At 40.8% G+C, this 71,245-nt stretch overlaps 3 protein-coding genes and 1 long non-coding RNA gene across 7 annotated transcripts in view; 2 read left to right on the forward strand and 2 right to left on the reverse strand.

Moving 5' to 3' along the window:
* Nucleotides 1-1,440, reverse strand: part of SNX25 (sorting nexin 25) — a 77,022-nt gene extending 75,582 nt beyond the window's left edge. For both annotated transcript variants that reach the window (XM_027676605.1, XM_027676606.1), the window contains exon 1: nt 1,407-1,440. The gene's annotated coding sequence lies outside the window, so the exon portion shown is untranslated. The remainder of the gene's footprint in view (nt 1-1,406) is intronic.
* A 6,363-nt stretch (nt 1,441-7,803) lies between these two features.
* On the forward strand, nt 7,804-38,056 carry CFAP97 (cilia and flagella associated protein 97). Of its 3 annotated transcripts, none has more exons than XM_027676609.1 (6): nt 7,804-7,903; nt 17,147-18,028; nt 18,117-18,188; nt 26,919-27,181; nt 35,354-35,504; nt 36,175-38,056. In XM_027676609.1, the coding sequence occupies exons 2-6, from the start codon at nt 17,167-17,169 to the stop codon at nt 36,300-36,302; spliced, it is 1,476 nt and encodes a 491-aa protein (XP_027532410.1). In that variant the 5' UTR covers nt 7,804-7,903; nt 17,147-17,166; the 3' UTR covers nt 36,303-38,056. The 3 variants fall into 3 exon arrangements, with proteins under 3 accessions (XP_027532410.1, XP_027532409.1, XP_027532408.1); XM_027676608.1 differs by lacking the exon at nt 7,804-7,903 and adding an exon at nt 8,031-8,139; XM_027676607.1 differs by lacking the exon at nt 7,804-7,903 and adding an exon at nt 8,255-8,405.
* A 2,685-nt stretch (nt 38,057-40,741) lies between these two features.
* Nucleotides 40,742-42,786, reverse strand: SLC25A4 (solute carrier family 25 member 4). Its single transcript, XM_027676615.1, has 4 exons — nt 42,587-42,786; nt 41,844-42,330; nt 41,405-41,545; nt 40,742-41,062 (listed from the first exon to the last, which is right to left on the reverse strand). The coding sequence occupies exons 1-4, from the start codon at nt 42,695-42,697 to the stop codon at nt 40,905-40,907; spliced, it is 897 nt and encodes a 298-aa protein (XP_027532416.1). The 5' UTR covers nt 42,698-42,786; the 3' UTR covers nt 40,742-40,904.
* An 89-nt stretch (nt 42,787-42,875) lies between these two features.
* On the forward strand, nt 42,876-51,074 carry LOC113964394. Its single transcript, XR_003533181.1, has 4 exons — nt 42,876-43,084; nt 44,093-44,293; nt 44,412-44,578; nt 51,061-51,074. It is a non-coding gene; the product is annotated as an uncharacterized LOC113964394 (long non-coding RNA).
* Nucleotides 51,075-71,245: the final 20,171 nt, after the last annotated feature.

The following is a 71,245-nucleotide window of genomic DNA, read 5'->3' on the forward strand; positions in this document are numbered from 1 at the left end:
TCTTCATTCCCTTCAAAAAGCTGACTATGATGTTGAGTCTTCAAAGGAAAGAGGATTTTTTAAAAAGTCAACCAAGTAGAGAAAATGAGTATCACACAGGCACAAACAGATTCTGAATGCACCTTTGCAAGTTATATCATTCGCTGAAGTCACCAGTCCCTGGTCAAATGACCCCTACTGACAATATCCTGCCAGATTTCATTAAATGCAGGTCTGGAAATGCGTATTCCTCCCAAACACAGGCTCTTTCTCTCCACAGGTCAAGGAATGAAGGAATAAACCACTACTGCAGGTTGTTAGCTGATTTGATTGAAAAAAACAGAAAGACCAACAACTGTATCAGCAAGTGATTTCTAACTGCCCTGACAGCACCCTCTGCTTTCTGCAAATTCAGCTGCTCCAACTGCAGCCCCAGAAACACATAAGTGACAGCATTATTTATTTGCTGCTAAGAGTACATGCACTAAATGTAACAAACTGGGTTATCACAACAGCTAGGCTGTACACCCAGGTGGCACGAATTATGCTCCTCTCCTTTGTAGATTGCTCTCAGGTATCCTGCGCGACACTACTGAATGGAAATAGCACTAACACGGTACTGTCTACTGCGGCAGCACTTCACATGCTAACACACCTAAAACTCACCAGCAAAGGGCCAAGGGCATCCAACCACAGTCACCAGCTGTGACTATATCACGTCCCTGTGACCCATGGCAAAGCAGGAGTCGCAGGACACCCTCATTTCCAGTAGTAATTTTTCAGGCCTGTCTGGGATCAGCTCCCAAGCATTGGATCACTTGATGGGGAACAGAGGTATGGACGGGAGGAAAGTTTCCAAATACTTTGTGCTACCAGTCCCATTCAGAAGAAACCGAAAAGTACTAAGCAGTGAGCTACAAAGAGCTCATCAATTAGTATATTTTATAGCATGTACAGAAAATAAAATTGTTTCCCTTTTGCACAGAGCTCTGCAATGGCTTGAGTACACACTGGCACTATGATAACACTATCTGAAGCTGCCCAACTTCAGAGCACGCACTTAAGCAACGCTATGCTGCCTCTTTGAGCAAGTCGCTCTTTTACCAATGACATTTCGACGGGAGCAGAAAAGGATTTGAGACACAGCCTCCAGCGAACTGCCGTGCAAGCGTTCCCGCAATCCGGAGGTCTCCGTCAGAGCAAAGTCTAGATTTTTCCCGTGCTAGCCTCCAGCACAACTTTTGCCATTTAAAGCCCCGACGAGGGGCAGAACGCGGGCAGGCTCCTGCGGGCGCGGGAGGACAGCAGGACACCAGGTTTGGGTGGCGTGGCGCTCTGCGGCGGAGCGAGGGCCGCGCCACCTCCCTCCCCGCCGGCGGGCAGGGCGGCAGCCTTCCGCTCCGCTCCGCTCCCCTCCCGCTACTCACCCCCGCGACCTGCCGGACCGGAGCGGCGGCGGCGAAGTCCGGCGGCGGCAGGCGGCGGCGGCCGCGGCACATCAGGACGATCAGGGTGCCCAGCGCGGCGGCCGCGGCGGCGCAGCCCGCGTAGAGGGCGAGGCGGAGCAGCAGCAGCGCCAGGCACGGCGGCCCGCCGCCCGCCGCCTCGGCCCGTTCCTGTCCCAGGTGGACGACAGACACGGCCAGCAGTCCCAGCCCCGCCGCCAGCAAGAAGCGGGACGAGCCGGGATCCTCGTCCTCCTCGTCTTCCGCCGCCTCCTCCTCGCCGCCGCCGGCCACAGCGGCGGCCGCCGGGGCGCTGCGGCGGCGCGCCTCGCCGCTGGGGCCATGCGAGCCCAGCGGGCCGGGGGCGGTAGTCCCCGCCGCCTCGGGCTGCCCGGCCGTGCTGCTAGCGCTGTCGGCACCGGGGAACATGCTGCTCCTGGCGCCGCTGGGAGCAAGCGCATCTCCCGCCGCGGCAGCCCCCTGCGAAGGTCGCCGCTCCCCGGGCCCCCACTCTCCTCCGCCGCCGCCGCCTCCTCCGCCGCCCGCCGCCGCCGCCACTGGCACCGCTGCGGCCGCCGGGGGAGCCGGAGCTCATGCCCGGCCGCAGGCGGGTGCGCGGCGGCCGGGCCGCTTCCTGGCGGCAGCGCTGCCCGGCGCTGGGCGGCGGGAGCCGATGTCCGTGGCAGCAGCCCGGGAGGCCTCGCCGCGGCGCTCCGAGTCCGGCCGGCGAGGGGGCGGGGGCGAGGGGGCGGGGGCGAGGGCGGTGCCTACCGGGCGGGCGGGCCGAGCACATGTGCGCTCGCCGCACCCCCCCGCGGCCGGGTTTGGATGCTCTGCTGCGTCTCGTGGTGTGTCCTGTGGGGCTCCGCCGTGCTGGGGCTGGAGGCGGCCCCACGCACAGCCCAGGAAACGGGAACGGTCGGACGAACCTAGGAGCGTGAGTGCCTTCCCGCGGGGACCCACGCCGGCTGCGATGTGGAGCTGGGCCCCATGGAATGCTGCCGGGCGCCTCTCGGCCGCGGGGGCTGCGGCACACAGGAGGCGGCTCGGCCCAGAGGGGCCTGAGTGATCAGACCGCAGCACCGAGGTCTGGCCAGAGCTCATGACAAAGCCGTGACCTGGGACGCCGCTGAGGTCCAGACCCTCTCCTGAGTGAGCGCAGTACACACCGCTCTGCCTGCACTCCTCTCATCAGCCAAAGGAGACCATATATAATGGGATTTCAGAAATAAAAAACTGATAGAACAGCGATCAAATGGTACAACAGTGATTCTGCAAAACCCAGCCCCACTACCCCAACGGAAGCCTGTCACCATGCTCCTTCTGCTGGTCTGACGTTTTACAGGTGCTTGTGGCAGATTCTGAGAACAAATTCCAGGAACAGCATAAGCCTTGCTGTGTTTCAGCTGTGCTCAGGACATGTGTGCACCTTGCCATAGGCACGGCACAGTTACAGCTCCTTTGAATTCACAGGTTCATAGCAGCCACCAACCACAGCCCAAGTGGGAGGCCTTGATCTGTTCAGAGGAGGAGTAAAAGGCAATGCTTTCCTTACAGAAGCTAGACTGTGCAAAGGAGGATTTACAAGCATTTACTCATGGGCTTTATTTTAAGAGCAGGTACCTGTAAACTCTGTAGAAGTGTTTGCAGTTAAAAATGTTCCGGTAAGCATTTTTCAGATTGCCACTGCTCTGTCACTTGTGAAGTGCAAAATAGTCCTGAATCTTACCTTTTAAACACAGCTATTGTTGCAGAGGTTGGAGTAGATTTATTTACGCTCTGTAAAAAAGTTGCTTCTGTCAAATGAACGATGCTAGCCTGATGAAGAAAAGAAACTAATATCAAGGCTCTGATCTTGGGAATGGTTACATTTCTGTATAACTTCAAGAGAGCAACTAGCCCTGTTTATAACACCAGACTCCAAACTTCCCTGTGCTTCTACGATGCTCAGCAAGCCAAGGGCGCTGAGCATGAGTAGTGCAGATGTCCAAAAGGCTCAGTTACAGCCCAAGCATGGAACTTGTAACAGGGAAGTTGGGTATCAGCTCATGGTGCAGAACAGTAATGGAAATGGGCACACAAGAGGCATGCAGCTAGTCAGAATTCTGAGTTACAACTAATGTTTTACTCTATCACAGTATTTTCTAAGCTAGTTCTAACTTAACTCACCTAACTAACCAATGTGTGATGGTCTGGTCTGGCTCAAAGCAAAATTGTCTCCATATATACCTGCTTGTGTGTAATAGAGATTTGTATAGCAATGTATTTCCTCTCAAAATCCCGAAGTAGTTATGAAGGGATTTTAGCTCCCCTCTTGGTTGCTGATCAAAAGATACACTTCTCCTTACTTTGACCCAAAGTCCTTACAGTAACTTAAATACCATTTTATTACAGTTTGTTCTATTTAGTGGATATTAAATTGCACAAAATCCTTTTAAATACTAGCTCAGACAATTCACAGTGTCCAAAATTGATTATTTAAGTAATGTCTCTAATGTGGTTGAAGGTGAAAATCATCATAGCCTAATAGTGAAAGTACTACTGCAATGGCAGTCCCTTCCCAGGCGAATTACCTTGTGGCAAAACATCCTGATGCTTCACTGAAGAGCTTTGGGATCAGGGTTCTTGCAATACATCTGATCATTAAGACTGACAGAGAGATTCTTGCAGAATCTGAAAGCTTTTGGATAAGGTCCAACATGCCAGAAGGTTTCCTATAACATTATTTTATTCTCATCAGGTAGACAACAGAAAGCAAAGATCCATCTCCCAGCACACACTTTATCCATCAAAGATTTCAGAATATACAGGGCTTTGGACTGAGTTCAAGGTCTATTCTGGGATGTTAATAAAGATCCACACAAGGAACCAGACAGAGACCTTCTACTGCAAATGCATTCAGGAAACTGCCAGGGCCTCTGTCAAAGCTACTTAAGGGAATTGAATTTTAAAATTAACCTGAAGCAGAGCATGTAATGTTGTTAGTCCTGTGTAAACAGAGATTATTTTCTTATTACAGTATTAATTCTCAGAAGTGGAGAGGAAAATAAAAAAAAACCAAACCTACCTGCAATTACTGTTTAGCCCTGCAGTGCTTATGCACAAAACCAGTTCTTGTCTGAGTGAGTAATCCCACCAATTTTAGCTAGGATTTACACATCATACCCTGAATTAGATATGTCTAAATCAATTCAAGTGTGTATCCATAGACCTGGAAGAAGATTTGGTTCTTTTTCTTTTAGTTTTTAATAAGATTCTATGACTTTTCAACCTGAGCTACAATTCCTAATATTTTAGATGACATCCTAGCTCCACTGAAGTTAATGGAAATTTTCAAGTTTACCTCTGTGTTATTTGAACTTCCCCTTTTGTACTTTAAAAATTACTTTTCTATGCAAGACAGAAGGACTTCAGAGGTCAATTTTCTGAACTAGGCGTTATTATATTGTCTTTCTGTAACTATTTAACCAGTCATGGAACTAATTTATGAGAAAAGAGATTCAAACTCTACCTTATTCAAGCATTAGAGGAAACATCTTTCCTACAAAGATAAGACAATTATAATCTTGTTTTAAAATGGAAATTATGTCTGGTTTGGGGGAAGAGTCAGCATCTTAACCTTTTTCCTCTGAACCAGGAGTATAATTTCTCTTTATAACATACCCTAGACAAAGCCCCACTAATTTGAACCCAGTTTTACAGCTACCTTTAGTGACGATTTTTCGACTTGCACCTTCACAATACTGCAAACTTTACACTTCAATAAATTTGCACCTTTAAAATGTTTGGGCAAGCTTTAAATGACTACTTTCTTATAGACTTTTTCACATTTACTTTCTGTTTTGTGAGCCTTTCTGGCTCAGATCCCATTGCTATAAACGTTAGCAAATTACTACTTCTCAATTTAAATGGAAATTTACATTATAGGCAAAAAAGGTGCATAAAGTGCATACTTGGTTTATATTTTTTGCATACTTACAACTTTGAATGAATTACATGCTTTTTTAATAACTGCTGTGGTGCTGCATTGCAGTTACAGTCATATTAATAGTTTATAGAAATTTCTAAGATTCTGGGTACAAAACCTACAATGGCTCATGAACTTTTAAACCTGGTGGTAAACCAGGTAAACCTGGATAACTAACACTGTTAGAAGCAATCATAGGAATCCTAGCTAACAGAGAAAGAGAAATGGAGATGGTATGTTATACTTCTCAGTATCTTAAATATACAAAATATGTGAGTTACATTAGTATTAACTGATTTTATTTCTTGCTACACCTTTTCAAGACAGTGGTATTGTATTTTGAATATTTGCAGGCAGGAAATATGTGTGTGTATATACACACATACATATGTGCCTCTGTGTGTGTGTGTGTTCATGTGCCAAGTGAAATAGGGCAATATGCATAACAGTTGACTTGCCTGCACAGCCCTGATTTAACTCAAAATTTAGTATGCTCAGCAAAAAACGTGATTGTGTCATTGAATCTATTTCATGATGAACAAAGGGGCCAAAGTAAAGTTGAATTTTGAGTTTTGAATATGTGGATCAATAATCTGGAAATCTTTCTTTTCACAGAATTCTTTCCCACTTTGTTAAAAAGTGACATTGCTGTCATTAAAGAAATGCCAAGGTCTGCTATTGCAACTGAGCCCTTTGATAGAGCTGGAACCATTCCCATGCTTACATAGGACACTTCTACTTCCCAGTGGCAGATCACTAGTAGGTAATTACCACTTACCTAGTCAGCAGTAGAAGTAAAGAAACTGCCTGAAGGTTCTATCCATGTTTCTAAAACAATTATACTGAAATTCAAGGATGCTGAGATCAGGTTCACTTGGGGAAAGGTCCAGATCCAACCACAAATATTTGGATCAGATATCCCTAGAAGCCCTTCAGATTAGTTTCCCCTCTCCATTTCCTCAGGATACATTGCCCAGTGCTGCAGCCCTGGCACTATAATGTAGGGCCCCATCACCTCAACCTGTGGTCCTGTTGTCTTAACATGGGGCACCATCACCTTAGGGTGGCTAACCTTAGCCTGGGGAACCACCCCCTCAGCCTGGGTCACCATCCCCTCCATATAGGCTGCCACCACATCAACCAGGAGTGCCATCATCCCAACCTGGGGCACCATCATCCAATCTGGAGCAGCATCACCTCAATATGGGGCACTGTCACCCCAATATGGAAAACTGTCATCTCAGCATGGGGCCTCATTGCCTTAACCTTGGGCACCATATCTGTCACCTCAACCTGCAGCCCCGTTACCACACTCTGTGGGCAATCATCTCAACCAGGGACATTATCAGCTCTGCTTGGGGCTGGCCCCATTGCCTCAATATAGGGGCAATCACCTCAACAAGGAGCACTATCACCTCAGGGCCCCATTACTTCTGCCCAGCATACCATTGTCTCAACACAGAGCCCCATGGCCTCAGCTTGAGGCACAATCACCTCAGCAAGAAGATCCATCACCTCAACCAGGAGCAACACCATGTCAACCTGAGGCACTGTTACCTCAACCTGTGGACCCATCACTTCAGCCTGAAGCCACACCACCACAACCCGGGGACCATCACCTCAATTTGGGGCACAATCACCTCAGCCTGTGGCCCCATGGCCTCAGCAAGAGTCCCAGCTCTTTGCCCCATTCCCGCAAAGCTGAGAAGGACGGGAAGGGACTGGTGTCTGTATCAGAAATAGTGTGGCCAGAGGGACTAGGGAAGTGATTCTTCTGTATTTGACACTGGTGAGATCACACCTCAAATACTGTGTGCATTTCTGGACCTTTCAATTCAGGAAGGAGATTGAGGTGCTGGAGAAAGTCCAGAGAAACAAAGCAAGTCCAGGGAAACAAAGCTGATGAAGGATCTGGAGCACAAGTCTTATGAGGAGCAGCTGAAGGAGTTGTTTAGCCTGGAGAGAAGGAGGTTCAGGGAGACCTTATCGCTCTCTGTAACTACCTGAAGGGAGGTTGTAGGCAGGTGGGGATTGGCCTCTTCTCCCAAGCAACCAGTGACAAGATGAGAGGGCATAGTCTTAAGTTGTGCCACGGGAGGTTTAGGCTGGACATTAGGAAGAATTTCTTCACAGAAAGAGTGATTAGACATTGAAATGGGCTGCCCAGGGAGGCAGTGGAGTCACCGTCCCTGGAGGTGTTTAAGAAAAGACTGCACGTGGCACTTAGTTCCATGGGCTAGTTGACAAGGTGGTGCTCGGTCACAGGTTGGACTCGATGATCTCAGAGCTTTATTCCAACCAAACTGTTTCTGTGATTTTGTGGGACAGCCCCTGCCTCGGGCACCTCCCACCAGAAAGTCCCGGCTCCCCGCTCCCTCCCCGCCTCGCTCAGGCACCGCCTGTCCCCGCCCGGCGGGCGGGGCTGCGCAGGAGCCGAGCGGGAGCGAGGCGGCGGTGGCAGTGCTGCGCAGCTCCGGCTTCCCTCCTCCCCTCTCTTTCTCCTCCCGTGCCTGTGAGTATCCGCCCGGCTGCCTGCGCGGTTACCACAACAAGGCCGGGGGAAGGGAAGGGCGAGGGGGGAGACGGCGGCGGCTGCTACTGCTGCTGTTTCTTGCCGGGAGCTGCTGGCCTGGCGGTGGGGCCTGTGGTGCCTCCTCCCCACGGAAGGTGCCAGGAGGGCGGTTGGGGGCGGTTGGGGACGACGGGCGTGTTCCTCCCCCGTCTGCGGCAATTTTTTCCCGAAACAAGGTGGGAGACGTGTTGTTCGTGTGTACATATGTATTATTTTAAACCAGTATATATCTATCTACTTTTAACTTGCCGTCTTTCCACTCGGGCCCCTGCCTGAGTGATGCGCACGTAGGTGTCCCCGAGCGCGTCGTGCGCTCTGTCTTTGCAGGGCTGGGGCTGGCGTTGAGCTGCCAGAGTTGGTCATGCCACCCTGAGACGTGTGGTACGCCCCACATCAATGCCATGCCTGCCCTCTTTGCTCCTCGGAGGGAATTGGAAAAGAGGTGAGAGATTCTCTTGTGAGGCACCGGCCCTCGTTGGTGTCGTAGCCGTCGGCTTTGGTAGTGAGTTACAGTGTCGTGCGCGCCATCCTTAAAGTTACCGAACTGGAAGGGACACGTTGCAGTGATGCTGAAATGGTGGAGTGCTTTGGTTGGGTTTAATTACTGGTATTTAAGTCAACTGAAGTGGTCATTGTAAACAGCTCGCCTCGAGCTTGTTAAATCATCGAAAGAGTCACTTCTCCCCACTTTCCTCAGGACGAGTCTTTTAACTCCCCCTACCCTGCAGAGTTCTGCACTAACAGTTCCCCAGGTGGGACTGTAGTTTGGAAAAATAACCAGCCACCAAATCTCTCGGCCCCTGTGGATTTGTATGGAAATCACTAAAGAGGTAACTGTGAAACCTGGGCCGCTGCAGCAGAGCAGAGTACCGAAGACATTTGAAAGCGACTCAGCGAGATGGTACAACACAATGGAGTGTATGTTGTGTTTGTCAAACTCCGGTTTTTTTTCTGGAGTTTTCACGGCATGTTATGGAAATTGGCATTTTAAAATGTATAATGGCACAATGTAATTTAAAATCATGTAACCTTTATGCTTGGCTGAAGTTTTTTGTTTACAGTTGTGCTGAACAATTTTTCAGAAACTAATATAATTATAGTATGCAAATACTTATGCTCGTTCATTCTTACTATAAAATATATATTTAAAAAGTGTCTAGTGTTTGCATTTGGACATGTATATATTTAAAAATTGTGTGGTTAAAATTCTTATGCAACATTCATAAAAACACCAGGACAACAATGTGGGATGGAATGAATGTAACAGAAATAGCAGTGCTAAATTTATTTTGTATCCCTGCTTTTGTCTGTTGTGAGGTGCTCAATATAGAGCATAGAGTGCATTATGCACATTTTTGCCTCTGTGAAAAAATAGTTAATCTCTCTTTGTCGGATAGAAAGTGATTGCTGGAGTTGTCAGTGGAGAGAGAACAAAGTTCCACAAAGTTAAATTCTTCAGAGAAGTTACTTTTGAATGACATAATATTGTACCTGAAGCTTTGATGTAAGAGTCTGAAAGTCAGCTGGATCCTAGATGAACCTAGCTATCTCCCTAAATTTTTGGGAGATCGGTAAACTTACTGTGATGGCTGTACCTTATTGATTTCACCATAGCTGTTTCTTAAAGCTATTTCATTCTTTGCTTCTTGGTGTTATGTTTGGCTAAGACTGGTGACAGTAATGGTCTAAAACCTAACCTATGTTCGTTGACTAAGTTTTTTTCCACCCAACGATGTCAAGGAATGTTTAAGTCACAATTCAGCTGTGAGTATTTGTCATTCTTAAAGTATTGCATTGTAATAACACTGGAACTCCAGGAAACTTTTATTATGTTGAATTTAATGGAGCCCTGTGTTTGAGCATCTTATCTGCTTTTCCATACTTGATATCTTCTCATCTGAAGAAACAAGTAAGTCACAAAAATATAATGCAAGAGATTATCTCAAGAGCCTTTTACCTCATTTGCCCCATACACACATTTTGAGGAAACAAATATATTTAGACTCTTCCTAAGTGATATTTGTTGAAGCTTCTCTTTGTATACTGATTTAGTGACTGAATTTCTATACTTCCCCCTGCCCATCTGTACCAGACAGTGCTTGTTCCTCCCACTGAAAATTGAGAATTGCATCTTATTTTTCAGTGGCTGAGGAGAATGTAATTGTTACATCTGTAAAACTGTGTTTAAAACTGTGATAATAGACACATCTTGTGATGGAGGGCCTTATGAAGGAAATCCTTCCAGAAACTCAGGTCTGTTTGATGTGTGTGGAAGCACATCTATGCAAAACATTGAAGGAAATGCTGATGACGCCTATTTGTGTAGTCAGGTCAATAAGCATACTGAATCTGTAACATTAGAAGCATGAAAACACTTCTGGTTCAGCGAGCATCTCTGTTGTGGGAGACAGTTCAGGTGTTGTGCCACTTGGTAGGGATGGCCTGATATTCTGAAGTATCTTTGATTTATCTGCTGCTGGACTCCATCAATAGTTTGCAAAGTGGTGTACTTGCTTCCTTTGTGGTCCTGCCGTCTATTTCAGGGCTGGCTCAGAGACAAATCCAGAAAAATCCTAAAGTAGGTGGCACGTGAACAGTGTAGATAGTCAGCTCTTGGATAGAAGTTTCAATGCTCTTGAACTGTATTACGGGTTTATTTTTGAGGTCTGGCTTCCCAACAGTAGCAGATGGACATCTGTAGATTCTAAACGTTTCTGGGCCATACCTCTACTGCGTGCAGTGAATGAGGCGGAAGCACGGACTGGTCACAACTAGTACTTACAAGGTGAGACTGGGAGAAAATTACCATACAGATATTGGTGAAAGAATTGTTGTTTCTCATTTGCTTTTGAACTGTGGTGAAAGAGAGGATTTATGGCTCTGTGTAGTTTCAAATACCTGACTCCCAACAACTGCAACAACAGCCTTAGTGACTCCTGAGGGATCTGATGTTTGAGTGGTATGCTTGGGTCTTAAGGAAAGCACTTGCAGGTAGTCCCATGAGCGATGCACCGGTATGATGGCAAATGTAACTCCAGCCTTTATGTGGCAGATATGTTGAAGTTTTACTTTAATAAGAGGAATTGTTTTCCTTTTTCTTGCATGCAGTTGTGGACTACTCTGCCAGACTGTGGATAGTCTGGTTGGATACATCTTGTCCCAAGATTTAAATCTTGATATTGGGCAAAAATACTCCTCATAGATATGTGCAAGTATAGCAGGAGTGGGAAAATTAAGCTGCCTTTTACTTTGCTCTTCACCCTCAGTATCTGGTAGTACAGTCTGTCCTTTTCTTGGCTTTTCATACCTGTTCTATGTTGTCGGAAAACTGTGGCTATGGGTCACTTTTGGGAAAGGTGAATGCTAGTGACTGGTTTCCCCTTAGCATCTTGCCTCTAAGTGTCTGAGGTAGCTAGAGGTGGGACTCTTCCAGGTGGTGAGAAACTGTGTATGGCAGCAGGCCCATGAGACTTTGATGTGGGTAGTGTCACTTATGCTTGTAGAGATGGAGGGCCTTATGAAGGAAATCCTCCAGAAGCTGCTATACTCTTGTCAACGAACAGACTCATTGTCTTTATTTTTTGTTTTGATTGTATGCTACTTCTTTTCCCCCTGGGTTTAGAGGCTTTGCCAGTCATTTTTGGGGGTTCTCAGCAGTGAGTGAGTAGCTATGGTCTGTTTAGACAGGTCTGATGGGCATCATCACTCCCATGATTTAACCTCAGTATTCTCTGGCCCAGCCTTTCTGCTCAAGAGGTCACAAGGTGACCTTTGCTGAAGAACCCGAAGAACAAATATTTAGTGTGTTTGTATGACTGAAATCCTGGAGCTACAGATGCATGCCTCTCTGTGTAATGTGTTTCAGCTTTTCACAGTAGGGGAATGGCTTATTTTTGGCTCAAGAGGAACTTTTTTCTTTTTCCTTTTTTTCCCCCTCTGTTTTTTTTTTTTCCTCTATTCTCCCTCCCCTCCTCCTCCACTCTGTACATTCACTTAAAAGCCTTTGCCCTGCAGTCATCTAGGGCTCTTTGGTGGTCTTGTGCTTTCATTTGCTCTAACCAGTGATGTCAATTGACTGTGTTCCAGGATCCTCTAGTGTCCATTGGCTGAAGTGAACTCTTACTTGAAATAGCCAGGAGACTCAGGACTTTCTGTTGCAATTCTTTTGAAAGGACTCAAGAGTACTTTGGAGCATCTCCAGTGAGCCTACCTCTGTTTGGGACAGAACTGCTGTTCTGAGGGCTAATCTGTCATGGGTTTGGGAGTTACTAAACTGTATATCAGAGCATACAGGGGAAAATTCTTCCATTGTGTCCAGCAGAGAGAACCAGGACTGAAAGCAAAACAAAGCAAACAATGGGACCCTCTACCCCATACTCCCCCCAAGAAAAGCAGAGGAATAAAGAGCAGCAATGGCTGTTTATACTGACCCCATAGATTTGAAGTAGCAGGTCTTCCCTCCTTCCTCTTCTCTAGCTAGGAGAGAGAAAAAGACAGTGAAAGGTATTAGAAAGTCAGCTGAGAATCAGCCAGATGAGTGGTTTCAGGTGCATTAGAAACAATGGTAGTTCTGATCTGTGCTTGAATTAGGGCCTGTGAGATCTGCTCTGTGAGGGACAAATGTTCTGTGGTCTGTTCAGATTACTTAGTTCAGGCACAAGTCTGCTACTGTCTCATGAGCCAGCAACAAGAGTTTTGTCATTAATCAGTAAATACTTATATGTAGGTTGTAATCTGAGCAAAGGGATTCACCTCCACATAGTTATGTCTGGGTGGTTAATCAGCAGCAACATGGTTACCTGTAATTGGACAGAGCCAGATTTTTGTTGCAGGTGAACCATGAAAGAATAGAAGCTAATAATAGTTGGAAGATGTGACATTGTAAGATCCCAGGTTCTTCTCATGAGCTCATCAAAGGGGTTTTATGTTAAAAATATACAAGACTGTGTTCCGTAGATTGGTTATGAACTAATCATGGTTTGGATTGGGGGAAATTGGAGGGAATTGGGGGAAGTTTGGAGAACTTATGGTGTGCAGGACAGCTGTAGCAGATATTGTGCTCTCCACTTGGAAAATCTGAATAACTACTGAAGAGGCTGGTTGTTTCATTCACGGGGGGTTTCCCTCAAGGGAAGTAGTTTCCCAAGATCTGTATTTCCTCCTTTGCATGCTTTGTTGTTTCTTACTAGCAAATACGAAAACTTTATTTAAAGAGGAGGTAGGTAGGGCTGGATATGAGTGGTTTGTCACATGGCTGGAAGCAGCTGCACTAGCTGATCTTGATGAGTGTTAAGTGTATCTGAGAACAAACCCAAGTTTTTGGTTAGTCTGCTGTACAGGTTTTAAGCCTTGTGTTTTCCCTTGTTTCCGCTCTTTTAAACTACACAAACCCCCAGAAGTAGGACTTTTCTCATCTTAACATTTTTATTGCTCTCTTCTAGACATTTTCAAATTTGTCTCTTTTGTTTGTTTGCTGGGTTTTTTTTAAGCCTCAGCCAAAAATGAGGAAAGGAGGGAGAAGGAGGGGGAGTGTGGTTCATCCAGCATTTTCAGCCTCTCCCGAGTTCACCCTACAAAGAGGCGATTTAGCGGTCAGCAGGTTTAAGATGGCAGGATCCCCAGAGGGGAAATAATGAGTATGTAGAATTAGAGGTTTTGGGAGTGTCATATAGAACATGTGCCATTGGTAGTACAAATCTTTTAATTAAAACACTTTAACCTTCCAACACCTTAGCTCTCAGACACTTTTTTCTGCTCTCCGAGATCAAAAGGTTGGGTCACTGTTCTGAGGAGGTAGAAGTTTCCAGCTGAAAGGATAGATCCAGCTGCAGAAGCACTAATTGTTTGGGCTGGAAGAAGGTTGCCTGCTTGGTTACTTCTTTCATTATCAATTATACTTACAAAGCAAAATTAGTAACCCTAAACCAGAAGGTGCCCTATTGGAGCTAAATACAATATTATATTGCTCCTGATACTTTACATATATGTTTGTTAATACATCCTGAGATGATATCTGTTCCTTTTTGTTGCTGGAAACATACTATTGACATATCTTATATGTACTATAGCTGTGCTGTGTTATGGCCTTTGTGGTCATGCACTGTATATACACGGTAACGTTAGACATTTCTGATTCAGGCCCTAGCATGTTAAAGGCCTTGTTTTCCACTTTTATTAAATACTAGAATGTAACAATGTTCTGAAAACATTAGGGCCTTTAGAGGATGCACAATGTACAAACTCAGAGTGTGATGTTCTGCATGCTAGAAATTTGCATGTTATGAGATCAGAAAAAGAAACAACTTTCCGCTCTATATGAACCATCCTCTTCCTCAACTATGAAAGTGAAATGGTTAAAAGAAAAGATAGTTGATCACTACTTGTACTTGAGTGTTGAGCCTGCTCATTTGAGTTGATCATACTTGTGTTAGAGAGTTTTGTGTTAGAAAGCCACAAAATTGTTTTGTATTGTTTTGTAAATAAATACAGTGGTCATTCGAATTAGCATTTAATGGTAAGTATTTGACTGTAATGAAAGTTTTTTGGGATTTTAGAGTATCGCTTGTTGATTCTGTATTTTAAAAATTGACAGTGTAACTTCTGTACTTCCCACAGAAATAAAATTACACTCTGTGTTGTATATAAATGGGTGTGAGAGCGTACAGGGAACCAATTTATTAATTTAGGATGGTTTATCAGCAAAGTTGCTGCTTCTGTATTGTGTCTTAGCAAATTCCAGCTCTGTTACAGACACTCTAGATGCATGAGTGGAATAGGATCCAAAAATACATTGTTTGTTTATTTCCTCTTGTTTATTTTTAATGGAAACAACAGAATTAATGAAACTTTAGTTTGTGAATGATTGTCAGTGAGAGAAACTGACCAACATGGCATGTCTGTTTCCCATTAAGATGAAGGCTGAAGTCCTTAGGGACTAGTGCCAGAAGAGTGGAAGATGCATGTAGCAGTGAAATGACTGGTGATACTGCTGCTGCTCCTTGGGCATAGCCAGCCTGCTAAACTGTCTTTCTTCTTTTTTTCTGTTGTGCATTATTAAAATGCATTATCCTTTTAGGAAGCTGCTCTAGGAAAACTTTCAGGAATTCACATGATAGGTGTGCATTGCAGACTATGCAAGCTACCTGAAGCCAGGTATCACAAGAAGTGACATGGAGGGTGAAATCAATAGCCCAGCTGAAGTGCATGTACACCAAAGCACACAGAATGGGTAACAAACAGGAGGAGCTGAAAGCCACTGTGCAGCAGGAAAGCTAGGAGGAAGTCGCTGTCATGGAAACATGGTGGGATGACTTGCATGATCGGAGTACTGCAATGGATGGTTATAAGCTCTTCAGAAGGGATATGTAAGGAAGGAGTAGTGGTGGTGTGGCCCTCTACATTAAGAGTGTTTTGACTGTATAAAGATCAAGGATAATGATGAAAAGGTTGAGTGCCTCTGGGTAAGAATTGGGGGAAAGGCTAACAAGGCCGGCATTCTGGTGGGAGTCTGTTACAGACCACCCAGCCAGGATGAAGAGGCAGATGAAGTATTCTATAAGCAACAGGGTGACGTTTCACGATCACTAGCCCTTGTTTTTGTGGGAGACTTTAACTTGCTGGATGTGTGTGTTCCCAGGTGTTTTACTCTTTTGTTCTGTTGCTCTTGGAAGAGCTCAGTTCTTTGGAGAGTTAGTTTTGTGGTACCAAAATTTGACTTCTGCTTCTATTGCTTAATAGTGTTTTCAGCTACAACATGTAACCATGTTAAGTCTCTTTTCAGTTCTTTGGCTTTATGGATCTTAAAACCACAGGATGATCTAGACCACCTGTTTTTAAGGTTTATATTGTGCTTTTTGTTTTTGGGGTGCATGTTTCTAGTTCCTCTAAAACAGTATTATTTGAGAAGGGGCAAGATGTCTGAGTGACATAGACTTTTAAAAATTCTGTATTTTGAAGTAATTTTTAGCCAGAACCTTTCTTGGAAATTAAAATTCTTTTTTCACCTTTGTTTGCCATAGCAACAAATTATGTGTGGTTTAAAGGAGACCATTCCTCTTGTAAAATATGCCGATTCTCCAGCCTTATATAGTTGCTTCCACTGTCTTTGTGTTTGGTTTCCTTGGGTCTAAAGAATGTTACATATTTATTGATTGCAGCTTCAAAATTTATGTAAAATCTATTGTAAAGAGTAGGAGGATAGTGCTACTGGCAAGATGGGACCCTTAGTCTTTGATACTGGCTGATTTTGTTTGGTTGTGGGGTGTTTGGATTTTTTTTATTTTAACTCTGTATATATACTACTAATAAGTGGAAATTTTCTTATCTGCCTGCCACATGCATAGGATCGAGCACCATATAATTCTGCAACAAATATGACACAATAGGAGCAGATTTGTGGAGCATAGTGGTTAGCACTGAGATCCTGATAGCCACAATAATATGTATTTGGTCTAGCCATAATCTGGTCCCGCAGACTGAAGAGTGACTGCTAGTTTAAATGCATTGGTTTCATGCCTGGAGCACACTTTTTAAAGCCTAGATTCATCTGAAAGAACAAGTTTTGTTACTGTAGTTACAGAGGACTGTCAAGAAAAGCAGGCTCCTTATCCAAACTAAACCATGAACACGGACACACCGTACATCTATCACAATTTAACCTACAGAGCCATTGATCTTTTGATGTAAATTGTAATTGCTCCTACTTTTAACTGCTAAAAGTCTGCAGTTTGAATGGCTGTGTCAGCCAAGATGGCAACCACCATATACTAACAAGGTTTTTAATATAAAATTCAAAGTAATGGTAGCTCATTAGTGGCTCTAGCTTAAAATGGCTCTAGGTTAAAGGGACAAAATAAGACACTTCAATTTCTTGTTTTTAATAGTTAAGACTTTTTAGCCTCTAACCACATTTGACTAATTTGCTGAGGAGTAATAGTTTTGATATTGTGATGGGTTTTGTTGGCTTAAACCGAAACTTTTTGGTCTAACATAAGCTGTGTGCAATAAGGTGGCACTAAATTTCTGTACAGAACTCATTATGGAATTATCTGTAGCAACATAACAATTAATTGCAGAATTATAAATTGCTACAACTAAAAGAGTAAAGAACAAAACTATTATACTAAAAGTGTCCTTGAATCTGTTTTTACACTAACCTTTGGAAATGTTTTCTGATGATTGCAGGTAGCACTTCGTATTTCAGTATGGACCATTTTGAAGACATATCAGATGGTGAAGTGGATCATGCTTTCTTTGACAGTGATTTTGAAGAAGAGAAAAAGAAAGCTGAAGAAAATGGTGAATGTATAGAGAAAGAAAGTACAAAGGCAGCTCTTGCAGGCACTGATTTAGTTTCTAATTCAAAGGATGCAAAGTGTGGTAAGGAGGAAAGTGAAGAAAAGCAGATAGATTTGCAAAAGCATCAGTCCCCCGAAAATAGCACAGATCGTCTTGGAGATGCTTCACCTCTGTCAGTTTCTCCAGTTGCGGAGAATGCAGGTGCATCTGGAGCGACACCTGCAGCAAATAAAGGAACACAGGAGAACGTTCCTGCTGGAATCCCCAAAATAGTTAAAGAAGGTGAAGAAGATTATTATACAGATGAAGAAGATAGTAGCGATGATGGCAAAAAACAGAGGGTCAGACCAAAGTCAACTAAGCAACCAAACAACATAAAAAAGGCTAGCAAAAAATATACTAATATTAACTCCTCCTCTTCTTCTTCCTCCTCCTCATCCTCCTCCTCCTCATCCTCAAGCTCAGATACAGATTGTTCTGATACAGATTCTGATAGCTGTTTATCAGATTCATCTCGTTCTTCCCCAAAGAAGAATGTTTGTAGAAATGCTCTTTTGTCTCCAAAACAAAAATTCAAGTCAGCAATGAAATTAGCAGAAGGAAAACCAAAGCTTGGTGAGGACTTGGAGGAGTCTGAAGACACAGTGACTGACGTAACACCTTTGTCAACTCCAGACATCAGTCCTATCCAGTCTTTTGAACTTGTAGCATCAAATGATAAAAAACTAAAAGTAAAGAGACAGGAAAATGTGAACCAAGAATTATATGGTAATTTTGAGAATTTAAGTACAACACAAAATTTGCAAAACATACAGGGCTGGAAAATCCAATCTTATATCTCTGTTTTTTTCACTAGATTCTGATTTTGATCGCAGATATAGTCGAAAAGTCTTGCATGATGCCATGGATCTGAATCAGCTTTTGAAAGGTGACTTTTAAATTTTCTTTTTACAAAGTATGATGTTGTTGAGAACAGTTGAGTTCTAGTAGAAGAGAATGAGGTTTTAATGTGCCACATGTTTTTAAAATGGATTCGTGTCTGAGTGGTGTTGATATAATTCTTTGAATTCTTCTCTATGTAATAGTACTAATTCTACAGTAGTAAAAAGAAGCATGTGTATGAGCATGTGTTGGTTTGCATATACCTAGAAGTAAGACATACAAATGGAGTGAATTTCTAAAAAAAATTTAATATATTAACAAATTGAATAATAAAACTGCACATGCATTTCAAGGTGTACTGGACCATGCCACAATTTACTATCTAAGTTAAAAAATCAACCTTTCTGTTGAAATGCTGGATTATCAACCTCCAAAACTGAAAGAGAGTCCAAAACTTTAGTGCATGATAAATACTATTCATATATTTAAACTTCTAGTACCTTTCTGATAATGAAAGAGAAGTATTTGAAATTCTTTTTCTGAGCTAAGTGTGTGCTTTCTAAAATACCATAGGTTGAGCAGATAATCTTTACTGAAACTAGAGAGGTTGCTCCGGGCCAACAGACTTAATAAATCTTAGTCATGAAGTCTAAGAGAGAACTTGGAAGCTCTTTCCCTGCGTTCCTTGCAAACCTTCTTTGTATGAGATGAGAGTGCATTGGATCTCCTCATGTGCATATTTTAAGGTCTACACAGTGCTTTTGCATTTCTTCTTATGACCCAGAGTTTTCAGTAGTAAAATCTGTAGAATAAAAGAGGCTTGGCTCAAGAAATCTGCTGATCTTAGGTGAGGAAAGCCTCTTACAGTTTGAGTCTGGTACATTTCAAGCCAGCTTTGCTGTATTGAAGTAAGCCTGGATGACTAAAACTGCATTTGTTTTTTTCTTCACTTTGGACCTTGCCAAACTGAGCTTCTAGTGAATAAAGATTCAAAATGTATTGTATCCATGATTTAACTTTCCTATGAGTAAAAATGAGGATTTTACTTGTATGGAAATTCTTCTGATGCTAAGAAAAGCAACACTAGGCATCAATAAAGGAAGAGCTTGTTCTCATTTCTGACAGTCCTCATGCTTCAGCCACTCTTTCCTACTAGAAAATACTCCAACCAGTTGTCAGAACATGATGTCAGAAGAGTTGTTGCTAGGCAATTGAAATTATGATGTCCTACATCTTTATTTGTTCCCTATTAGCAAGAAGCTTTTTAATAATTGGTGATTATAGAAGGACTCATCCCTAAAACAAATAGGTATTATAGCTCAGAGTAGGTATTCTCAGACATGAATGTCTGTTGAGGGGAGGAAGTTTTTCCTCAAAACTGAAAACCAATTCCAAATAACAATAATAAAGATAGAGTAATGAGAAGTAGAATTCATATAGTCTGGCAGCTGATTAACATGCATATTACTCCCAAGTGCCTCTCTAAATCAGCAAGCACAACAAAGCTTAATTAGTTTGGGCATTTTGGAGTTAAAATGGAGCAGGATTATTAATGGTGCAAAGTAACTGGTCTGGGAAATATGAGCTAATCTTGTTCTGAGTTATTGCTTCCAGATCTTTTTGGACTTATTAGGAAATAAAAAAAGCGTAAATCATTCTCCCCCCCCCACACAGTCTGCATTATCAGAACTGGATAGTGAGAACACTGGAAGCTCAGACCTGAGTGCATGAAAGAATATTTAAATGATCATGATTTGGTTTTAAAGTATGATATTTTTCAGTTATCTGTACTGATGAAGCATTTTGTTTAAAATTTTTGTCAAATATTCTTGTAACATAGCAGGACATAAGCATTTGCAGCAGTTATGCAAGTTTAATTTCCCAAGGTCCCCAGAAACTTGCAAAATTTCCCTGTGATCTGTTACTGTGTTGTTTCTAGGGGCCATTCAGTAATTTATTTTGTACAATTATTCACATTACCAGTGCATACATTTGGGAAGACTAGAATCTCTTGTATTAAAAAAAAAAAAAGAATTGCAAGAATGAAGAAAGGAAAGAAATCTGTTCAAAGAACAAGTTTCAGACTAGAACAAGTGTCTGGTTATTAGGCAGCAAGGTAGTTTATGTACCTTAAAGCAAAATTAATTTGAAGCATTTAGAAAATGTTGTGGTTATGTTCCCTTAATACATATTTTTGTTCATATTGAAAAATATTCATTTTTAAGGAGTTTTAAAAAATTATATGTAGATAAAAAAAGAATTATCGTGCCTTTACAACTCCTAAAGTTATGCTTGTCTTTGATAGAAGCCAAATTTTCAGTTATGCTATCTGAGAAGGTAAAATCTCACAAATAACACAACTGTAGCTGTGCTTGCTCTCTGTCTTTAGACAAGTCTCTCAATTTCTGTAGTTCAGAATAGAGTTGTCTGCTAAAATTGCTGTGTATCTCTATTTGAATTTGTTTGGTATCAATACAATGGGATTGCCCGAGGTATATACAATGCTAAAGAATTTAGCACTTCATGTTTTCTTCTCTGTAAAATGGGGTTGATACCTGCTTATTTTACTGAAGTGTCTGTGAGAATTAGTCTGTAAATCCATGGTATTAGCTATTATTAACTTGAGGAGGTGGTATGATGGGGTAAGTAGGGCAATTGGCCACAGGCTGAAGACCAGTTCTATCCTTGAAGCTCGCACTGACCTCTGTGACAAAAAATCTTTCTGCCTCTTTTGTGCCTTAGATTTTTAAAATAGTCAGAGCTCCCCGTGTGAAAAGCACTGTGATATAAATATCATTATTATGAAAGTAAAAGCTCTGTGTTTCTGAATAAAATCTATTGTAGAAAGTTAAATAGCAGCTTCAACTGAACATGTAGCAATTGCTTTAACTTTTTTTTTTTTTGCTATGATTTGTCACTCAGGAAATAGAAAAAGTTTTTGATAACTGAAACTTTGTACTCTTAGGGGTATGCTTTCTGTGTACTCATTCATGCTGAACGAGCATATTTGTAGAATAACTGTTAAGTAGTATCTAAATTTAAAGTAGACACTGAAATATATATGTACCCAAGCTGTAGAGTTGAACTAAACATATATAGCTTTTCTATGGAGTTTCATTTAGTTTGTATTTTCAGAGTTTGAACTAACTCTGTGTGTGCACGTGTATGCATATGCTTTGTTTTCACAGATCTAGAAACTATTGTTGAGGTAGAAGAGCAATTATCAGCATATTCTTATATTTAGAATTTGAAAACATTGAAAATCTGTAAGGTTATGAAGAGATTTAGACTTTTCCAACATCCATGAGAAAATGTGTATATTATGGGGGAAAAAACAGTTCAGCACCTGCAAAATATCTGTTGTCTTTCTCATGACATCGAGATAACTAGCAGCCCTATTTAAGCATATTTAAGTAGGGAAAATTTACACCTGAGAGGACATCCTCCTTGTAAGAAGCAATATGCACACAGGTAAACCCAGATGACCAAACCACGGCTAAGGTATTAAGGACAAGTTTATTCTGAAGTCCAAAACCCTAAATACACTGCTAAAAATCGTGCAGCGGGCAAAAGAAGCAGCCCTGAGAGGCCCATTCAGGTGCCTTTATGACAACACCTTTTGCATGCGCATGACTTCAAAGTAATAATCTCCTCTGTGCTTTATGGTTTCTTTCTCTCCCCAGAGGCCTTTAACAAGTGTGAGAACAGTCACCACTTCTTGCAAAAGGGGAGTTAACTTCTCAAAACAGCAAAAAATAGGTAGTACCTTTCATGGGAAAGAATTTTCTCCCACACTGGGTTTTTCCTAGGCCTCGTTTTCTTAGCAGCAAAAACCTCCTTGAGCGAAACTCTTTTTTCCTCCTTGAATAAATCTTACGTGTTTACCCTTCTTTCCCTACACTCCTTTTCTTAAAAAAACACTGAATCGTGAGTTCTTCAAAATCCCTTTTAAAGAGCTCTGTGGCATGAAATAATGGATGTTCTAAGGAGTATTTGTTTAGAGATACCACAGGGAAGTAGTTTAAAATTGAAACTACTCGACATTGGTGAAGAACTGTGATTGATTTAATCCTTTAGTTTTTTCAGATGTGTTACAGTTGTGGTAGTGGAGCAGTATAAAACAAAACATCAGGCAAGTGTAAGCACTGAAGCAATTTGTACTGGAATTGCAACAGATACACTGAAACATGCATGATTTTGATTTTAGCCTTAATCCCATTAGGACAGCTGTATCATCCCATCCTAATGCATTTGACTTGCTAATTATAATTTGTATTTTTTATAAGATTTGGCCTTTCTCATTCTTTAAGGTCATTTCAATGCTTAGAAATGGAAAGCAATAAACAGCTTGTTTATTGCTTAAAAAAAAGTCAGGTATCTCTCCATGGAAACCAGCTTTCATAGAAATCCTGTGAACACCAGGGAATTTTCTTCTCCTGCTTACCAGTAAATGAGAAGTAGATTGCACACTGTGAAGTCGTTATGCAAATGCTGCTGCTTATTTATCACCTCCCCCAAATTGTATTTATGGTCTGACTAACAATGAAAGTAAGTAGGGGTTTAGTTAAATTACTTATTACCCACTGATAGAGTATGGATATAATAGATAAATCATATTGAATTTTCTCAAGACTCACAAACTCTTTAGAACCTTAAATCGTAACCTTAAACTGTTGTGTTATCTGATGTTGTCAGTGGCCACTGCAAAAATAGTCAGGTAAACCATTCAAACCCTTAGCATTGTGATTAAAGAATAGTGTGGGTTTTGGTTATTGGTGGTGAATTGTCCCTGGTTTTATGGGCGTGTGCTGACCTTTCTTAGACTGTCTTTGCCATGGAAGCCGTGTTGTTGCCAGGCGTTGAATGGTGAAGTGCATTCAGTGCATATTGGACATAAATTTCTGGTGTAGATTACCTAATTTTCTGTCATAGTTAGTGTGTGGAGAATAGGAGTATGATGCTGTATCATCAAAGTGGTGCTTTGCAGGGGCAGGTTGGACAGATTTTTCAGCCAGGTAGCTTCGGAAGTAGTGGCAACTATTACTGCTGATTGAGCTTCGGGGATCAGAAGCCTCTTTCTGAACTATGGAAAAAGTGTCACTTCTGCTTCAGAAAGACCTGCAGAAGTTTTTGCTCACTGCCTTCTAGATTGCTTCTATCATATATTTGAGTATCATTTGAGGCATAGTGATTGCAGGGATGTCCCCTGCCTTTTGCTTGTTTTGTTAGGAATGAGCAGTTAAGCTGTAGTATTAATGATACTCTTTCAGTAAAATGACACAGCATGCATTTTTTTTCTACTAGTAGTCATTTTTTTCTACTGTTAGTCTTTTCTTTCTACTGAAGTTTAAACTCTCCTGGCACACAGTTCCTAAGAAAATCAATGTTGCATTTGTGTGGTTTAGGAAAGATCATCTATAGACAGGCTTTAGTAAGTTATGGTTTGCTTTGGAGTAGCGTTTGCAGCTTAAATTCTTCCTTAACGTAAATCTTAACTAAGTAAAACACAACTTTAATTTATTAATTTACCAACTTGAAGACCAACATACCAACTAGTTTTACTGTGTTACCTGATCCAATGCCTTGGTGTATTGCAGCACTTGTTCTGCAGAGAGCTAGTTGTGAAATTTCGAGTGTTGTTCTTGGGTCATAGGGAAGGCTGATAATAACATCGTTTGAGGTACTGAAGAAATTAGTGAGAAACTAAGAAGTTTTAGATTGATCTTTTTAATCCATCCCCCTGAAAAAACTTGCTGCTGCATGTGTTGTATTGGGTCTGAACTTCTGGTGCAAAATTAATGAGTCTCCTATAATTCAACAGCGTTATCAATTGATTACTTGCTTTTGTCAGTCCTCTGATCAGGCCTCACTGAATAACTTCACAGCAAAACCTTTGCAGTTATCTTAATTCTTTCACTGTATTAATATATTGCTTTTGAGTTGTGATAAATTCAGTTATGACTGTTAGCAAGCTCTTAACTTCAAGAGTTGTCAGAAAGCTGTTGGCTATAATAAAGTCAGTGTCTACACTAAAAATAAATAATAAATATTTATGAGTCTAAGAATGAACAACATACTGAAGAAAGTGAGCTGGAGTTTCTTTCTGCCTGACACAAGTGGGAAAGGCTGTCTTTGTGGTGAGGTGATAAAAGGTGTGGATGAGGCGCTGAAGAAGTGTAATATATTGAAAAGACTTATGAGAGGCTAAGGAAAAGAAGAAGAATGAAAAAAGAAAAGTGTATGTATTTGGGGGGATGTGACTAACGGAGGTCAATGTGACTAGCAGGTGAGAGTAAATTAGTAAAATTTTGTCATGCTTTATTCACATATATATAAGAAGAAGTACCCAGTAGAGCAGTGCATGGATATGTACGTAGATATGTAGTCACACTAATTGCCTGAGAGCTTCTTTCTGGTAAAATACTGTGGTGTTTAATGCTACAGAAGTTGGAGACCACTACCCCCTGGGGATCTGAGGGACAAAGTAATGCAGTGCTTGTTGAGCCCTGTATGTAGCAATCGCTGCAGGGTACCTTAAATCATCATTTCTAAAAGCATTTACTGACCAGCAGTAACGGGGGGAAGGGGAGAGGTGTTTGTTCCATGTTCCTGCTCTGGTTTTATTTTTTTCATCACACCTGACAGGGGTTTACCAGAAACTGAGCAAGTCAGAAAATAAGTAATTACCTTGAAGCATTTTTAATCTCTTAACTGGTTATAGTTCACAGCTGCATCATAGGCATATAGAGTCTTTGCCAAAGTATAGCCAGCTTGTGTCTTACAGAGAATTAGAAGTCACATACCACTGAAGACATGAAACCTGTATTTCTAATTGAAAATGTCTTCATCCAGAATACCATTGCTTTAAATTGAATTTGACTAGTTCACACCTTTCACAGAAACAAGAGAGTTGCTGTAAATTTTCACTGACAGTTATTCAGAAGATTAAGTGTCTCTTTAAGTGACTTCATCACCAATAGCATCAGTGCCACAAAGCTAGGTCAAGGCTCGAGTTCAGCAGCTGTTCTGTGCCACAACCTGATTTCCGCTCTTGCATATAATGTGCAGTCTTTAACCCATGAGATGCTATGGATTTAAAGCAAAAGGTAAAATTACCTTTCATAGCTCCATAATAATACAATTATCCATTATGTAATATTTTATCTTCTTCATATGGTTGGTCAAATTACTTTCTCCCACTTGTGTTCTGCAGTGCTGGTTTTGCATGTTCCCATTAAAAAATATTTAATTATTTTTTACTGAGAGGTATGCTGCAGCTTTATGAGTTGTGTGGTTCTAGCTATTTTCTTTGCATTTCTCTTTGTACCTTGTAGACTTATCCAGATGAGTCTTATTCCAGGTCTGTTTCCTGCAATGGTGTCAATGGGTATACTAGTTTTCCCTTGGGAATAACTTACTAAACTGTAAAGATGTTTTTCAAGACATTTATACTTTATTAACCTGTTGGTTGGCACACTCGGTCTGTGCTAGTTTGCATTGTGTCTTGGTTTTGAGGTGATTTGCATCTTCTCTTGACAAATGAAAGCAGTATTTGCTAATGTGGGGAAACCTCACAGTTAGAGCTGCCTAGGGGCAGTTCTTGCCTATATTCACTAGCATACTGATGGAGCAAGCTTAATAATTTCCAGAGGAACGTTGAAGTTCATGAAGTGTTTGGATTTTGCTTTTTGGATACTGTTCCTAAATTTCTCAAAGACAGTAGCACTATTTACTTGCATCAGTTCTGAAATAAACTGCAAGAAAGATTTAATTTTGTTTTAAAGTAAGAAAACACTCATGATTCTTTGAAGTTTTTAAGAGGTTATAGGCTGACTCAGACATCCCTTGCCAACAGGTTGCTAATGTGGAAGTGTTTGCTGAGGAAATATTACTGCATGCCTGGTTGGTTTTTTTTTTGTTTCTGCTTTGGATGCTTGTTTTGCTTGTGTGGAGCTTTTAGGGGTAAGAGTGAGGGGTGTCTTCTGAAGGCACTGTGATATTGGAGGAATGTGGGGAATGAATGGCTTGAATAAGGCTTCGTTTTCTGTGTCTCAGCTCCAAAAATCTGTTTAACCTCATGTGGTACTGCCATTCTTGTACCGTAGATAATGCAGTGGTTTGATAGGGTAATATATGACAGCATAGCTCTTAAAGCAGTTGCTAGAAGATGTACTGCAGAGCTTTAGAAAGCAAAGGCTTAGAAGTAGGTCAACAGCAAAGCTCCAGTGAAACTATAGTAAATATAGCTGTCTCTGGCTAAGAGTGAAGTTTTCCAGTTACCTTATCTTGCAGTTGTGCAAGTCTGACTTGCTGTGTATTTTTAAGTGTGCATTCTTTAGCTTGAAACCTTATAGCATGGTTTAATTGTTATTTGTTTACTGTTTTAAATTGCCAGGACCCAATAATTTTTCTTCTATGTGCTCACTCATTTCCACCCATTACATTTAATTTTTATAATTCCCTTTGCATTTCCTGCACCAGCATGATGTAGGATTGCTTCAGGAGCAAAGGATCAACAAAATCACTTCAGGGAGTGCACTTTGTGCCTCTGATAGCTGCTTCCCCAGTGTCAGTTTTGTGTCTGAAACATCATTTCTATTCTGCCTCTCATCTGAGACAGATACTTTAGATTAACTTTGGAACCAAGTTTAAATCTTTTTCTATGTGAAAACATCTAAATATTAATTTATGGTTTAATTCTTGGTTCTGTAATTTATTTCAATACTGAAGCTGTGTTTTCTAATCTACGTATTTTTCACTGTTTGCTATTTTAAAGCTTTCTTACAGCTGGAGAAAAAAGAACAAAAACTAACCATCGATCAACCATCTAAAGGAATAAGGAAAAATTATTCTTTCACAAATGAAGAAGTAAGACAGATCGATCGGGAAAACCAAAGGTTGCTGAAAGAACTGTCCAGACAGTCTGCAAAGCCAAGAAGAAGTACCACGTTGAAGAAAACATCTGTACCATCTCCTAGATTGTACCACAGTGCCCTCAACAGGCAGAAAGAGCAGCAAAGAATTGAAAGAGAAAACCTGGTAAGTTTTGAGTATGGATGTGGATCAGTAAATTGGGAAGGACCATCTCTTGTCAGATGAGCTATTGCTAAATATTTAGAAAATTGATGAGACAGTACTTGGACCTTTGCTGCAGTCAGTCTTCAATGAATTTCCATTACTATTCTGTTTGCATAATTGTTCATATGGGCAAGTGGGATTTTTTGGGGGGAAGGTAGAGGCTATGATGCTTTTTTCAGATGAAAATAGATTTTAGTTTATATGAGTTTGCTCTGCTTTGATATAATGTAATTTAAGAGGAATAACTGTTATTGTTAAAACACTCAAAACATTGGATAGCAGTCTGACTGTTCATCCTGCTTCATGCATCATGATTACTAGTCTCTCAAGAACAGGCTTGCTGAAGATAAAACAATCAATATGATGGCATCAAACCCATTATATTTTAAATGCAGAGGATACAAAGTCAGTGTCGGTTTTGGTTTTTGACTCATAGGTATTTGTCTCTGAATATTTGTAGTGCTCTGCTTGTCACAGGTTTTGTGATGGCAATCACAATAGCTTACTTTAGTGGAAAACAAAAATTCAGACTCATTTGTAAGGCAGAGTACTCAAATAACAAAAGTAACACTGTTTTGAATAAGATACTTTTTGATTGAATTGTAATACATACATGTAATGACATTTTCATATCTCCTACTTATTAGTGTGCTTGAAAAAGATAAAATATAATTAAAATAACTGTAAAATGTATACTGGAAATAATTTATTACTTTTTTCCCTTCTGTGTAAGTGTAGGTTGCATTTCCTTTTATATACATATAGACTGAGATACAGATTCAACATGGAGAAAGTCTGATTGCCCTATTCAGGAGAATCTGTTACGTTTTAATTCTTCCAGTTTTCAGACATCTGGATTGTTAAGACTTTGAAGTAGGAAACTTTCTCCCTAGCTCCACTGCACTGCAGTTGACATTATACTTCACATTATTATATTTCACAGTCTAAAAGAATTTAGCACAAGAATTTGTTATAGTTGTGTGATACTTCTCAGTGGCTGGGCTAGAAATGTGTATTTTGATTGGTGTGTTTAGGCTGGTAGGAGGGCTTTCTTCATGTGTTGGGGGTGGTGGAGGAGTTTATTTAAAATGTTGAAAACAGGACTTGCTGTAACACAAGAACCTTGATAATGGGAGTGTATTCTTAGGCTGTGGGGAGGAAGTGCTGTGTCACAGTCACTTAAGATGTAACAGTAATATGCTGTACTGCATAACAACAAATTATTCCAGTAAATTAATGTACAGGATGTTTTACAATACACTTTTGTTTACACAAAGACACAAACCTTTTCTCTTACGATATATTGCAGTATTTGTTCAAGACTATCTTGCCTTTTCACCCTTTGGATCAAAAATGCAGCAAACCTAAACACATATAGTCATTTCACACATTGCTATTTTAGTACACTGTAGATATTTATGGTGGTTGCGTGTAGTCCAAGAAATAATATTCTTCATTTACTTGTACATTTGTACTTTAGTTGTTGTAGTCATCAACATGGGCAGACATGTTTGATACGAGAATAATTCCTAGAATTTATATTAGGGTATCGTGCTAGTTTAGACTATAAAATTTGGTTTATTCTTTTCCCCAAACTCAGGATGATATATTTTGCTCCTCTCTTTGGAACAGTGATTCATCAGTACAGCTCTTGCGTTTTGTTTAACACTGCTATTGTTTCTCAGCAATGTTTTTTACTTTTTTATTCTTCTTGAAGTGTAGTGCACCGAGAGCATCACAGTTGTAACATATTAATTTTTCTAGCACTACTTTTTGGGATTACAAGTATGACATGCTTTTCTCTGAGACTCTAAATAAAAGAGCATCTCTACCCTGCCCATTAATGACTTTTTTTTGCTCTATATAGACAAAAGTATGTGCTTTATGAAGTTGTTTTCTTCTGGTCAGCAGCTTTCTTCACCTTTGTAGATTTGAAGAGGTGGAATTCCATGGAACTTCCTTATTAATCTTCTGTTACTTCTCAGGAGTTCTTTTATACAAGGCCTGAGGGTACTTCATACTGGATATGCCGCTTGATACACCTTAGTGAAATGTTGGTTGGAGAAGGATAAAGAGTTTTGTAAATAATTCAAGAACAGAAATGTACAACAATAGTCTCTGCAGGGAGTTAAAGAGTTTTGATGCAGAGATCTTTTTTTTCCCCCTGTTGATGTACAGCTTTCATAATTTCTTGCCCTGAGGTTAACAACTTGTCTAGGGAAAACTTTCATTATTTCCACTCCATTCTTGGAGTAATGTCTATACTTACTGTTACCAGAAAGCTTGATTTCTGGTGCAGGCATTTGGCATCAGAGGTGATGCAGGGAGTGTAAGTCAAATTTTAAGAAATTAGAGGGGAATCTGAATGGTTTAGTGCTCTCTAGTTTTGTGAAAGGGTGCCAGGAGGTACAGGGAATATATGTTCCCATAGACTCTATTAGAAAGAGCTAAGGTGGAATAAAAAGATGCATTACTCTGAAGAACAGTAGTTTTAAAGTACTGATTTATGGAAAAAGCACAGTTAGCAAAATAGATTGCTGCTAAAATTAATGCCATAATTTTGTACTTGCTGCTTTTGACCGTGTACTTTCATAAATGGAACCTGCTTTTGGTGGCTTATCTGAGCTAGCAAGACCAGAGTGCCGTGCTTGCCAATAGAGGATGCTGCTGATTCAGAAAACATTCTACTGCTATGTTTGAAGATATTCTCAACTCCATCTCTTCTTCAGTGGAAAGGGACTTAAGTGTGACTGATGTGTTACTTTTTCCCATGTCTGCATGTAGTGTGTCTATCTGTATTGACATATTAATCATTATTTTTGCCAGTATAAATAAGATACTCAACTTCATGGACTGGACACTATATGCCATTGAAATATTTAATGGTTTGTTGTGTAATGCAAAAATCTATACTGGCATATACAGGTAAGTGTTTGGGATCCTTGAAATACAGATTTGCAGCCATCACACCATTCTTCAGTCACTTCATTAGAACTTATAAGTAATTAATATCTCTGTGTTTGTTTTCTCTTGTTTTTTTTTTCATCATTTTTATAAATTCCAACTAGGATTTAGGTGTTAGATGACCTTGGTGAGCTAAGCTGCTGTGTTCAGGCAGGTTCCTAGGGGACAAGTGACCTTTTCAGTTCACACTGGAATTTCACTGGAAGATCTCAGCAGCTCTGGCACAGCAGTTCTCAAACCTTAACTTAAGGGAGATAAGGGTGTTCTTTTTTTGTATATATTTGGTCTTTCTATGCATCCCTGTGCATTCTTCCTGCCCCATGCTTTTATGGCTCACTGTACATAACATTCCATGTTCTTCTTTCCCCCACCTCATATTCCCACAAAATGAACCCTAAGCCCCAACAGATCCAACCCTGCTCTCAGTTCCAGTATAGTCACTCTTCTGCACAAATTAAATCACTTATTGTGTTCCTCTGCAAGGGCAGTCTTTCTCTTTTCACCTACTTGGTTCCCCAAGTCCTCTCTGCTGCAGATTCATTAATGCTTCTCCCCAGTACTTGCTGTAGTCAGTGGCCCCTACCGGCACGAAGATCCTTCAGGGAGGCTATTTCCCTTCTTTAGCAGTCTGAGCTGGCTTAGTCCTGCTGGAAATCCTGAACCTCCTTTAGAAATACATTTGTTGCATTGCTGTGAAGGTAAATAAATGTGTATTCATTTGTCTCCATTTAATGGTGTAGATATGCATGGTAATGGGTGAGGAATAAAGGGCAAAGGAGGGATAGTGCTTCTGGCCATCCCCCTACCTGGCTGCTACCACGTACACAAAATATACCTTTGATCCTGTGCTGCACAGCACCTGTCCTGCCATCTGTGTTGTGCTGCAAACAGGGCAAACTTCTAGGCATGGAAAGAAATAGGAAGGGGAGGGCACTGGTCCATCAGGGTTGCACCTGAGCACCATGTACTTCCCTCCCTAAAAGTATTCCACACTGCTTTTTCTCTGCCTTCCCTTTGTCCTGTGTCCAGGAACCATCCCTGGAGTCAGAAAGCATCAGCAGGCCTTACATGGTTGTAGAAAGAACACCAAGGTTGTTGGCCTTACTGGTCTCAGTCTGGAGAAGAAAGCTGTAGAGAATGCAGTTGAGGTCTTAGGAACTCAGAAGTACTCTTCTTAGGTCTTAGGAACTCAGAAGTACTTGGGTTGGTGGCTCCTCAGAAACACAAGCACACAGGGTTGTATATGATATTTTCACTTACTAAATTCAAAGGCATTGTATGCCGAGACTAAAGACAAAACATTGGTATTTCCTGAGATTACAGAGTGCAATGCAAAAAGAAGTTTCCACAGCCCTCTAATTGGGGGAAGCTGTCAGGATGTGGGATTGGCACACAGATGTGCCTGGCTAAAATATACTACAATACAGTACAAATACAGTGTAGTTCTGTGATGATAGTATTTAGGCTGTAGGCTCTTTGTGGTCAAATTTCTTATGGTCTTTAGGTTCCCGACCCAGACTTAAGATTCCTGAATACTGCTATGGTAATTATAATAAAGACTGACTTAGTGGCATGTTCAGGAAAAGCTTTGAATATTTTGCAAACTGCTTGAATTTATGGGGGGGGTCTGTACTCTTAGCCTATTTTCCTTGTGGTGATGCCAGCCACACATAATAGCTGCTCATTTAAAAAGACTTTTCTGTAGATTGAAGAACTCTAAGAGTTTTTTGACATTCAGAGTTTGTCAGGTTAGAGCTAGTTAGTGCAATTGGCAATTAAAGAAAATTACAAGTACTTGTATTGATAATGACAGAAAACTGTCCTTGAATGCAGTTATCTGTTTCCCCCTCCCCCACCTGGACTCTGCAAAGGGACAGTGTGGTCACTAACATCAGTGACATTAGAGCAGGCATAATATAAATAAATTTGAACAGCTGTCAAGGAACACTAGTCAGCTGGTTAGGATTCAGAGGAGGTGAAACTGAAACCTTCATGCTTTTAAAAAGCTAAGTAACCAAGAAACAGTAACATTTTTTACCTTCTCTATGAACTCAGTTTAAGAGTGCTACATTTTCAGTGATTTTTTTTTTCCTTCCTTTTTCAACACAGATGCAGGAAAGTCTGTACTGATTATTTTATATTTCATGGAATCATAAAATATGCTGAGTTGGAAGGGACCCACCATAGAGTCCAACTCCTGCACAGGACATCCCTAAGAGTCATACTATGTGCCTGAGCGTTGTCCAAATTTTTTCCTTTTTCTGACAGCATTAGAATTACCTTCAGTCTTCTCCTGATGTGTCCAAAATTGAATTACCAGATTTTAGTTTGGCCTAGTGTATAGAAGCAGTTTTTAAATTTTGTTGGGTTTCTATGTTCTCTGCTTTTTGGCAATCTGACTTTTCCTTCTGTCATTGACAATATGTATTTTAGTGTCTTTATAGATACTTATCTATGTCCAGATGCCTAGATTTATAAAGGATTGTTCCATTCCTAGAAGGTAATCGTGCAGGAACACCCACTGTGATTTTTTTATTATTTTTTAATATTCTACTTTTACTTTAAACTCAGTAATAAAGTAAAAGAAGATGGGGAAAATATAAGCCTGGGAAGTCTTTTGCCAAGCTTGGGAGGTCATCAGTGGTATGATACTATATATGTATTGAGCTTGAATCAAGAGCTATGAGGAACTACAATGTGATTTAGAGCAATTAATAACATTCCTGCCATTAGTGTCTGTTATTCATTATTTTTATTCCTTAAAATTTGATTGGGAACATATATTTGGTTCTAAACACCTGGATTATTTTCTGTGATGTGATTCTTTGATAATTGAGATCAGTGATGAAATTTCTGTTTACTTTAGTGATGCATGATTAAGGCTCCTGTCTTCAGTCCATTTCTCAAAAGGAGAACATAATGAAATAATTAGTACATTTATATGTGTAACTGATAAAGAACATCTGTTCAAGGTACTTGTACTTTGCACAAAGTAGTTCCTCACTTAAGAACCTCAAGATTGTAGGGTTGGTAATAAAAACATAACAATTGGATTAGTTCTGGGTTACAGATTTAGTAGGTCAGGGCTGCCATTTCAGTGTGTTGATGGGTTCATTTCTGTATGCAGCAGGCTGTTCTCCAAACAGCAAAATTCACGTCTGCAAATAGTGCGTAAATTAACATGCCCTCGGTACAATCTGCCGCAGAGGGCAAGGAAACCTCAGGAGCTGTTCTCCCATTCTCTGGAAAAGCTTTCCTTCAGACCCTTCTGCACCACGGAATCTATATCTGCTCTTTCCATAGCTCAGGGCTCAATCAAGTCCAGTGATAACCTGTTCAAAAAGTAATATTTTAGTACTGAGAGGTCTTTTTTTTTTTTGCTTTAGTAATGGGAACTTAATACATGTCAAAATACAGGCATAAAAGCAAAACCAGACAATTGTATTTATTTATAAAGAATAAATATATGTAAATATTGTATGTTCAGAATCAAGCTTGAAATTAGTGCACTGTTAAGGTATGCAAGTTTTATGACGCTGTTACAGTTGAGTGCAGATTTGAAACATGCTTGACTCATTGGAAAGTCACTTCTACAGTTTCCCTGATCCATTTGTGATGGAATTGAATGTATTGAGAGCTTCCATTTTTAATACTGAAGGTAAATGGGTGATCTCTGCAACTCTAAATGTATATAACTGTACTAGGAGTTGCAGATGAAGTTGTTAGTAAAATATTGGATGTAACATTTAGAGACAAGTCTACCATTTCATGTTCTGTAATTGACTTTAGTGAAGAGCTATTTCTAGCCGAAGTCCTTCTTTTGACTTTTGCTTACTTAGGTATTTCCACTTGACTGTGAACTGGCTGGCACTTGTTGCAGGCACTTGTGACATGTTATGTCTGAGCCAAAATCACTTGTCCTTTCTCTCTTGTGTGCTCTGTGCAGGTTTCTAGTGCCCATGCATAAACTACCAGGAATTTGTGGATTCCTGTTACAGTTAGACAATGACAACTGACATCTTGTGAATCCTATACTATTTCCTAAGTCACTTATTGTAATTTTTTGTATTCTTATTTAAAAAAAATCAGTACGTGATTGGGGCTGCAGTTTAATGGTGATACAGACAGCTTCTTGACTTCTACCATATAAGTATGCATCTAGACAATACATCCTATTAGCAGAGTTATTTTTAGTGCTTCGGAGACTTCTGAAAGCACAGTTTGCATTGTTTGTTGTTCATAGGATGCATGTCGAACCCTGAACAGCAATGGTTGTGTCATTGCCAAATGTTTGTAGGCCATGAAATGAACTGAAATTAGTTAGTAGAGGAAATGTGTAGATCTATGTGAGGCAAACACTGAAGATGAAATATATTAAAATTTTGAAGTTGTTAATTGGATATTGCATGTAGCTGGGTACTTCCCAATTTGTCCTCTTATCAGATTCTTTTTTTAGATTATCAAAATTTCTTAAACCAATAAATCCTGTTTCAAGTAAAAGTAATTATAGAATAGGAAACTGTATCTTACAGATACTATGTAAGTAGCTATTCCAATTTATCACTTATTGCATGATTGCCAGGGCTAATTTCAACAAGAGGAAATGATGTCTGTATCAATAATTTCAACTAGAGTCTCTTAAAATTACATTATGGATAAAACAAAGTGTGTCCTGTGGATGGATGTTTGTGCTTTCCTTTTGAAATTTGTTTCACAGAATTGGGGTCAGTAATTCTCTCTGGGGATCATATAGGGCAATATAAAATGGTCAACCCCTAACTTCTCATCCTTCTGGAAATTCAGAAGGGAGGACTAACCAAAGGTCAGATTAGAAGAGTGCAGGCCACTTCCTCGCTACCTTTACTATCACCAAATAGATGTATTGTTTCAAGTTACCATAAAGTACAGAGAACTTTCAGGTACTAAAGATGTACTCAGTGTAGAACTGATGATGTGCAAGGGATAGTTACAGTTTGTGTCATCTCATAACACTGAGAAAAGAATTGAACATGAGCAGAATAGCTTGTGCTGGTCACCAGTGGAGAAGTTCGTGTTACACACTGCTAAAACTTTGGGGTTTTTTGCAGGTCAAATAAAAATCAGTTTGTATTTGTTTTGTAGCATCTTGTTCATTCTTTCTCCTTGATGGTATTTTTCTTCAATATTAAGGCTTTCCTGAAAAGACTGGAAGCAGTGAAACCAACAGCTGGTATGAGACGTTCTGAACAACTGAGGGACTATCACCGCCAGATGAGTTATCTGACTTCTTCACCTTCTGTAAGAAGGGCTAAATCTCCTTTCACCCAGCTTAGTCCTCCGAGTAAGTACTTTGAAGTTGCAGATTATTGCATTTCTATGCATGTGTTTATCTTCTTATAATTCAGAATTGTGAAACACTTACTGTTAAGAATAGCAAATATGTTCCTTTCTCTGTTGTCTTTAGATTGATCATTTATCACACAGAAATCATTAAAGTGATTTTTCTTTTACTCATACCAAATATATGATGACTATATGCATTGTTTTGTTGCCCTCCTAGATTTCTAATAAATTATCTTGTCCGAGAAGAAAAAATCCCTGTTGTAGAGTGTTCCTAATTTTGCCAATACTGAAAGAAGAATAGAAGGGGGAAAAAAAAACCAACCAAAACACTCACAAAAACCTCAATGAAGATTCAAATTCTCATTCAGAAAATGTAGATGTACTGATAGTAGCCTTGTTTTTCTCAGAAATTGTGTGTGTAAGATTTGGAAGTAGGTAATGTGTCCCTATAGATCCATGTATGTTGGGTTAAAGAACCACACGCCTGAATTCTTTGTCCTGATCATTTACAAACAACTCATAACATTTTGGGTTTGTATTCAATTTACTGTGAATTGTTTGGGGTTTTTTTCTGTAAACTGTGGTAATGACCATTGCAGTAGTAACATAGCATGAAGTTTTCTGTTGTACTGAGCACAAGCATTCTCCCTTTGTGTGTGTGTTAACAGGAGGAACTTCAAGATTATCCACTGTACAAAGTACACTGAGCCAGAGAAACGAAAAGCCCATGTCTGATTTAGCCAGTGGGGTATTACAGAGACCTAAACCCACTAATGTCCGTGCTGCTTGGTTGTAAGTGTGTTCTTTGCCTCGCATTCTGATATGATCCTCAGACTTCTATTTTTAGTGCTTTTGTAAATTCTATGTGCAAAAGTATTTCTGCATTGTTCAGTGATTACAATGCATTGCATTTAATATAATTGCTTATAAAATGTTTTTAAGTGAACACTTTCCCTTATTCAGTGTTTTCCATGAGAGGAAGAACTTAGGAAAGAGAGGGAGATAGCTAAATGGACAAGTTAAATCAAAATTTAACTATTATTTTATTCTCAGAAGTGGAATTGGTATCCATAACATGGAAGGACAGAATTACTGCACTATAGGTGCAAGATGTAAATAAAATCTTTAAAATTTTAATAATACTTTAAATACTGCATTAAATTCATAAGTATATGCTTCATTCCTGGATTGTCCTTGCTTTTCATCCTGGCTTTATGTAAGCCTTCTGAAATTTGTGGGTCGTGTTCTTGTGACTGAAAGAATCTTTCACAGCAGTGTGAAGGGGTGCAAAGCAGATTGTGTATTCCTGCATGGTGAGCTAGAATACTGAGGCTGCAGAAGATGATGTTTTGCCACTCTTAAACATTCAACACCTGGAGTATGTTTTGTACGCAAGGCTGTGTCTCTTCCAGAATTAAAAGGATTTGGGAATTTGTATCGAAGATGTATTGGGACATTTGTGTAGGAAAGAAGCATCTGATATTACTTGAACAAGGGTAAAGACTGAAGTGAACAGCAGTTTCAGATTCAGTGTAAACAAGAATAAGTTCTAGTTATTTCTCAACCTAAAGAATAATATTAAGTAAGGGAAATACTTCATGGCCCTGCTTTTGCAGATGCTTGCTCTTCTCAATGGGAAGATGCAAACTTGAACTGCAGGAAACATCTTCAATATTTGATTTTGAGAGTGACTACTAACCAGGATTTAGAAACAAAAAAACAGTAGAAAGCAGTCTTGTTATGCTTCTTAACCTGTTTTTAAATGTCACGTTCATACCAAATATTTGTAGTAATGTCAGATAAGCTCCAGTAGCAACATGCATTTACAAGGAGAGTAAAATCTAATGGACTTGGTAATCACAAATAGTAGGTGGTGTGGTTTATTTCTATACATAAAGGCAAACTTTCAGTGAGCTTGTTTTGTAGGAATGTAGCCATATAATAGGAGCATAAATTGTGATGCCGCTGTCTGTGGATATTGCTGAAACCTTGCTTGCTTTCCCAGCTTCTTCCCAGGAGACATACAAGAAATCTCTATATTGTGAATAAAGAATAGTTGGTAATGCTGGGTCTTAGCCCTATGACAAGAAAAGTTTATTATTCTTTGCTATTGCTTGCATGAGGGCTTAGGCTTTTGGGTACTCTGCATTGTAACACACTTTTTACTTGGTCCTGGGTGATAGTTTGGCAGAGCTGCTGCACTTGGTGACCTGCAGATCAAATTTAGCTGTTTGACAATATTTGAACTTTTAACTTTAAGCAACATTGAGGCAAACAGATTTGTATTGCGATTATTTTTCATGGATAGGAACTGTAAGGTTTTGTATAGTACTGCTGTATTTATTTGTATTATTGTGCTAATTAAAATTACTCATACTTTTAAGGTTTTCGTCCTTGAATCTGAGTATCAGAGTCACAGCTTAAATACTTCTGAATATGATAATTTTTTTGATTACTTTCAATTGCTTCATCTTATTTAACTTTGGTATGAAAAACTGTCAATTTTGTATGTCGTTTGTAAATCATAAGAAATAAAATATTTAACGTGAACTGCCATTGCAGTGGCTTCTTTCAGAATTTTATAAATGGTATTAAGATGCAAAGGACGTTGAATAGCTTGGCACATAGAAAACCAGAAAAAACACAGGTTTCCCAGTGTTCAAGTATTGGATGTAAGGGAATAATGGTTTCGTCACAGGCTTTAGCCTGCATAGTTTGCCTGTGACCAGGTATTGCAAAGGTGTGAAAGGAGTAGTGTCAATTGACTGTGAGTTCAAGTAGAAATTAGAGACCATCTGCAAAGTCTTCTAATTTCCAGGCTTTCAGAGCTTAGAGCTGCATTTTAGGTTACACTTCCAGTGAGTGTTACACTGAGTGTCACAGACTCAGGGCAGAGCTGCTTTCAGGGGAATGGTTAATTCATCAACAGTTTTGAACTCCGATCACAAGCATCTTTATGGAGACTGCTGCCTGCAATCTGCCACAGCATATGCATTGGCATTCAAGCAGAAATAAACAGCCATTTACCTTCAAGTGTTTTCTGTATGTTTTCTTTCATGTACGGCCTCTTACCCCAGTGGAATTTTCCTGCATTGATACTCCTCACTTTCCTTTTTAATAGTCTTTATTCCTCTCTCTATGTTTGTGGGTTTTTTTCCTTTTTCTTTTCTGGAATGCAACTTCATTTATACTTCCAAGTAAGTTTCTTTGTGTCCTCTTAATTGTCTTATTCATTCATAAATACACTTTCCCCCCATTGTTTGGTAACTCTGCCTATTACAGTCCATCATTGTCTCTGCCATCTTTGTAGCCAACTTCAGTCTTCTCTAACACATCCAAATGCCATTTGCAACCTAATCAGTGAGCTAAATGTAAAATGGAGAGTTGGAGTGTGTTAGCAGGCTTCTCATAAGGAACCATTAGGAATGTAGAGGAAGGAGAAAAGGAAGAGAAGTGAAACTGGCAGCTAAAGCTTTTAAGGAAGACTAATGCACTTTGAAAACTAGTAGAAATATTTTCTTCACAAATTTATGGTTTGATAGATTGTGACCATGGTTATTTACGATGGGAAAGAAAACAGACCAGATAGCTAGAAAGCAGGTGTTTAAGATAGTGACCATGAAAAAAGGGAGATGTAACAATCAGGCCAGGTTTTGTCTTGGGACAAATAATTTAAATTTGGTTAATTTAAAAACAGTATCTTTTTTTTTTTGGACCAATTTTGCTTCAGTTCTTCAGGTGGATAGATAGTTTCCAGACACTGTTTAGTGGTCTGTACCTGCCTTCAGGGAGAACAGAACTGCTGGTCGAAACCTGTGGCAGACATACAAACCCTATCACGCCAAGGGGCAGAGAGCCAGAACCACCTGCATCTGACAATAAATGTTTCAAATATAGAAGAGGGATAACTGGGAGGCATACATATGAAGTAGTAAAAGATGAAAGTGAAATAAAAATTTATTTAATGATTACTTGCTTAGTCTTACCCTTTGGCCAGGTTGTCCAGAGAAGTTGTGGATGCCCCAACCCTGGAAGTGTTCAAGGCCAGGTTCGATGGGGCCCTGAGCAACCTGGTCTAGTGGAAGGTGTCCCTGCCTGTGGCAGGGGGTTGGAACTAGGTCATCTTTAAGGTCTCATCCAACCCAAACCATGCTCTCAATCTATGATTCTTTTCCTAGGTGGATACGTACCAAATTTTTGTTTATATATAGCCAAACTTAACAACTGAAATAGCCACAACTCACTTTCTCTTCTTTGCCTGATTGAACAGCTTATTCTTCAGTGAGTTCACAATCATGCAGCATCTAAAGTTTAAAAACTGTATTGAGCATGTTCTGATCTCACTGGTAATTAATAGCTCAGTGTGTTCATAATGGTGTAGTTGAAAGTGTAGTTATTTTAATAACTCAGGAGTATCCCACTCTAGAATACTTTTTCAAGTAAAATAAGCAGCAATGACTTCACTATTCAACGAGGACACACCTCAAAGTTAAGGATAACATAAATTATCAAAGCAGCTAAGACTATATGGAAACTTATCTCTAAGATAACTGGCTGCAGTACCCTCAAACTCAATCCACTTGGTTTTGCAATTGTAGAATTATCAATAACCACCTACCCCTAAAGCTCTGTTGAAAAAACTTTGAAGAGACAGTCACTAACAGTGTGCTGATTAGCACATCACTTTAGAAGACACATGCTTGTAATGAGTTCAGTGTACTGAAAACAACAGAAAAAAGTTCATTAATATATTAATTTATTTCATTTCAGTTTTAGTTCAATTGAACCTCAGAGCAGACAACTTTTTGCTTTGTCACAATACAGGGAACCTTTGAAACACTTTATTTCCATATTCTACAAAGAATGGTTGAAAAATCAGATTATGGTTTCAACCATAAAACTGTGTAATTTGTCAGTGAAGAGGCTGCAGTTAGGAACTCAGCCTGGTGCTTCAATAGAATTTATAGTTCCAGACATTTTCATTTACTATCATTAAAAAATAGAGCTTTAGAAGAAAACATGATTTTAATTCATGTTATATCATCACATGGTTGGGTATTTATGGTATTAAGCAATCTATTAAGAATGCACATTATTAGATTTTAGACTAGATATAGACCACCCAAGTCTTGTCTCTAGACAAAATCTATTACCTGCAATTTGAAGTATAATATATACACAGGTTCCAATATAAATGCTGGAGGAATTGTCATACAAAATGTAGCTGTGATGTAGTGGACAATTTTTTAATAATTGCATCCTCATCTCTGCCAGATACGTTACTCAAATTTTATTCTGTTTCCCTAGGAAATATTTTGTTGTCCATTACATCACAAGAGCATATTTTAAAAAAAAGTTGATTGAGAACAATTGAACTACTACATTATGATGTTCGGTTTTAGACGTACTTCTTGATTTCATCATAAAGTACTAATACAAAAGCTCCACCCATGCCTCTCAACACATTCGACCAGGCACCTTTGAAGAATGCTTTGGATCCTTCGTCTTTAGCTATCTTCTTCCAGCAATCAATTGTGCCCTTATACATAATATCAGCTGTGGAAACAAACATAAAGGTCATAAGACTTGAAGTTATACAGCAAATATGTTTCAACTTCCCCATCTTTAAACCAAGGAATAAGCAAAGTATAGCCCAGAATTTAGGTAATCAATTAAGGAAAAGTAATTCCCCACATGGAAATCAAGTAATTTCTCAGTCCTTTAAGTGAACATGACAGAAATAACCAACAATGTGTTTCCCGTAGGTTGTTTTTAAAGGATTCCATTAAGAAGGTCATTAGTTTTCCATAAGAGAAAAAAATATCCAGTATCTCCCATCTTATCTCAATGAAGAGATACTTTCTGCTGCCAGAATACCATAGAAGCATTTATTCTTACCTCCCTTTCGGCCAGACTGCATCATCATCCTACGTCTCACAGTATCAAAAGGGTAAGAAACCAGCCCTGCCACTGCAGTGACACTCTGGGCAATCATCCAGCTCACTACGATATGCACATTCTTTGGATCAGGCAACATACCTGTCATCAAGAACAAATGAGCAGAGTCAGAACAGAGGGAAAGGGTTGTGGGAAAGATGGCTGTGGAAGGAACAATCACCCACCAACCCCAGGAGTCAATCCAGAACCAAGGCGTCTGCTCAGAACAGCAAGTTGAGGGAGGCAGGAATGCATGTCAGAAACACCTGTGTGTGTTCTAGCACTGCACTCTGAACTGGTACTGAGCCAAGCCCTGCCTGTCCTTGTACTACCAAGTGCTCTAGAGTGCCTTTACTTGGATGGATCTTCCCTTGCAGTCACTCCTCCATGCACTTCTTACCCTTGGCCGTGTCGTACACCCCAAAATAGGCTGCTCTGTAGATAATGATGCCCTGGACAGACACGCTAAATCCTTGATACAGGCCCCTCAAGCCATCAGACTTAAAGATCTTCATAATGCAGTCGCCCAGCCCAGAGAACTCCCTCTCTGTAGCTCCTTTGCCCACATCAGCCGCCAGCCGGGTCCTGGCGAAATCCAGCGGGTAGACGAAGCAGAGGGAGGTGGCTCCCGCAGCACCCCCAGACGCGAGGTTCCCTGCGAAGTAGCGCCAGAACTGCTTGTGCCTGTCCACTCCGCCCAGGAAAATCTGCTTGTACTTGTCCTTGAAGGCGAAGTTGAGGGCCTGGGTGGGGAAGTACCGGATGACATTGGCCAGGTTGCCTCTCCAGAAGGAAGCGATGCCTTGCTCCTTGGGGATGCGGACTATGCAGTCCACGATGCCCTTGTACTGCTTATCGGCCGTGATCTGTTTGCTGGCATGCTGGACCTGCACGGGGGAGAAGGAGGAGGACGGGACGGTAGAAAGAGGGCACAGCAGGAGTGACCCCGCACGCTGAAGGGCACGGACGGAGCTGGCCCAGCTCCCGCCACCCCGAGGCGGTGCTGAAGGTCCCGGGCAGTACCCGCGTAACCAGAGCCGGCCGAGCTCCTTCCCATATTTAGTCACGCCAGGCAGTGCCTGCCGCGCCGGCACCACCTGTGGCGCGGCCCCACCGCCCGCCCGTCCCCCACTGCCCCCTCACCTGCAGCAGCAACTTCACTCTCTCGATGGGGGCGACAGCCGTCTTGGAGACGGCGGCGGCAATCCCGCCGGCCAGAAAGTCTTTGACAAAGCTGAGCGCTTGGTCTCCCATTCCGCGAGCCGGTCCGACACCCCCGCCCCGAGAGAGGCAACGACCGCGCACTTCCCCACCCGGCCGGCCAAATGGCCCCCCACCCCGCGCCGCCGCTCTTATACCCCGCGGCCTCTCGCGATAGGAGGAGACAGCCCCCGGGGCGCAGGCATTGGCTGAGCCCCCTGGGCCCGCCCCCGCCGGGTCCCCCTGGGCCGGGGCCGTGAGGAGCGCGCGGCCCGGGACGTTTAAAGGGCAAATTAAAGTTATCTGGGGCTGCCGGGGAACGCGGCGTCGGAGCATGTGCCCGCTGTATTAATAGCACAGGAGGGGACACGGGCAGCTGGCAGGAGCGCTCCAGGCCGAGTTAACCGTTCCGTGCAGGCAGGAGGCAGTGGCTGGGGGCTGGTGGGAGCAAGGGGGCTTTAAGCCTTGGCTCGTGTGCGTGGAGTCGCACAGAGAGGGATGAGGGGCACACGGATGTCGTGCCCTACAGCAAGGCTCACCAGGGTTGCACTGTCAGCTTGGAAGGTGGTGCCGTGTTCGTGAGCATCAGTGACCAGGAATGGGCTTGGGCCTCTCGAGTCAAGGCCAGAGAGCGACTTCGTGTTTTATGCACTATGTGAAGTTGCAGGCATCGAGGTTTCTAAATACCCAACATGGTCCAGGATGGCTTTCCCGAGGAGGAGACAACCTGCCTTCCTGCACTGTACCCCCATTTCAACCCTGCAAGGTCAGACCCCCGCAAAAGTCTCAGTCAGTCCCCTCCGAAGGAGGGAGGGAGGGGAAAGGACTCTGGGAAGCACAAATGTGCTTAAGTTGCTTGACTCACACCGCGTGTGAAAGAAGAAAGGCTGTAGCAAAATGCTGCCTTCATGCACAGTCTGGTTCTTAAGGAAACAATTGAGTCTCAAATGAAGATTACGCGGCTTATTCACTAGTTTCCCTGTTTCACAGAGTCATCAAGGTTGGAAGAGACTTTTGAGATGATCAAGTCCAACCATCAACCCAGCATCTCTCATCTGTTCTTTTTGGCTAACCCCCATAAGAAAGCAAGAGCTTATGACTGGTTGGGTGACTTGGCTGTGTGGAATAATTACATGAAAGGCAATGCAGCAAGCTGTAGATGCATACCTACAACTTTGCCTTAAAAAGCCATTAAGATGTGTCCCTAGGATAATGTTACACCGAGGAATTCATAAAGTAATGGGTCTGCTTTGATTTGGTAATACGGTATCAATAATGAAGATAGGATTCATCTTAATGTAGGTACTAAAAGATGTCCCACTAGGTGACATTCTCTCCAGGACAGCAGATGTCTTCTCACTGATGTGTCTGTTAGCGTAAGTCAATGAGACAGTAAATTTGATCCCTCATCTCTCTCGCCCTCTGCCACTCTTATGTCTGTTGAGGTAGAGGTCTCTTCTCATGAACCACAGCTCTGAGAAACAGATGACAGCTATAACTTCCAGGAGCACCCTTTGTACCTTGGCCATCCTGAGAAGATGGAGCCTGTCCCAGCTTCTAAGAAAGGGGAAGAGAGCCCCCCTGAAGAGACGTTTCCCCAAGCAAGGACCAAAAGCAGGTGCAAGCATAGGGGATCCCTAGAATTAGACTGTGAGTTGAGGGGAGTTTTGTTTAACACGTGTGGCTGTCTCCTACCTTTGACCTTTCCTTTCTCTTCCTCATACTTCACTCACCACAAGAAAGTAAATATCCCTTTACTTTTCCACAGGAAAGTAAATATCCCTTTAACATCTTGAGGTTTCTACTACTGGTTTCACACCCACATGGACCCACGGGATAGTGATGCTCACAGCTGCTGCCTGACTATCCAGACTGATAGGGTCTCCTCAGTGTGTGCACTCAGGTGTCAGCCAGTGCCCCACTGACTGGTGTATGGTGAGTCAGAGGTGGCAGAGTGGCAGTGGGAAGGTGCTGGGGAGGGAGGGGGAGTGGGGGACCTGGAATGAGACTGGAGTGGGGGTCTATGCTGAAAGGATCATTTGCCTACCTCTCCTCCACCATCTTTGGTTTAGCGCATTCTAATATTTTTTTAAATTACTATTTTATATCATTAAATTGCTTTTTTAACATGACATTTTAATGAAGTCTTTATCATAAGAATTCCAGTTATGTTTTGAAGTTATTGTTGTGTATCATCATCACACTCCATAGAGGTTCTTTGATTTAATAGATATTTCTGTACTATTTACCCATGACTGCCAGTACTTAGAGAAAGTAGTGCATAGCAAGTGAGTTGCCACTTTTTCTCCTTTTGCTTCCACTTTTCTGAGCCCAGATGCCTATTTCCAGGAGAGGCATGGCTTCCAAACAGTTTTAACAAAAGCAGGGCTGGACCCAGGACTTGTGTTGACTATGTTGAGGCTTATTCTTAATTTGTTTGATTTTTATTCCAAATGCCTGTTTTGGATCTTTCCTATCTATGATAATAAGGTTTTTTATGCTACCTCTTGTAGCAGTTCATATATATCCTGTGAGGAACTTACTGCTAACTCCACCAGTAACACCAGCTTGAGCATGAGCATAAACATTTCCACTAGCTGGAAATGTCATTAAAAAAAGCTAAAAGACCTTTGGCTTTTCATACAGTTAGTAGGTGTTTATTATTCAATATTCAGAATAGTTACTGATACTTTTGTAGAGAAATGGTTAAAAAAGTTCTGCAAGCTTTCTGAAATGCAAGCTTTTTGAAAGCCAGATTTTAAGCCTCATCTTCCTTAGATCTTTGCACCTTTGGATGCATTATCTGGCTTTCTAGGCTGAGTTTGTGGGTGCTTTGCACTGCTGGCATAGCATAAAGACACTGGAATTTGTTGTTAAAAGTTCTGAGCTAAAAATAATAACCTAGATCTACATTTTCAAGAGAGATTAGTGACTGATTGCATTGTGCTTTGGTGTCTGAATAGGCAGCTACAGGAGAGCAACTTTTCCAAAGTAGTGCATACCCTTGTTTAATTATATTTTCAAGACAGTGGGAACCCTAGCATTGAGGCTAGGCCAGACACAAAATAAAAAAGCCTTTCTTCAAAAGTCAGCAGTCCAAGCCTGACTGCAGATACAACAGGGAGCACAAGGAATCAGTCACACCATCCTGACTCCCAGCATAGACATTGATGGGTATATTGGCAAGATGCTAAGAAAAAATATGTGAGTATTTTCAGGAAAGATTTGTAAGATTATAGTAACTTGTCCTTGTGTAAGATTGATTTAAGTTTGTGGTCAGGAGGAGGAGAGTAAGAGAGCCCAAAGAGGCTAAATGAGGATAAGAGTTGAGAGAAATAACGAGTTTGCCGGTGACAAAGATAATCAAGAAGAATAAAATCATGTGGGCTCTGAGTTTTGTTTTGGGTAGATATTAGTGCAGGTAATTTTAGCTGGGTGTTGGTGTTATCTGTCTTAGGGGCCAACATTGATCTGGAGAGGGCAAAAACTGGACAGTAAGTGTAAGCAGCATATTGAGAAGGGAAGTGATAGTGCTGGAAATAGCGATGGGATTCAGCATAGGGTGTGTTTGTTTATTAGAGCATGTCTGTAATGTGAGGACAAGGAGTTGGAGGAAGGTCAAAACTTCAGAAGAAAACTGAGGCAGTGAATGAAAATTAATATGAAACAGATCAGAAGTTATGTTGTAACAGGACAAGCAGAATGTGTAAAAGTAGGAAGGAAAAAACACTCAACATGTGTGACAAGGAATAAACTTGTAGGAAGAGAGCATATTAAGATTTCCTTTGGCAAGGATTTGTGCAGAAGGTATTCAGGAAAAGAGCATTTAAAAAATGCATTAAAAATGGTGAAAGGCAGTCAGGTCTTCATTTAACTTGGAAAAGTAGGAGGAAAAATTAGAAGGATGTCATAACTGGAAGGGGAGACAATCAAATGGTTGTGGATGAAGTAAACCTGATCACAGGTCAGCCAGGAAATTGAAGCTGAAGGCAGAGTTTGGCAACCAGACTTCATGTGATAGGAGTGGAGAGTAAGAAACAGAGAACCTACAATCAATCTGTGCTAGAGAAGAAAGATAAAGCAGGAGGAAGAGGGCTGAGATTAGATGGGATTTTATCAACCTGCTGAGATTAAAATAATGGAAAGAGCAAATGAGAGGACATGAGGAAGGACACGGCAAGAGACAAAAAAGATCAGAGAGAAAGGGTGGGACAACAGATGTCAGGGGGAAAGCAATGGTTGCTGCAGACACCATCAAAGGAATAGCTCTTCCAGGGTGTAGGACACTGAGTAAGGGGTGCAGGGGAAATGAACAAACCAGGGCAAGGAGGCGTACAGGTGTCTGCTATAGGGTCAGCAAGGACATCAGCGTGAAGCTTGGAAGCTTCCTGAGCATGAGTGTGAGAAATTGTGATGAAAGGAAGAGAGTCAGCTGAAATCACAGAGGAGGGCTGATCAGAAGGAGTGGATTGACTGGTTGACAGTTCTTCATAGAGATGAGATATGGCTCAAAAGCAGATAAAAAGTGACAGGGATGGTGAGGGCAGCCTCCATGAGAGGGTAAGGGGTGGGATGTGATGAGAAACTAAGGTCTCTCTGGGAGGCTGAAGCTGCAGAGGGAGAGTCAGACAAGGACATCCAGGGCGTGTTGACACTGAGATTTAATAGGCCTGTGGGAAACATTTAAAGTGTATCTTCCAGCTGCAGCAAGTGAAGAGAAGAAAGAGGAGTGGACTGGTCAGAAGGACAGAGTAGGAATGCAAGAAGGGTTGATTGAGCAATGGTAAAGACTTGAGAGTGGGATAGATATAGGTGTGGCAAATGTCATTAAGGGCAAAAAGGAGGCAGAGTAAGAGGTAGGGTTTGTTGCCTCAGGTAGATTTTTTAAGAGACAAGAAGCAGCAGTTGAAGGAATAGAAAGAGAGGGAAAACTAGAGAAGTACAGAAATCAGTTGCAGTAAAAGTTCATATGAGAGATGTGGAGGAGTGGCCCACAAACAAGGTTAACCAAGTCAGACACTCTCTCTAGTCTGCAGTGACTGGATTCCTCTTGTGCAGGTGTGTGGCCAGGCATGTTATACTTTTGACAATCCCTGTTGACTGAACCAGTAATGAAAGTATATGTGTTGACTGAATGTCTTCTGCCACATTAATTGCCCCAGCGAAGGCAACTAACCTAAGGTTAATATGTTTTTTTCAGTTTTCAATGCTTCATTGACTTCACTTGTGGCTGCTCTGAGGTACTGGTGGAGAAGGCAAAGGTCCCTGAAAAGAGTGGGATGTGGAGAGCCAGGGAGAAAGGAAGCAAATCAAGCACCAATCCTGCAGGATTTGGTTCCTCATCAGAGATTTATTTATTTCACACAATTTTCAGAACCTTAGCTTCTTGTTCAATTCTGTTGCAATATCACGTATGGCAAGACTGCTTTGATTCAAATAAGTTGAGTACTAATTTCTGCTACAGTAGTTTGAAAAACTGAAATCACAGTCGTTACTCTGAAATTAATTTAACTTCTCTTTAGGACTGTACAGTAAATCCTTGGTATGCTTTAGGCAGAATAATAGTATTGCTAAGATTTAGAACTTAAGTGATTTTTCCTCATAGGTCTCAACATACCTTGAGAACAAAAAACAACTTTTATGTCACAGCTGTGCATTACAGTAAATAATTAATGGATGCTACAGGCTGTCATAAACATGTACAGTACTCTAGAATATCTGTTAATTGTTTGATTATTAATGCATTCATGCCACAAACATAACAGTATAGATTACAGATTCTGGTAAACTCATAAAGCAGAGGTATTGTGGACAGTTTCTAGACCATGGATATAAGCAAATTAATGACCTGTTAGACTCCATAATAGTTAATTTACTATTTACTAACTCTTCTTTGGTAAATATATTTTTGATATCAAGCATAAAAGTGACTCACTCAAGGTCATTCTGTCAGCATGTGTCAGAGCAAGGCATGAATGCAGGTTTCCAAGTTTTGCCAGACCTCTCTTGTACAAGACATTTGTATATATAATTTAAATTCCTTTCCCTCTCCACCTCTATGTTTTAATGGCTCAGGACAACCAACTAAAGTTGGAAATTGAGCCAGAAGCAGAGGGAGTTCTATCAGCAATAGGGTCAGCTTGTTGTCCTATTCTGGAACACCTCTCAGAGCTGAAGTGGATGAAGTAAGAATCTGCTCAAATGCATATAGGTAGATAGATGGGGTAATACGTATACCGAAATCAGGTTTTGTATTTAAGTAAGAGCTGTAAAAAAGTGTAACTGAACAGTAGTTTTCATTGCTTTATAAGTTCTGTTTCCTGTATGGTTTGATGTGTGGTTGTTTGTGATGATCTCAATCTAACAGAAAAGATTTGGCATAAAGTTGTAGAATTCAGCTGCCAAATACTGTTCTACTCAACTATAAGTGCACAACTGCGTAATGTTACACACACTCTGCTTCACTGTTATTACAAAATTAATTTATCCACACTGAACTGTGCCTTCACTCAATCCTTATTCGTGGGCAAGACTGCTGAAGAGAATAGAAAAGGATCTGAAAAGAAAATCAGTAAGGGTGTCAGCATTGGGCTAATGGTTGATTGGCTTTCTCAAAATTGTAAGTTATGGCAATTACTGCAATAATATGAAAAGTCCAGATTATGTTTATTCCTATAATACCAGTAAAGCTTATTCAGAACAACCATAAAGTAAAATTTGAAAACCTACTTTACAAGGAATATTGTACTTTTTCTTTTGGTGTAGATCTCTACAGAAAATAATTTCTTTAGTCATTGGCAAACACACATCATTATGTGGTGGAGCATATATCCTTTCTTGGATTCAGTGATTTTCAGGTTTTGTGTTTCCAGGGAAAAAATACATGCTGAGAGGATCTCTGATATTTATATAAAAATATGTATATATATATGGGGGTTTTATAATTCTAGTTGAAACTTATTTTGCATGGAAAAAAATGAGATCTGGAGATTGTTGTGTTTTCTAACAGCTGTGCAAAAACTATGACCTTCAGGGCAAAGGGAAGGTCAAGGTTTGCCTCTCAAGAAAAGCTTATATTTCCAGGGTCCTAATTGTTATGTTTCATCGATACTCAAACCTTCATTTTCCTATTTACTACCTTAAAATATTCTATTTTCTATCATTTTTTGTCTTATTCTTCCTAAGGGATTGTGCTAAGAGATATTTAACACGTACTTCGCTTTTCTACATGTTCCGGTTTATTCCCAGAGATATGCTTGTCATGGTGTTCACCAGGTTTCTTGGAAGGTGTGACAGCTGCAAACAGAATCAACAATGTCTGAGCAGGTGTGTGGTCAGAGCAAAGCTCAGTTATGGGCTGAAGCCCTCTATATTTTCCATAATATACAATAAAATTTTCTCCTGCAGCTAGAAGTAACACTTCTTCACAGTGGCATTCTGAATGTGTATTATGTCCTGATTAAGAAATTCAGTTCGTCACTGAGTTCTCCTACTTACTTAATGGGGTTCTGTTAATGTTTGTTTATTTCCAGACTGGAGAAACACTGGGTTGGTAGATGCAGAATTCAGATGCACCTGCCTGAGTTCCATGACCAAGAAAATAGGTCTAATTTGTTTTCAAAGTTTAGCAAAGCAAAGCTATTAAAAAGTGAAAGTATTAATATAGACTTTTCTGACAATGTTTGCAACATGCCCTTCTTCAGAAAACCTTTTGTGTTGGAAGAATGTGTAGTAGGTCACGTAGCCCTCTTTGCGTAGTGCAACATTCTTTTCATCATTCGTGCAATTCGTGCATCATCGTGTGATGACTGTCATGTTCAGCTTTCCATAGCTCTGGGGACTCTTGCATATTTTTCAATTGCCTGCCTCTTCTTAGAGTTGTAAGGACTTGTTCTTTGCTCAAGCTTACCCTTCTAAATATTATTTTAGTATCAATCTTAATGGGATAATGCAAGTACTTGGTCTTTGCTCAATTCATTTTTTCATTGTTCTTTGTGTTGCAGTAATTTTTGAGTATAAAAAAATTATTTAAGTTGATCTTTTTATGTTATGTTTATGTTTTTAGGTTAATCTTCTGGGTTCTAGTTGCTAAGTTGCTTCCCTGTGTGGTTTTACTGCTCTAGATATTTTAAAAATCAGTTGTTTCAAGCAGACAGATTTGAATTAAGTTAAATTATTTCAGTGATTTATTTGGTTTCCATCTGCTATTTCTGACAATACATCTGGTTATAATATAATAATTTTCTTTTTAATAACAGTGTCAATATTGTTAGTTCCTGCTCAAATTGCTACCTCTCCCTGCCTTCAGATATTCTGTAGAGTTTCTCATTCTGTGATTTTACTTTAGACTAGTCTTTCTTCTGTGAAATAGTTCATAATTTTCTTGCTGACAATAATTTTATTTTCATATATTGTAGGACAAACTGAAATTATTTCTGACAACAGTATATTTAACTGAATCAGAGCTTTGTGTTCAGATAATCTGCACTGCAGTAGCAAAACAAGGTAACCATGTTTTTATAATACAGAAACAATTTCATGCATTAAGCGTAGATGTCACTGTTACACATACTTCCAACAGCTATTACCACAACAATTCTAATAGAAATTCAAGCTTATTTTCAATAAAGTGAGAAATGAACAAATTATATTACTCACTGACTGAATCATCAATTTTTTATCACCCTACGTGCTGATTGAAAAGGCCACAAATACATTGTTGCTATAATTCAAAATGTAATAACTATAATGCCAGAGATGTTTTTATAATAAATTGAGGTATTAGTCTTTCTATATATTGCAAGAAAATGGCAATTTAAGACCAGCTCCATACCACACATTATTAAAATGCATGAAGGGAAAAAAGGTCTGCAGAACAGCCAAAAATCTCAGCAATTGGGATACCAATGTTGAAGATGATAACCATACTGCTGAAGAGTGAGAAAACTGTGCAAGAAAGTTTTTAGATGTGAGAGTTTATGGTTTTTATGGCATCAAAACTTGTGTCCCTTGATGGAGTATTTCATGCTTCAGAACTCAGTGTAGAAAAGACCCAGTTTGAGTCCCAGGTCCAAAAATTCCTTTGGATTTGAATTTTCCCAGCTGAGCTGATATATAGGATATTAAAAGGAACAAGCTATGGGGACAGAAGCAGAAGACAGGAAATAATAAGATTATGTGGTATGTTACCTCATCTTGATGACAAAACACAATTTGTCTTCCATTCATTCCTAGAGAATAACTGCCGGTTTCTGATTCAATGGGAATTCAGTTTAATACTTTCCTATAAATCGTAAGAAATAAATGAAGATACTGTACTAATATACATTCTTAAAAGTTGCTGTATTATTTGAAATTGCTATATATGTATGTAGAGTTGTATTATAGGTAGGTATGAATTAATATATGCTGTAAAAGTGTCTTGCAGGTTAACACTGTAAAAGGAATTGTCCTTTTGCTCCATTTAATTTCTTCTCCTTTATAATAGGATAGAGTAATAGAAGAAATTGAGCTATTTTCTATTTTCCAGACAGCTATAATGGGAGAAAAAGAGAGGGGATATTCTGAGTACATATAGTGGGGAAAACTGAGATCGTAGGAACAATCATCCAGACATGAAACAGTCTTGAAATGATCAGCCAGGGGTAAATTATCTGGACCTCTTAAGTTACTTCCAGGATCATAGTGATAGAGGGGTCATCCACAAGCTGTGTGAGCCTGCTGCTTGTTTATGATTTGCCTTCCCTTTCAGATGTCACAGTGTTGTAGGCTGGCATCCTTTTTTTCTACATAGAACTAGACCTACATACTTTTTTTCTACATAGAACTAGTTCAGGTCAGAAGTAACAGTTCAAATAAAATAGATAGATCTTGATGTAATTTAAAATAGTCTCTGTGGCTTCCATGCATTTCCATCAATGCCATGCTTCATTTTTGCAAGGCATTTTTTAAGTTGCAGGTTTTCTTGTTAACTGGTAATAATCCACCAACAGGAAGAGCTAAAAGAATGAAAAATTGAGACAACAGTGTTGCTGGTATGCAGCAGCTTACTATTATACACTTTTGTCTTCTGCTCACAGCTCACCTCTGCAGAATAAGATTTTAAAAAAGCCACCTTAAGCAGAGTACTCCTCTTCCTCTTTTTCCTCCACTTCTGAAACATCCTCGGTTTGAGAGAAGAAGAGATCCCATTGACATAGCTTTTGGGAAAACTACCCTGGAGCTGTGCACTTTCTCCTACTGGGCACTGCTCAGCAGGGGAGGTTGTTCTCAGTCTTGAGCAGCAGTGATGTGGATGGGAGGAGATTGATTATAGCAAGGGATGAGAAGCATGCATTTACATAGGCTCTTTTTCCCTGCCACCTCTCCACTCTCCAGCAAGCATGGGTTTATTTTAGCATTGGCCTTCTGAAGCAGGATTAATTTTCCCCCGAATAGGTCAGGCTGGGACAGAGCCAGGATCCATGGCCTTTCATAGCTTGGGTGACTCAGGAAGCCAGAGATACCTACTAAGTAGACAAGGCCTCTAACTGCTGGGCCTGTGCCCTGTGCAAGAGAAGTATCCTGAAATAACCTTTCTGATAAACAGCAGAAGAGTCCGTGTGGGATCTTTTTCCAAAGGCGGGTGCCAGGCTGAACCAGGCTGGAGGGCTGCCCTCTGCTGTTGGGATTCGGGAAAAACGTAAAAGTCAGTGACAAAATCCAGGAAAACGGTAACGAAGTATAACCAGGAAAGCAGTAGTAGGTGAATACGTGCTGTCAAACTCTCATTTCATACAGTGCTTCAGCCAGCTGAAATGTGCCCTCATCTTCACGAGCAGTTCCATTCGTAGCAACAGAACATAGCTGATAGTTTTCTTGGGTTTTAGCAGTGGTAGAGTTCTTGTGGCTCTGCAAAGCAACTTGTGACCCAGAAATTATGCTTTCTGACATGCTTGTTTGTGTTTCAGTGTGCACAGGAGATGCAGAGGGAGGAATTTCCATCAGTAATTCAGATTTTAAAACCTTTTTTATATTTCTTCTTATTATGTAGAATTATTAAATTCCCTACTTATAAGTATTTGATACAAAGTTGTGTAGAAAGCTACAGCCATCTTATATAAGCACATGATGTCTGGAGGGGTGTAGGACCTTTTTTCCTGTAGCTAATTTGTGAGCCAGTGTGGAAGCATAATGGAAATAATCTGGTATTTCTATCAGAACTAGAGGGAAGTGCCATCGAGCGGTATTTCCTAGCCCTGATGCAGTACACCCCTGCTAGACTTGCAGCATGTGTAGCCCTGAACACTTGAACATCTGCGGATATCCCAGCAGCTGTAAGAACTGTGTTTAGGGTTCTGTTCTGGAACGTAACAGCTGTATCTGGGCTGATTTCATGGCCCTACTGAAGTAAATGAGCTTATGATATATGATTGAGGGAAATCGCTGCTTCCCTTCGCAGAACAGGTTTTAATGTTAAGGCTTGATCCTCATCTTAATGTTTGTATCTTTGAATGTGATATGCATGTGTAGTGGGTTGACCCTGGCCAGATACCAGGTACCCACTAAAGCTGCTCTCTCACTCTCCCTCTGCAACTGGACAGAGGAGAGAAAAAAAAAAAACAGCTAAGGATTCATGAGTAGAGATAAGAGCTGGGAGAAATCACTTATTGGTTACCTTCACAGGCAAAACAGACTCAAAGTGGGGATAGTACATATATTTATTACTAATAGCCAAAGCCAAAGAGTGAGAAATAAAACAGTCTTAAAAACACCTTCCCCCCACCCCTCCTTCCTTCTGTGTTCTCCCTCCTCCCCCCCAGCAGTGCAGGGGAACGGGGAATGGGGGTTTGCAGTCAGTTGTTTCTGCTGCTGCTCAGGGAGAGGAATCCTTCCCCTGCTCCCGTGGGGTCCCTCCCATGGGAGACAGTCCTTGATGGATCTCTCTGGCGTGAGTCCATCCCTTGGGCAGCAGTTCTTCCCAAACTGCTGTCCCGTGGGTCACTCCTCCATGGGGTGCAGTCTCCCATGAATGAGCTGTACTGACATGGGTCCCCCACAGGAGCCACAATTCCTACTCGGGAAAAACCTGCCCCAGCCTGGGCTTCCCTCTCCACAGGCCGCAGATCTCCAGTACGACCCTGCTCCAACCTGGGCCTCCCACAGAGTCACAGCCTCCTTCATGCATCCACCTGCTCCAGCTTGGGCTCCTCCGTGGGCTGCAGGTGGGTGTCTGCACCCCAATGGTCCTCCATGGGTTGCAGGGGCACAGCTGCCCCACCATGGTCTGCACCACGGGCTGCAGGAGCCTCAGCTCCAGCTCCTGGAGCACCTCCTGCCCCTCCTTCTGCACTGACCTTGGTGTCTATGTTGTTATTCCCATGTTCTCACTCTGCTCTTCCCTGGCTGGAATTTTTTCTGAGCAACAATCTTCTGTTCTTAAATATGTTATCACAGAGGCGTTACTATTACTCCTGATTGGCTTGGCCTTGGCCAGCAGCAGGAAGTCCGTCCTGGAGTGGCTGGCATTGGCTCCACGGGACAGGGGAAGCTTCTAGCACCTTCTAACAGAAACCACCCCTGTAGCCCCCCCCCGCTACCAAAACCCAGCCACAGAAACCCACTACAGCATGTTTCACTTTTTGATACTGATTTTAAAATCCTTGCCTTCAATTTCTTTGTCACAAACATCCTGTCCCGACTGTGTGGGGTTTTGAGTTAGCTATCAATGTGCCCTAGAGAACACAAGTGATGGCTCCCTTTCAAAGAAAAGAAACTTCTCACTTTCTGACTAATAAAAAAAAATCTATAAAATCTAAATAAAGGCAAAACTGACCAGAACCCTACAACTAATGTTGTATAGTGATAAATAAAAGCAACTGTAGTCATTAATCCTGCCAACAGCAAATTGTTGTATAGTGTGCAGAGGTTTGCCGTGACTTGTTTACACAGGCACTTAATGAATGGTAAAATAAATCAAACCTTCTATCAAAATATGTGAGTTAACGAATGACTTTTAGAAATGAGATTTCACTTTGGGAAGTGGCTGTAACAGGGGAGCTGTGAGGCTGTTTATTAGCTTCCCCTGCCTTCAGGAGTGAATACTTTTTAATTCTCTTAGAGAAAACCTTTTCTAACATTCAGGCCTGCAACCTCAAACTGAACTTTAAAGGTGAAGACTTTTCTGCTTGTGTTGTAAACAATAATCAGGCCATAACTCTGTGTCTGTTTGGGGGAAAACAGGGAAACAATATAAGTACCTGTTTAACCTTCTTTTCCACTCGGTTTACTCTTCAGTTTTGGGATCATTTGGCTTGATTTCCCAGGCTCTTGATAGCAGAAGAGAGAGACTATACCACTGTCTGGCCGAGATGCTGATTTGTACAAGCAGTATTCACAAGTTAGCCAAGGTGGCAAGAGGACCTGGTTGACTAGAAGTGGTCATATTGCTCTCTACAGAGCCCAGGTGTTTGGTTGTTTGTCCTAACGGAAGATAAAAACCAGATCAGTTTTGCTTCAGTCTCAGAACTTGAGGATATGGGCTGAAAAAAGTGGGAATGGGTAAAATCTGATTGTGTCTTTTCTTTCATAGATTTCATAGAGAAATGGGAGATGGGGGAATCAGTCCAGCATCTGGTGTGACTTCAATTGAAGCAAAGCTGGCAAACTTAGTTCAGTCTGGTTTCATTTCACACTTGGCCACATTCTAGTAAGCATCTGTCCTTGTCACATTTGTTTTGGTTAATTTGTAAGCTCTTTGTGAGTGTGAACTGCAGAAGTCACAGAAGTCTGTGAAATTTGAAAGACTGAAAAATCACCTGTGATAGAAGAGAGGGATCCACAATTTGATGCTACCACATGGGCACCTTCTGAGATGTGTCAAGAAATCATACATTAGAAATGTCTGTATCTTTACTTTACAATTAGCTAGTTGACCTGTAGATAAAGTCTCTGTGAATGTCTGCATTGGGACAGGTGAATTGCACACCCATTTCCTGCCTACATCAATCCTGCAGTGTGAAATAATTGCTGAGAATTTGTGGGCTCCATTGTGTGGAAAGTGGCAGCATCACCAAATTCATTTCAGGAAGGAACATTTGCACACACTTGCAAAGACAATCATTCTCCTTTCATTAGGTGGCTTTTAAAGATCCTAGGTATTTGGATACTAGGATGGACCTTTTTTTTTTGATTACTTTCAGTAACTGTGCAGTGTCTCTTCCATCGGTGTGCTCTCAGTCCCTTACAGAGGCAGACCAACCACAAGCAGTAACCAGTGGAGAAGTCCTCAGTCTTTATCACCTTTGCATTCCTCCTGAAGCTGATGGATAAATGGTTTAAGGAACTAGGTGGAAACATCCCTTGTGGAAGAGAATCCATGGTAGCTTAGAAACTTTGCATCTGGCTGTCAGCTGGTGGCTGTCTGGCACATTCCATTCACTGCTGCCCCTCAGTCGCCAGAAGTGCTGGCCCCTGGACCTCAGAATGATACCTGCTCTCATCTTTGCAGAATGCTGTGTCCACACTGCAGTTGGGGTTTGGCAGTGTTAGCAAAAATTGAGTATGGATCTGAGGCTATACTTTTTTTGTCAGTGCTTCTTAACTGGAGACTGGAGGTGTTTCTCAGTGCAGTAGCCTTTATTCTGGAGGAGTTCTGGTCACAGAGGACCAGTTTGGAATTAAATGTTTAGTTTGAACCATGCCAGCAGACTGTTCTGAATGATTCATTACTGTGCTTAGTTGGTTGTTTGAGATCTCTGATGTGCTGTTTATATAAGGTAGTATTTTTGTAAACTCCATGGAGTCTTATGCCATTTCTGAACAGTGTGGGCTGGAGCTGTATGCTGGGAGGGGGAAGGGAGACAATTTTTCACTTACCATATAGGGTGGGCAACGTACTTGAAATGAAATTGGATGCTTTCTCCAAGTGATGGAATCTCCGGTTAAAGTAGTTCAATCTTTTCACTAACCTAGGCCTCATTTGTTTTCAATGTGTATGAAATTATGCTTTCTTCTTATTGTTTTGTCTTTTTTACATTTTTTCTTGGGAAAAAGTGGACAAACTTAAGGGAAAGGTGATTAATAATCAGGAATTTCAGAAAGCAATTGAATGCAGGTAAGAATGATTTTCTTTATCCAGAACCATCTCTCTGTGGGGAGATAGAATTTTAACTTCCTGGGAGTGTTTCCTTAAGAACCTTTTTTCACAGTGCCCACAGCTGAGTACATTCAGGACACTTGTGTTTCTGTATAAGGGAAACTATGTGAAGTAACTGGATTATTTAGGAGGCAGGGAAATAATGGATTTTTCAGTTGATTTTTCATTTTCAAGCCACAACTGGACAATCCTCTGCCATCCTCAGTGTGCCCAAAATACCGATGATCTGAAGACTAAAAATCTGAAAAGTTTTTCATTATTCTTAGGTCAGTTGTCTTTCAGAGGTTCATGGGCAGAGATTCTCGTCTTTTGTCCAGGGGTGTGTCATAGCTGTAGCTTAAAATATCCTATATCTTTAAGGGGAATATTGCATTACCAGGTTTTATTTGTACTTTATTCTGAATAGTTACAGAGAGCAGTTCCCACCATCTGTCTCTAAGAGGGAGATCTCAACACTCCAGGAATGAGTTTGGCAGCTCCTGATAGTGCTTTGATTGCAGTCTCTCTCAATGCACAGAAGCATCAGCTTCATGGTGGTTATTAGTCACCAACTTACATTACTTCAGCACAAATTTTTTTCTTCTTCAGCCTTTTTCTGTGCCAGATTTATTTCAGATATGGAGGTTTTTTATTGCTGTCAGCAACAGATACCTTTACATCAGAGTGCTCTTAATCCTTTCAGTTGGAAGCCCAGCTGCACTCTGCTTTTGTTTTTTTCTAGCCATGGTATGCCTGTGGATGGCTTGCACTAGGTGTCTGGGATTCTTCAGGCATTTCACCCATTTTACTAGTGGGCATTTCCGAGTGTTGTCCTGGATAGAGAGGAGTCACTCTGAGCTGGAAAGTAATAGATAGATAATGATTGGAAGACATCCTATTTCCTGCTCCCACAGATATAACTGAAGTTTCTTCATGATTATGGGGGATGTGAAGGTGTCTTGGCAAATAGCTTAGAAACTGGTGTTCACAGAGTGCTTTCTTCTGTGTTCACCTCTGCAAACAGATTCCTTTTTTGCATTGCTTATTCCAGGCTGGAGACATGAAGCTCTGCTACACCTGCTACAGTCCCCTTTCAACAAGGAAATAACAGCTGTCTTGGTTATATAGCTTGGTAGCTATAATTCTTCACTTCTTTCTACCTCACTTTTCCTTTTGGGTATATCTCCTTGTCCTGGAGATACCTTTTCAGTACATTGTTGCATTATCAATGGAGCAAAAGAGTGGTGTTGGACTGTCTGTTCTGAAATGCCTGACTGTGGTATCTGCTATGATAAGCTAGTTGGATGGATGTGGTGGGTTGGCTAAGTACCCACACAGCCACTCACTCAGTCACCCTCAGGCAGGGCAGGGGAGAGAACAGAAAGAGCAAAAGTTAGAAAACACTTGAGGTGAAGTAAGGATGCTTAATAAGTGAAGGAAAAAGTGCAAAGTGATGCAAAGGCAATCACCTCCCACAAGCAGACTGATACCCAGCCTGTTTCCGAGCAACAGCTACAATGACTGCCTTGGAAGACAACCCCACTCCCAATTTTTATTGCTGAGCATGATATTACATGGTGTGGAATTACCCTTTGGCCAGTTTGGGTCGGCTGTTTTGGCACTGTCCCCTCCCATCTTCCTGATAGGACAAGGGGTAATTGCTTTAAACTGAAAGAGGGTATGTTTATAATAGATATTAGGAAGAAATTCTTTACTGTGAGGGCAATGAGGCACTGGAACAAGTTACCCAGAGAAGTTGTGGATGCCCATCCCTGGAATTGTTCAAGGCCAAATTGTATGCATCTTCAAGCCACCTTGACTAGTAGAAGGTGTCCCTGCCCATGGCAGAGAGGTTGGAACTAAATGATCTTTGAGCCCCTTCCAATCCAAACCATTCTATGATTCTTGTGCCTACCCTCACCAGCCTACTCACTGGTCAGTGTGAGGAAAAGAGAAAGCCTTGATGCTGTGCAAGCACTGTTCAGCAATAGCCAAAAGACTGGTGTGTTATCAACAACGCTATTTTAGTCACAAATCCAAAACACAGCAACATATGGGCTTCCATGAAGTTAACTCAATTCCAGCCAGACCTGGTACAACAGAGCTTCTTTACACTAATTCATAATAGATCAGAAATTGAGGGTAGTTTCATAGATGGCATAAGGATCCTGATGACTCAGTGGCAGCTCAAGTTCTTCTCCCTTCCCATCACATGTTCCCCATTTCCTCTCACGTCAGCACTAGCAATCACGTAGTCTTAAAAAACTGAGTTTTCAGCACATCCTCAATAGTGAGTCAAAGCTGGTATATAGGCAGGGGGCTGGGAATGGCTGGCTGGAGAAAAAGACAGAAGTGATCTTTCTGGAATAGACATGTGTCAGTTGGTGACATAGCTGGAGGGTTGTTGTACTGTGGTTGTACTTCTTCATTGTTATATACTCCTAATTAATCTCCTCCACCTCCACTTGCTTCCTTCTACGTGATTGCTATTACATGGGTTTTTTGTTAAATCTGAAACGAACAACAATGTGGGAGGGTTTCCACATGAAGTTCTCCTGTAGAAAGAGGAGTAGTATTTTTGGAATGTCCTTGCCACTAGATGGCAGGGTGCCCTTTGGATAAAGGAAGCACTAGCCTGTGTTCAACACTAATTTGCTCTGTTTGGCAAACTTCTCATTGAGCTTATTGAGAGGTTTGCTGGAGTGAGGAGCATGTGCAGTGCTGGAGAGAACTCTAATTATATTATGACCCTTTGACAGCACTGACATGCAGTTTTAAATTTTCTCCAGTACAATAGATACTTCAATTGAATTCAACAGAGCTTGACATAATAAGATAATAAAGAAAATCTGGTTTTTTTAACCACAATTAAACCATAAGTTAGTGAATATGTTGGAGAAATCTCTGCATCTTGTGCACGTGCTGCATTTGCTGTGCCAAGTTCTGAAGTATTCAGTACTTGAAGTGAATTGAAAAGTGGTGACAGGCCCAAGTTGTGACCTTGGAATCTGGCTTTAAATAGTTTAGACTGACAGTTTGTTGCAGTTGGAAGATCCAGTTAGCATTTAGAAGAGTTGAGAGCTCTAATTTTCACTCTTTCATGCCAATTTGATCTTGGTGTAATCCTAATAAATTCAACTGAATGAAACTTGTGTAATGGTGCTAAGAAACCATAAGGACGCTTATGTTTAGACTGGAGTTATTATAGTATTCATAATATTAGGATGAGGAATTTTTGCACACTTACTCTCCCAAATATAAGTCTGCATCTGGGGAAGGTGGGTGTAACATCCCTCTATTCTCAAATGAAGCATTAAGCATTGGCAAATGGAAATGACCACACTAAGATCAGGTCCATGTCACTGAGTCCGTGAGCTAATGAGGGATAAAGGTAAAAGATGTAGCAAACTGGGTGCTTTGTCATGGTTTTTGTAACACTACACCTCTTCACAAACTCATCTAGAAAACTTGTTGTGAAATTCTCAAAATTTTGAACTTTTATCTTTTTAGTTGATAGAAAGCTATTTCTTAAATTGGTTGACTCATTTGATAAGTATAAGTTAACATTGACTTTATCAGGGTATGTGATCGTCTTAATGCAATTGCTCAAAACACAACAAACTAACAAAAATCACAGCATTTTCAAGTTTATATGTTGTGGTGTTTGAAATTGATTAATTTCTCTTTTTCTGGAATAGTTTTTTATACTTCATTCAAAGAAATTGACTGAAAAATATTTTAAATTTGTTCATTTATAAAAGGAATGTGGTTGACAAAATGAAAAGTGTAAGTTCAGTGAACCAAATACTTCGTGAAAAGCTGTTTCAAAGAGGACGTCGTTCAACACATTAACTTGTGCAAAAGACATTTTCAGATGGTGTATGGTGAGACATCTTGTGCAATTTTTTAATCCATTTTCAGAAGCTCCTTGCAGTATTTGCCACTGGCTAAGCTTTGTTACAAATGACACTACTTAAGCCTGTTGCATAATGACTCAGATCCTTTGGCTATAGTGAAATATAGGAATGTTTTTGCCAAATTTTGCCCACACTCACTTTGGGAACGATCTACATCTGCTTTCACAGGAAAAAGGTATCAGCTTTCTTAGCGTGTTACACAAGTATCTGCCTGCATCGCACAGACACTACTCATGCACTACTTGGTGTGCACTCAGCCTTCTTATCTGTCCAACTCACCTGCGTGCAAGTGCAGATTTTGGAGCAGGGTGATCTAACTGGTGGGCTTCCAATCACATCTGAACAGGAGTTGAACATGTGTTTTTCCACATGGCATGAAGTATCTCTTGTGCTTCAGTGGGAGATGCTATATTTTTGGCATCCTTGTGGGCTTGAGGGATCAGCTGCAATGTGCAGATCCCAGCTGTGAGGAGAGCAGGCAGTGCTGGCAAAGCTGCAGCTGGTACACTGCTTCTTGCTGAGAGGCGCCCTGGTGGAATTGCCCAGACATCCTCAGACAAAATGAATGGAGTAACAACTGGTTTATTACATATACTGTAATATTTCTGGCTTGCTGTAGCAAAAATGCCTCCAAGTCAGTTGGGACATTTTTAAAGTTTTTTTTCAGAGAAAACATCCTGTGTGGATGAAAAGCTCTTCTTTTAAATATCACTCTTTTTTATTTTGTTTCATACTAAAGACTCTCTTTTGCCACCTGCACTCTCTGAATGGCTTCCTTTTGCCGTGTCTACATCTAACTTCAGAAATCTGCTGTGACATCTCCAACATTGTTTCAGGGTTGGGAAATGGCAACTTTAGTACTCTCCAGGTACCAAACGCTGAAGGTCTTGGATCAGGAAGCTGCTTCTGAAAGAAGTCATTTCCAGTGAGAAATAATCCATTATTTCGTTTGATAGCCTTTTACCCAGCCCAGATTTTTCACCCATGCTTTACAGGTTGGTGTTGTTCCTAGGATCAGCCAAAGCAGTTCACACCCTCCACTGCATGTAATGTCAACAGTTCAGAAGAAGAGCTGGGGTTTACATCATCCTCCTTCATATATCTCACAGAGGTGATGGAAAGCTGCTGGGAAACTCTTGGATAACAGTTGTTCTCAGGCCCCAGTGTCATGAAAGCTAGACTTGGACATAGGGTAAGGAAGCCCTGAAGGTGTTTGTGGAGGACGTAGCAATAGTCCTGCATGGTGTACCTGCTTATGACATCCTCTCTGAGCTTAGCACCCAGAAGAAGATAACTCTGATAATGCTTGATAAGATATTCTGGCAGAATCCCCACGAGGCCTCTCAAGATGGTTTTTTACTTGTTACCTGCTGTTGAAGCAGTGGTAAAGAGACGGAATTAAGGTCTTGTACTTCCCATAATTGACGAGAAATTCTTGCTGCAGCTGATCCTTACAGTGCTGCTGTGGGTCTGTTTTACTATGGAAAGCTATTTAGTAGTCAAGCACAATTACTTTTTCCATTTTCACTTTCTACCGGTTCATGTTGTTTCTGCTACTTACTCAGTGGCAAGGGAGATTGCTGCTGTGGCACATTTAGTACAGACGGGTGGTGACAGCTTGCAGCATTTTAACCACTACGTTGCTTAAGCCTCCTCTAAACGTGAGTTGTACAGTGCTACAAAAAACATATGGTGTCAGTGAAATAGCTTTGCCTGAGGGGAAGATGCACAGAACTGGAATCTGGGAGGTTCCTTTGGAAAGGGTAGAAAGGTATTGGATTAAGGGGTGGTTTAAGAGGCATGGCATGAGAGTTCAGGAGACCTGGTTTTATTTCCTACTGTTATGTGACTGTGGACAATGCATCCCTTCTCCTTTCTGTGGCAGGCAGAGGCCAGTAACTGCAAAATCCATCAGTTGGTGAAGCGCAAAGGTGCTCGGGGATGACAGAAAGTTGTACAACTATCTAGACATGCTGAACAACCTGGTGTATGCATAAAAGGAGTAGAATAGGATACTTGAGGGAAAGACACACAGTGAACTGGAAATTCAACAAAATACTGTATTTAAACCACATACGGCATTGCTAGCTCTTAATAACAGATATTTTTGACATGGTAGGGACTTGCTTACACCTTCTCACAATATATATGGGGAATAATAAGATGGGAGTATTTGCTCTTTGCTTCTTGGTTTTTTACATTAACAGTCAGAGCCTTTTCCTCAAGGTGTTACAGAGGGGGTGGGTAGGAGAGTTGTGAGACTGTAGGGATCTTGACTTGCAAGTGATCCAGAGGCTAAAACACGATCTGTGCAAACCCCCTTGCCAAACTCCATCCCCTCTCCTGACCACCCTGGTGCTGTTGTGTACTTACCTAAACGTTGGACCTCTTTCTTTTTATAGAGAAACAAAAAGGTGCTGCCTTTCCTCTTCATACTGGTCCTATGGAATGAATTTTTCTTACTTGATTGTATTTAAATTACAAGAGACTTTTGGGCCAAATTTTGGAGGGCCTCCCATTGGGAGGAGGTTGTGCTCTGAATAGCCTGTGGTGTGATCCAATAAACCTGGTGGGTTTTTTGCCTGCCAGCAAGGTCTGAATGGCAGGATAAAATTAGGAGCTGGAAGAATTTGTGGCTGTAGGAGCCCTGTAGAAGCCCTGGAGCACTAGGTTAAGCCCTACTTTACTACTGAAGTGTATATCATCCTGGCTGATGCTTTGATGGAGAAATTGTGATGAAATGGGAAAATATTTGTGTTGTGCTACTGCTTGCCTAAGTGACTAAAGGATCTGGCTTTTGAATTAAGCATGCTCTGAAACAGCATTCTGGTTTGTAAATTGAAATGCCAAGAATGGAGGGGCTTGGTTAATGTGAAATGTTGGGCATTAATTGGAAAAATGTTCTGTAAGAAAGATGTTATGGTGATATCATGAATTAATGATGACTTGGAGTAGAATTGCAGTACATGGGTTATTTAAAGCATTACAAACCAGAAGGGCAACAGCATATAAGGAAAGAATGAGTAGGAGACAAGCTGGTTAATTTTCCTTTCCCTGCCTCTAAATCTTGCAGGTTAGTTTTCCCAGGTAGTGTTTTACACAGAGATTGCAGTGGTTCAGCTTTCTAAGCCTAGTTTTTATATATTAGGTCTCTCCTTCAAGAAAGTTGCCTGCCACATGAAGACTGGTGAGATACATCTGGGGTTTTCCTTGAGAGTGATGAGAGGATTGAAGAGCCAAATAAACACCAACAGCATAGATAAGGACATGCAGATACTTTTAGTATTTGTATCATGAGAGGTGGAAAAAGGAAGGTGTTCTGGAGGGAATTGGAACTGGTGATTTATGCCAATAAAATATAATTTCAGGTTCCTTGAAGTCCATTTTTAAATTCTCTTTTAACAAATATTTAAATACTTGCCCAGCTTGTTGCTGATTCCTTAAAAAATACAAAACAAGAGAGATTGTTTCTGATTCCTTTGTGACATTGATTCATTAGTGTTACTTTCACAGGCAAGATACCTGGTGATCTCTTATAAAATGCACAAGAGGTGCTGAGGAGAGGCCATATTTTTTGTAAGCAAATGCAGCATGTAGTTAATTCATGCTCTGCCTGCCAACAGAAACCATGATTTCTACACACATTTGCACATAGGAACTGTATGGTTGTACACTCCACAACTGCCTGCTTCTTCTCAACAGCTACAAGTATCTCTGCCTTGCCCTTGTTCCTGGGACAGATCTGAGGTCACACTGCTGGAATAATCCCCTTAGCTTATCTTTCTGGCTATATCATGCCCTGTTTGAAAATTCCTCCCACTTACTTCTTCTTACAATCACATCACTATAAACGTCTCATTCTTACTTCAAATGCCCATCAGAATTTTAGACTTGCTTATCCCTCTGACATGGTCTGCTGTCTTATTTGCCTAGCCATGTCTGCTCCTGTAGCATGCTAGTCTTGACACGTTAAGTTCTTCGCCTCTGCTTTCTGTGCTTCTTGTGCTTTCTTCAGAGGATGTGTTTTTGCGTCTTCTCTTTTCCACTTATGAAAACACGCTGTTAAGTTGGTACCCAGGAGTGGTGTCTTTATAGATGATTAAAAGACACTTCAGTAACTGACTGAAACAGTTGCTGAATTTCCAAATGTGTCTTATCTTCCTCTCTGTCTCTTTGATGTAAGATCTGAGATGTAAGAACCCATTCTATTTGGGGATATTGCAAACATTAAACATAGGATAAAATGGAAATAACAATTTCTCAGTTTGCATGTGCAAGTGTAGGTATTGGTCCGATAAACCACATGAGATTTTTTGGAGGGGTTCCTTTGCCAGGGTTCTGGGCTTCTCAGCAAAGCATTTTCTGTCAACCTCGCTGTTAACCAGTCCCTTGCATTTTGCATCAGCCTCTGTCTCAATAGGCTTAGCCCTCCAGTTAACAGATATCTTTTTCCCAAGCCCTGCCCATTGCACCTGCTTTTGAAAATGTCCCCTGGAGAACCCAGTGATTCATCTGTTGTGTGCTGTTGCTGTTTGATTAAATCATTGCTTAGTTTCAGGTGGCTGCATTTGTGTGCTGGAGCACTTGATTCTCCTGTTTACTTCTTTTGTACATTGTGGAAGTGTTTGTAAAGCTTGGGGGGAAGTTCAGAATGAAAGGTGTTTGGGATAACAAATGGTATAGGCCATACACTCTCTTCATTCAATGCTTTTTCTGTTTCCACACCAGTGAGCCCGATGGATGTAATGTAGTCACAGCATGTTTCCATAAATCCTGAGATCAGTAATGTAAAATAGGTCTTTGGAATTTTAATAATGGAGAAAATGTCAGTATGCAAAGTTGATGCAGCCTTGTTCCTCCCTTCCCCCAGTTTGCCTCCTTTAGACCAGCCTATGTGTTTTCTGACCTTGCAGATATGATATAAAGTGGGGAGAGGAAACCCTCAAGGACCTTACATCGATTTCCCTCTTATTCCAGGATTGACCACCCTATAGAGTAAATGTATGCAGGTGTCCCTTCAGACCAGCCCTTCAGGATCAGCTCTTGCCTCCCTGGATGCGTTTGGGAAGCTTGGAGACCTTCAACACTGAAAAGACTTTTAACATCTCTTATGAGGGACTGTGGCACCCAGAGATCACTGAGTTCCTTCCAGCATGCTGGTTTTCCCCAGCCACATTTAGGAATGTGTTGTGTGTCACTGGCAATGCTTTGGTCATAATAGTTGGAAGGCTGGGGAACAGCAAAGTGTTGAAGGGAACTTGATTCTGGCCCACCCTCCTTGTAAAATGACATTATCTAGCTCATAAAATATATTTGTACACTGTCAAGTATATGTTAGAGATCAGCTGTCTTCATCAGGTATCCCAGATCACAGTTATAGGCTAATGCTGGGAATGGGAAATTATACAGCAGAAAGAAGTAGTTAATTTTTCCATGTGAATATAAATATGTCCATCTTGGCAGTTTACAGTTCAGTAACTTCCTTGAACATTAAACTTAGACAACCCTTTTTTGTAGTCTCTTAATGTAGCTGGAGGGGACCCCTGGTGGCCTAGTGGTTAGCATGCGGGACTCTCACCGCTGCGACCCAGGTTCAAATCCCAGTCCCCCCGGGCAGATGGAGCCCGTTAGCCCTGTGAGGCCATCCATCTATGAGAAGGACACTCTAAACAAACCTACGTCCTGAGGACCTCACTGCCATTGTCCAAGCTTGCTTGGCCCCGGCAGATGAACCTTAGGATTAAAGGGTGGGCTCAGTTCAGCGCAGGCTGTGTCTCACCTAAAAAAATCCATTGCGCAGGCTGGAAAGGTAAAAGACCTTTCCCCAAATCTTCGTTCGCAAAGACTGGCCATTATTATTTTTTTATATATATATTTTTTTTTTTTAATTATTAATGTAGCTGGACATGGAGAGCAATTTGAGACAATCTTCTTACAAAAGAAGTATGATCAGAAGCCCTCATTGTTGTTGCTGCAGTGGCTTGGTCAGATTGGGTTCAGTAGCAAGAAAATCCTTAATCATTTGCCTATTAAGGCATTTCATTGGGGTTTTTTTATCCATTTGATTACCAGAAGGGAAGATTTTTCTCACTCGTTTTGCATCAAAATTTCTTCAACACAAAAAATTATAATGTCTGTGGGTTTTTTATACATTTATATTGGAGTGCCTATCTTTTTCTGTGGAGAGGAAAAAATAATATAAGTCAGAGCCTGCAGAGAAGTCTGCCTAATTAGTGATTGAAAGATTTCTTTGCAACTGAAGGTGCTGGAGTCATCTGTGTGTGAATTTCTGTCTCCTTTTAGGCTTTACAAAAATTCTTGTACTGAAGCAAATGAAGTCGCCAGAGAAGTAGGGCCTCCCTTCGGTAATTATTTAGTCTTACTCTAAGAGAGGAAAAAACAGATAATAAACATTAAATAAACAGATAATAAACATGAAGACATAACTTCCAATTCCAAGAGCCTATTTTCTTCTCTTTATTCCTACTTTTTAGATCACAGCAATTCTCTGTCTTTAGATCCAGAACACTGCTCCAAAGCTCATTTTGCTTTTTGAACAGTTTATGGCTCCCCTGGCTATTTGAAGACAGTGATGATGAATATGAAAAGCCATTTTCTTTACCCCGGATACATATGCTTGCTGTACAAAGCCATAATATTGCAGTTGGTGCTGTTCTTTTTCTTCCTTGGATGTCAGGGGTTACTTTAAATGGAACCTGTTTAGCTTTCTTTGTGATTGTGGTTACGCACAGAGGAGTAATATAATGACTAAACAATCTACCTGTTTTAGTTGTAGAGCTAGAAGTTGGCCTGTTTACCTACCATTTTGGTTTTCAACCTAGACTCCCCACTGCTTATGCCTTATATACAGCTTAAACTCCTTTCTGGAATAGCAGCCCTTGATGCAAGCAATGGAGGGAAGGATTAGGAGAAAGCAACAATCGGGAGATTTTGTTTAACTGATCATGTAAGCAAATAGATTTTTGCCCATATGCAAATAGCTAGCTAGTCTTCAAATGACCTGTGCAACAGTGTGAAACCCCAGAATAGTTATGGATTCCTGGAAAATTGTTCTTACTGACACTCTCCAGCCAAGTTAGGGTTTATGTTCTTCATAGGTAAAAAATGCTGCACATTTGAATTGTTGCTGTGTGGGTTTATGTGTATTGACTGAACTCAAGCTTCCCTAAATGTATGTGTCTAAATGAAAAGTGAGTGTAGATAAGTGATGTTGAAAGCTGGTAAAATAAGGTGCTGTCAGCTGAGGGCAAATGCAAAAGCAGCTGTATCTGCCCTCCTCAGCAGAGTTCCTCAGAAATAAAGTAAAGTATTCTACAGAATGAGCCATTCACCGTGGTCCAAACCTCTGAGTGAGAAATCCCCAACATAAGTTAAGGACAAGTGACACTCTAACAGGAGGGTTTCTTGCATTATGTAAAATAGGAAAGCATGATGATGAAACCGAAACAACAAATAAATACTTTATTTTGTATGCACTTTAATTGCATTGTCAAAAAGAAATATATCCCCCCAGAAGTCAGCTGAGTTTTATCGGCTTTGCAAAATGATGAATGAACGCCTTGTTCTTTATTATTGCTTAAGTCATTCCTGTTTATGCCAATATTTCAAGGATTATGTTTTGATTGTTCTGAAGAGGTGAAAACACTTTCTTGCTGATGAATAATCACTGCCACTTTTAAATATTTGTATGCAAAATGTCTTTAAAGCCATTATGAAATGCCTTCCAAAAGCACTAAGAAGCTGTTTTTCCCAAAAAGACAGTTTTTCTCTACGTTTTCTTTCATGCTAAACAGTCCAAATGAAAAGGCTTTCAGAGTTAACTAGTTAAAGCAATACCAGTGTTTTAGTGTAATGAATAACTTTTTATAGAGGACAATTGCACACAGTTCAATATCCTAGTATTTCTATTTCTGTGCCCCACCAATGCCGGGATTCTTGGGTAGAATTTCTTTCTTTGAGAAAGCTGAAGCGATCAAAACCCTGATTAACCTCTGATATTCACGTGGTGCTCTTGATCTTGAGGACCGAAGCAGTAACAAAGAGTTAATGGCAGCCATATGCTCAGGGTATTGTGGGTACTGTTGACCCAAATGTGAACTCCGCAAGTGAGTGCTGCTAACTCCTGTTTGTTTCAGGTTTGGTGTGGAGATTACTGATGAAGAGTTTGAGCTGCTACTTGACAGAATCCCCCTTGATGAAGATGGAAATGTCAGATACCCCCAGTTCATGTCCAAGTTTGATTTCTGGTATGCAGCGTATGCATTTTATTTCTCATTTGTGAGTAGAATTATTTTTAATCTAAAGGGCATATATAACATTTCCAGACTGATTCTCATTTCTTAACTGTGCTCCTTTATGACTTATTTCTTTCACAGACTATGACAATTACATTTAAAATTAGCTGATGTTGTGGGTGTATGCTGTTTGTAATTTGGTTGCTCTTTATATGCTACTTACATATTTTAGAGGAAAGACTTCAAAGATATATGAAGACTTCATGCTTTCTGCAGGCTGAGAAATATGTCAGACCTCTAAATAAAAGCTAATTATTTCCAGAAAATGGTAGTAAATGTACTTAGTATCTCTCTGAGAACTTGAAGCATTTATAGGCCCTATATGTAGTCTGAAGTACTTTTGAGATGGTGATACTGGTTAATAGAAGCTCTACACAGCCTCCAAAACCTAGCTGTAAATTAGTTTGATTAAAAGAAAGAAGCACTGGGACAGATAGAGATGTTCTTTTATTTTCAAAAAATTAGGACTAGGTAGGGATATTTTATTATTTTCAAAAAATTAGGACTTGATCCCCAAAACTTTCATGCCAGTAGCAGGGCAGAAGCCAGTGTCATTGCTGAGGTGAATGAAAGACTCATGGAACCTGGGACTGGAGAAAGCCATTCCACCCATGATCCAGAGAAGTAAATTTCAGCATTTTCCCCGCACACTTGCCTGTACACATAAATTAGACTGCTCAAACAGCTATTTATTTTGAGTTATTGAGCAGGTAGGAGTATATCTGGTTTGCATATTCACAAAAAGGGTAGGTAGAAGTCTGAGCTCACTGTATGGAAACCACATGGGGTACTTTCCCGCACTTCAGGTAGCAAACTAAGTACTGCAAACCTGCAGAAGCATTTGCTTCTTCCTTCTGATTCCATTTATTGTTCTTCCACTCTTTCTTTTCATCTGTCCTTGTCTTCCTGCTTCAGGAAGCCTTGGGGCTGAATTCATTTGTCTACACTTCTGCACACAAGGCTGTTGGACACGGGATTCATGAGATACGTGTGACCTTCCAGAATGGTATCTCCAAGGCATTCTCCAAACATGTCTTAAATGACCCTTGAATGCATCTGGGTGGGCTCCTGTTCCTCGCATACTTTTACTGCCAAGGTCTCCACTCCAGTTCTTTCTTTTATAGCCTTCTGACGGTGTTACAGCTTGCATGAATTTCTGCGGCATGTCTTAGCTCCAGAAGTATTCTCTGGTTGTCCTGCGACAAGGGTGTGCAGAGGAGACAGAGGATAAAGACCACCTAGCAAAACTTTGAGA

The sequence above is a fragment of the Neopelma chrysocephalum genome, unplaced genomic scaffold (genome assembly GCF_003984885.1).
Source record: "Neopelma chrysocephalum unplaced genomic scaffold, ASM398488v2 Primary Assembly neopelma1_42, whole genome shotgun sequence".
Taxonomy (NCBI): domain Eukaryota; kingdom Metazoa; phylum Chordata; class Aves; order Passeriformes; family Pipridae; genus Neopelma; species Neopelma chrysocephalum.

Bases quoted from the DNA above. Each gene is read 5' to 3' on its own strand.
- CFAP97 (XM_027676607.1), top strand. From the start codon at position 8,360: ATGCCATGCCTGCCCTCTTTGCTCCTCGGAGGGAATTGGAAAAGAG. The intron at 27,182-35,353 runs GTAAGTTTTGAG...TTCAATATTAAG, and splicing joins GAATTGAAAGAGAAAACCTG to GCTTTCCTGAAAAGACTGGA. The intron at 35,505-36,174 runs GTAAGTACTTTG...GTGTGTTAACAG, and splicing joins CACCCAGCTTAGTCCTCCGA to GAGGAACTTCAAGATTATCC.
- SLC25A4 (XM_027676615.1), bottom strand. From the start codon at position 42,697: ATGGGAGACCAAGCGCTCAGCTTTGTCAAAGACTTTCTGGCCGGCGGG. The intron at 42,331-42,586 runs GTGAGGGGGCAG...TCCCCCGTGCAG, and splicing joins GAGTGAAGTTGCTGCTGCAG to GTCCAGCATGCCAGCAAACA. The intron at 41,546-41,843 runs GTAAGAAGTGCA...TCTTGATGACAG, and splicing joins GGTGTACGACACGGCCAAGG to GTATGTTGCCTGATCCAAAG.